Source organism: Mchenga conophoros, linkage group LG7, assembly GCF_057382185.1.
Source record: "Mchenga conophoros isolate Kocher_MC1m ecotype Shallow Benthic linkage group LG7, M_conophoros_male_GT1.1, whole genome shotgun sequence".
Classification (NCBI taxonomy): domain Eukaryota; kingdom Metazoa; phylum Chordata; class Actinopteri; order Cichliformes; family Cichlidae; genus Mchenga; species Mchenga conophoros.
The window spans coordinates 16832122-16886891 of NC_140532.1; the positions used below are offsets into that span (position 1 = coordinate 16832122).

The window sequence follows — 54770 nt, forward strand, 5'->3', positions numbered from 1 at the left end:
TTGGTTCAGGTGAACTGTGTCACCGTGTGGAGGCTGCTTGGCTGACTCACTGTCATACCGAGGCCCACAGACCACACACAATTCATGGAGAGGCACACACACACACATACACACAAGCAAAAGGGTAGACCTCCCTCCTTGCTGGTTGGTTTGCGCCCCACCATGAGGACGCCACAACAGAATCCACTTGTGTTCCATCTCTGATCCAACAGGATTAATTACACAAACAACAGAAGCCGTTTCCCCCTGCTTTCTACGCTCCGCGGGCTTCCTCGTGTTGAGCATGGTGTAGTCAATCTTTACTGGGAACAATGGAGATTGCATTATGGTGTATTTTCTGGAGATATGAATACAGATGTGAGCTTGCCTATGCTGCCATCTTGTGATTGCATCTGGACAAGTACAGGATGCAAACAAGGTGAACTCGAAGAGAAACCCTTTATTATTTATTTGACGCAACACTGTATCGTGATATCGAGTTAAAGGTAAATGAAGACCTTTAGGAGAGTCGATTTTAAATGTTGGTTGCACAGTCTGAAGTTTGCCGGGAAGAAAGTTTTCAGCTCTCAAATATCTAAAGGGCAGCTACTCAGCTGAGAGCTGCGGTGATCGAAAAGAAAAATCCTGACAGCTGCTCAGACAGAGGAACCAGCAGTGGTCAGAAAATAGCTGCATGATGAAACTATGGAAATGTAAAACGTAAAAGATGCCTCTTGCAGAGCCCGCGAAGCATCTGCCAGCACAGCGTGAAATCAAATAAACCAAATCATTTTCATCTGGAAAGTTAGCAATTAAATCTTTATTAGGTCTGCAAAGACTTACCAAAAAAAAAAGGTTAATATAACAAAAAAAAGTCAATTTTGTCATTCTTAAATCATACAAAACCATACTGTATCACACTCTAAACACTGTTACTCTAGCATCTGTTTAACATTCGTGTACTTGTGCCATTTGGGGGTCGCTCAAGGACTTCTGAACCACAGTGCTGCCCCCACACCCGTCTGAATGTGGATGCATACCTGTGAGTGTACACGCACACATCATCTGAAGTTTAAACAATAATTTGGCACAATAGCTTCTCTGCCATCAGTAATTCTGTAAGCAAATGTCCTTGCAGGTTTTCTTGCATGTTTAGTAGATTGTGATCCCTGCTGAAGAGCAAACAGCGGTGCCGGAAATGAAGCACTGAATGATGCATGCACATGAGGAGGAAAGCGTGGAGGGTCAAAAGGGATGGAGTCTTTTTGTCACTGTTGCTGTTGTTTTTATGGTACAGCCACTTTGTACGGGCTTCCTGGCACGTTATCGTCGCCCCATTTAACAATGACGGTGTAACTGCCCTTGTCCTTCACGGTATAGGTGACGTTATAGAGCTTGTTGCCCATGTGCTTGACGTAGACCTCCTCACAGGGAGCATGGGGTCCGTGCACGCCCACCATCAGCATGTTGGTACCTGGATGGAGCGGCAAGAGGGAGATTTAATGATAGTGGTCTACAAAAGCTGGTGGTTGTGCAAGTTTAAATATTCTTTTATTCAGCCAATGAAAAGAAAATGTATGATGTCAGAGAGGTTTCCTAAAATGACAAAGTAACAGAGAAATATTCCTCGTTTCTGCAGTTCATCATGACCTCTGTGATCACATTGTCTTGTGTTTTTTATACATTTTTATACTCTTTTCAGGAAATTAGACTTTATGTTTCTTGCGTAGCATTAAATATTCGAATATTACACTAAGTTTGCAGCTGTCTGCCGAAAGAAAATGAGCAATTTAACATTTACCAGCCATCTATGATGATGATGTTAACAAATTATTTGGTTGAGCCCGAAATAAGTGAGGGAGGTAGTGTAAAAAAATATAGAGAGCTTTGATTGTATCAGAATTTTAGGTTTTTATGATGATTTATTAATGTATTAATCCCTGACTCTCTTCCACAGTTTGTCTTTTGTCTTTTCTTCCTCCCTTCACTAGCAGCCGGTCACAGCATATGGATGCCCCTCTCTGAGCCTGGTTCTGCCGAAGGTTTCTTCCTGTTAAAAGGCAGTTTTTCCTTCCCACTGTCACCAAGTGCTTGCTCATAGGCAGGTGACCTGATTGTTGGGTTTTCACCTTAAAATATAAAACACCTTGAGGCAACTGTTTTGGGGAATTGAAACTAAATTTGGACTTTTATATTGTGAAATATGTAAATCCAGATCCCACTCATTCACTGCATAAAAAACCTGAGATTACTGAGGTCATAGCAGCTTAAAACTACGTGTTAACATACGGTTACAGTGTGAATCATTTAATAAACCTCACTTTGGTGTCTGTATATACCAGTGCTCAAATCCTGCTTTTTTTCTGTATTCACGCAAAATATGTTCGATCTCTATCGCCTCACCTGCTGTGCTGCAGTCGACAGTAAAATTGTTTTTCTGCCCAACCAAAGCCTTGGACAGCCCTGTTCCACGACAAACCACCTTGCTAGCATCTGACGTCATTTTGGATGAGGTGGTAGAAGAGGAGGAGCTGTAAGCACCACCCACTTTGGATGTTTTGGTAACCGTTTCGACCAAGACGGAGGAGGTCTCGTGGAGGCTGTGTCCCCCAGAAAGCCTCGGGCCTGCGGGAGAGAGAAAAAGAGAAAGAGAAAGAGAAAAAAAAAGTTATCTCCAGCCATCATGGCTTAATCCAGACATTACATAACACACTGGGTATTGACAAAGATATGAGGGAGGAAAAGCTGCTGTTTATAGGGAGAGTTTTTCCTCAACGGAAACATTCAAGGAAGCCCAAATTGGAAAAGATTTTATACCACTTTCAAATAAAGTGAACTTTCAGGGACTCTTGGGAGTTGTTTTCAAACTTGAAAGCATTTTTATGTAACACTAATAAAAAAAAATGGGAATGTTTTTTTTCCGTCAGCCAGTGACAGGAATATATTGCTGCAGTGCAAGAGAAAAACAGCTTTTATCTAAGATGAACACGGAGAAGCACACACGTGGAAGACGTGACATTTTCATTACTTCTGCACTTTTCAGAGATGCACTTATCTCTCAATCGAAGACCTATCATGCAGATATATACTGTCAAGCAAACCTGTTATTTTGGCTTTGAAAGGGCTGCCCACTATGTGCTGTGGCCCGCCGTATTTGATGGTGATGAGATAGTTGCCGGGTGCCATGGGTGTATAGGTGATCTTATAGCCTTCAGGACACTCCCGACAGTCCATCTTGACCTTGGACGGCCCGTCGATGTTGACCGACAGAGTGCCGGAGCCTGCGTTACAGGTTTTGACCACAAACTCTGAGGGTACACCTGTGAGAAGAAAGATGCAGATGTTTGAAGGGCTTCCCCCTTGTTGCAATTGTGCAAGAATATTAACAATAGCAGGAGCACATGGTGGTGAATGGCAGTGAAATGCACCTGTGGTTCCCCCTTGCAGTCCAGGGCCATGTGCAGTCACCATGCCAGGGTCTCCAATAAGCCCTGGATCTCCCACTCGCACTTTGAATGGGCTCCCAGGAATGTGGCATCCATTGAACTTGACATCTATGGAGTGAACTCCGTTCTCTCGTGGAATGAAGCGGATTGCACTCTTGTCTAAAAACACAAGAGGAGACATTTCTGCTCTTATGCTCACAGATGACGCGTTGAAATGAAAAAACCTGAGTTATCTCTGTTGTGCAGCCTACTTAATGCTAAAAGCTGAGGGTGGTGCATACCGCTGTCAAGCTCGGTGACATAGCATTCCTCAGAAGAGCCAGAGGGGGTGTGGACTTTGGCATCAACCACACCTCGGGCGCTGTTGCGCTGCACCATGAAAGATGCCTCTTGGTTCACCTTCAAGTCTTTCTCCTGCAAAAGACAGGTAATAATAGGATCACAAAATGTGTGTGTGTGTGTGTGTGTGTGTGTGTGTGTGTGTGTGTGTGTGTGTGCGTGCGGCCCACACATTTAGGGACACAATGTGTGTGACTCATCATGCCTGAACGAGAATAGATAGAGCATTTGCGTGTGAGAGGCAGAAAAGGTCAAAGATTACAGCGAGGCGTTTAGCGTTTTTTGCCCCACAGATGGACAAGAGGTCCTAGCAGACAGAGATAGCGTGACATTTTAAATGCTGCTGTTGCACTTTACCTGCCTTTTTCATTTTCTAGTGCGAGAAAAAGTGCTCTGAAGTGGCATTTCAGTTAACTAAAAATACATGGTTTTAGCATCGTTGGCAGCTGTTACGGAGACTATGAAAGCAAATAAAACAACATCTGTCTGCCACTGACACCGATATCGTGAGCTGTCAGAGGTATCTTTATCTTCAGCTCACAATTTGCTTTCTTGCTTTCGCTCAGACGGAAACACAATCACAGCAGAGCAACTGAGTGCTCACATAGCACAGCTTGTGATGCCCCACATTACAGAGGGACAGTTAATCCAGCCCTTCATCACTGGCCAGCATCGCAGTATTATATTCATGGGTACTGCTCCAGCGCTGGCATTCAATTACACTTCAAGGGCAAAGTGCTTTTAGAAAGATCTGCAACCAATCGCACATTATGTCACATGCCATCTGCTATTCTACCTTGATATTCTGTGATTGCGTATCTATTTTGTCTGTGATAGCTGCTGAGACAAATAATTAATGTGACTATTGACAGCTGCGTATGTGTGTGTGGAAGTGTGCATATGTGTGCGAGAGCTAACCTGAAGGCTTGTGACAGTGAGCCTGCGGGCCTCGTCTGACAGTGTAGCAATCGGAACGATGAAGGGGCTGTCAGGGATGTGCTCGTTGTTGAACTTGATTGACACCTCGTAGTCACCTGGGGAGGCAGACAGGTTATTTACTTCCACCATCAAATGAAGTGGAGGAGGCTCACAGGAATTACTGAAAAGCTTAGCAGCTCAGAAACAAACACACACACACACACGAGTCGCACTGCTAAAACATGCATGAGGAAAATACCACGGCTGTGTGTGATAGAAGTTCTACCTGGTTCTTTCACTATATAGGAGACACCGCAGGAACCATCTTTTCTGTCCTCAAATGAGATTTCAGCCTTGCTGGGCCCCTCCACGGCAATGGACAGGCCACCAGCACCTGCCTCTCTGGTCCAGATACTAAATTCAGCTAAAGATGATAAAGTAAAGGAGAATGTTAATCTTAAGGAAGAAGAATGTCAAAACACAGTCATTCCCGTTAACAGCATGGCTGTTTACAAACAGGAAACTCACAAGGCGCTCCAGCAACGCCTCTCTCCAGCCCGGGACCGCCTGCGCGGACCTTGTGTGCTCCACCCTCCCCCATGGGACCCACGGTGAACTGGAAGGGGCTACCGGGGACGTGCTGGCCTCTGTACTTGACGTTGACTGTGTGGGGTCCGATTTCCTGAGGGATGAAGCGCACACTGTAGGTGCTGCTGCCTCCATCCACGATGTCGGCGTCCACTGTTTTCCCACTGGGGCTGGTCACCTGAGCTGTCATGGCCTGGGAACCACTCTCAACTGGTAAAATGTCAGATCAGAAACAATCCAGGATATATATAATAGGCATAGAGTACATCGGTGATTTAGCAGGCAGCTAAAGCTGGATTCAGAGCTAGACTCACCCTCAGGTCTGGCAGTGATGCCGGCGAAGCTGCTGAGACTCTCTCTGCCTAGAAAGTCTCCAAAAACATCTCTGAATGGGCTTCCTCTTCCTCCCACCTGAGTGCTCTCCTCCACTCGTACTTCCCTCTTGGTCTCTCCACCGCGGATTTTGCTGATCTCTGTGCGTTCGGTGCGGGTGTAAGTGTGGCTGCTGCGAGTGAATGTCCTCGTTAGCCTCTCCTGAGCTGAAACCATCTGGAACCAGTTTCCTAGAGCAAGGAAGAAGCAGTGAGAGTATAAATGTAAAAATACCGTAGCTTCATTTATTTAAAATCGCTCCCCGTTGTTCCTCTGCTCTCTAACCATTTCTAACTGGCTTCTGTGCTCACCTGGGATCTTAAGGTTAAGCCCGCATGTGCTTCCCACTGACGCAATGGATGAGGCCTGTCTCTTCCTAGTAATACTCTCCTTGATCCTTCCCTCTCCGGTCACCTTCACTGTGAAAGGACTTCCTGGAAAGAACACGCACACACACATATGCAGATTTAATTCATTTTAAGATAAAAAAATATCCTCTTTTTTTCCCAAAGTAAAAGATTCTAACCTGGGATGTGCTTTTCTGCAAACTTGATGTTAACAGTGTAACTTCCAGGCTCTGTTGGGCAGTAGGTCACCCTGCAAGTCCCATCCTCCACATCTTCACAGTTGATGTCCACTTTGCTCGGACCCTCAATTGACAGTGCCAGACCTCCGTAACCTAGGCAACAGATTTGACTGTTTATTTGCTTCTTTTTTGTAAAACTATGTCTGTGTGTCATGTACCATTTAAAAAGCATACCTGCATTCCTAGTATCCACAAAGAATTCAGCCATTTCAAAAGTGTGTGCCTCCACCAGGCCTTTACCGAAAGCCTTCACCCTGCTGGCCTCACCAATCTCTGACTGGCCAACCATGATTTTGAAAGGACTGTTGGCCACATGCATGCCATTCTTCCTAACGCTCACTTCATGCTCACCAACCTCCTTAGGAGTGAAAGAGATGCCTGTGGGCATAAAAAGAAGGGTCAGAGGAAAGAAATTCAATGCGACCAACCTGGGAAAAAAAGCCTAAATCCGTCAGGTGAATCTTATCAATCTTCTACTCTTCTTAGTCTTTGTGTAACAGGAAAATTAATATCCCACCGAGGTGTCTGTTGGGCAGTCTCTTAAGTAGGCACGGCTCTTCGTTGCCAGATGGGGCTCTGATACTGGCAGTCAGAGAGCTCAGATCAGTTTCTGCGATCTTTAGGGACACATCGGCCGCTGTGCCGACATTCAGCTGGGATGTTCTGGTTATGGAGTCATCCCCTTAATTAAAAAAAGAGATGATTTAGATCTTTGTCGAGCCATAAATGCAAGTGATAGTTTAAAGATTCAATATATACATCTATGTGTATAGTGTATACATATTATAATGTACTTCCTTACCAGTGATCTTGGCAGTAAAGGGACTGCCAGGAATGTGCTTGTTGTCAAATTTGACAATGATATTGTAGTCTCCAGGTGCTGTGGGCAGGTAGGACACAGTGCAGGTGCCGTCTTTGTTGTCCTTGCAGGTGATCTCAGCCTTGGAGGGGCCCTCCACTGCTAGCGACAGACCACCTGAAAGGGACACAAAAAAAAAACTTCCGCTATGTATTTTTTCTTTTCAGTTGTCTCATAAATATCACTAAAAAAAAAGCGTATGTTCTGCTACCTTCTCCTGCATTCTTCGTGACCACTGTGAAAGTGGCAGCCTTGTTGACCATGCCATAACTCAGACCTGGGCCATAAGCAGTCACCACTCCACTGTTCACTGCATCCACAAAGAACTGCAGAGGGCTTCCTAAAGAGTGCATAACCATCAGCAACCAGTGATTAATACTGCATTTTATATTTTTAAATCTGGAGCAAAATTAATCAATAGCACTAAATTCCGATCCATCCATCCAACATGGTGTGCTGCTGACCTGGTATGTGGTTTCCATCATATTTGATGTCCATTTCGTGCAGGCCTTTCTCCGTGGGCTGGTACTTAATAGTGATTGTGCCATCCTTATTGTCAGTGATGTGTGGGCGAGCAGTCTTGCCAGAAGGCATCCGCACTTCACCTGCAGAGGCAAGACGGTTAAATGTCAGTGACCTAAAAAATAAGATATTTTGTGGGCATGTGTGTGCAGACTTTTTGTGTGTGTTTGTCACACCTGTGATTTCGCCTTGCTGTGGTGTGAAGGGGACGAGAAAGTTAACGGGACGGAAGAGAGGATCCACAGTATCCCGGGGAACGACTGGCTCATTTGTGGCCTGTCAAGGAGCAAGAAAAAATGAACTGTTGGTTTCATTCGACTGAATGTCAGTTTAAAAGCACACAGAACTGTGGCAGCTAGCGAATAATCCTTTACTCACCATCACATGGAAGGGGCTTTTAGGGATGTTTTGTCCCCCAAAGCGGATGGTAATTACATATTTCCCAGGTTCAGGTGCTGTATAGTAAATGTCAAAGGTGCCATCGTGGTTTTCCACCACATCCATGTCCACCTCCATCCCCTGTGGGGTCAGAACCTTGCAGGTCACCTTGCCTTTCCCAGCAGCCTTGGCATCCACTGTTATAACTGTATCCTCAGAGGTCTGCAGCTTTTGCAGACTTGCTGTTAAGGACAGAGAGGAAAGAAGGATAAGTGGTAAAATGTGCTGCATTGATTCCTGTAAAGTCTTCCAGCAGTGCAGTGCAGATATAAAAGCAAAGCTTTGGATACTCACACACGCCATGTCCTCCAATAGAAACTGCGGAAATAAAAAAAGAGCATGATGGTTAAAAAAACATGAACATTAAATTAAAATTGCTGATAATATTGTTATTTATCATAAGTATTTTCCTACCTGTGACGCGACATTTGCTGGCATCTCCTGTGGGCAGAGACTGGATACGGTATGGGGAGTAAGGGATCTCATCTCCTCCATATTTAATGGTGATAGTGTAGGGGCCAGTAGAGTCAGGCACATAGGAGACCGTGTATGTGCCATCCCTGTTGTCCTGGATGGTTGCATTCTTTGGCTTTCCCTCTGGGTCCTGTGACCAGACATTTCATGTTATTTTACATAGTGTCTTATTGTTTAGAAAATACTGTGTAATAGGAAGGAAAACCTACCAGAATCTGCACAGTGAGCAGTCCCTCTCCAGCGTCACGAGCATCAATGGTGAACTCAACAGGCAAGCTAGCGGGCACACCTTTGGTATCGAGACCAGGGCCACTGGCACGTACTTTACTGGCGTCGTGCCCAGGCTGAGACATTACCTTGAATGGACTGTTGGCGAGGCCAGTAGCAAATATAATTACATTTTCAGTGTGACAAAAAGGTAGAAATGGGACACAAAAATGTGTTTAGCGCTTCTAAATCCAGACACAAAGAGCAGAGATTTAAACAAGACATCAAAACAAATTGCCTGGATTACTCTTATACTCAGACTCTACCTGTGTGGGACTTCCTGGTCAGCATATTTGACTGCTACAGTGTACGGGCCATCCTGGGCTGGAGTGTAGTGAACTGTGTGGGTTCCATCACCGTTATTCTTCACACCAACAGGCTCCACGGTCCCTAGAAATAAAGACATGCCACATAATTACTGCTATTTGTCACTCACTTGGTGCATTAATGACAGTTTTTCTTATTAATAGAGCCCATTCACACCTGTTGGGCCATAGAGTTTGACATCCAGTGGGGCCTGTCCAGCCTTGGTGCAATCCACAGTGAAAGTCTGAGGAACATGGGCTCTCACTCCAGCGCCCAGACCTGGACCTGAGCACTTTACTTTGCTGGGATCCACGGGATCCTTAACTGGCACACGGAACGGACTGCCGGGGATCGGGTGACCTCCGTAGTTAATATTCACATCGTAGTCTCCAGGAGTGAAGGGCACATACTCCACACTGCAGCTGCCATCTTTGTTGTCCTTGCAGGATATTTTTGCCTCTGAGGCTCCTTCGATGGTCAGACCCAAGCCTCCTGTACCAGCACCCCTGTGACAGAAGCAGACAATTTAAAAAATGTTCACACTGGGGTTCTAATATACTCTCTCTCTGTGTTTTATCCACAAAATACAGAAAAAGAAAAACATTTTAAAGAACATGCAAATATTCTTTATATTCTTTTGTCTTATATGTGGTTCAGCAGTACCTGGTCTCCACGGTGAAACAGTTTGGTTTGTTGGTTATTCCTCCCTCCAGACCCGGTCCAAAGGCACGGACCCGGGTTGGATCACATCCCTCCACCACAGACACTCTGAAGGGACTCTTAGGCACCGGCGCGTCATTATACAGCACTTCAATCAGATGCATCCCTACACACAAACGAATACATCACTTACAGGTCTGACGCCGAACCTCTGTGTCTGCTTGTTTTTAACACAAGAATATATATATATTCTGTTACTGCTTCTTAAATTATGGGCCAGACAAATTCCCTTTTAGGTAGGTAAACATCTGTTTATTTATAAAAGACACTATCAAAAGCGCAGACGCTCGGGTGAATGTACAAGGCGTTACATCTGTTCCCTATTCATTATTCTGTTACAACATTTTTCTGACAGAGCCCTCTCAGTAGGCCTACACACCAGATTCCCAGCCACACTGCTGTGATATTAGAGCATGTCTGGTGGTAGAGAAGTGCTCTGTGATATCTTTGCTTTGTGCTATAGGTCTCTATTAATATCCCCTGTCATTCCCCTGCTGTACTGCTGTGTGCAGGCAGCCTTCAGCACACATACATACCTGGTTAAGAGCTTCTGTGCGCACTATTTATAAAACAGAGCCTGTCTGACTCTCTGCTTCCCTGCTCTCTGCCCCTCACATCATTGCACCACTGCATCATTCTGTATTTATACCCCCCTCTCTCTCTCACTCGCTCTTTCTTTTCCATCTCTTTAGCTTTATTCCCAAATGGCGCCCAATGCAAGCAACTGTTAGCGATTTTTTTCTGTCTGTATGAACTCTTTCACATGCCCTGTCCATGTAAAATCCTCCATTTATCTGCATCGGGTCAAATCTGGACATTTTTCACCACAGTTTATGTATGATCTAACATAATGACTGCTCCTACCATCCTCGAACGCCGTATATTCCACTCTGTAGGTGCCGTCTCCCTTGTCAGTAATGTAGGTGTCTGTATTGGTGCCAGAGGGGTTGATAATGTCAACCTTCACGTGATTTCCTCCAACCTTGTTGAGGGCGCGCGCATCCACAATGAAGTGGGTTGTGACTTCTCTGAGAACACCTAGAGAAGAAAATAGGCCTTCAGGTGCTGAGATATTAGATATCTTTACTAATACTTATTTCTGGGCAGTTGGCATATATGTTAAGGCGGTAACGACCAATAAAACAAACCTTTATGTCTATAATGTAATGCAGTGATTTATTTTGAGGTGATTTTGTCATGTGTACCTCTGGGCTCCACTCCAGGCCCGTAGACGTGAACACCCGTGGTGTCAACAGAGGGCTCGACCTGCAGGACCTTTGGAAAGTGGGGAATCACGTTTCCGCCGTACTTGATCGTGATGGTGTGTGTGCCGTGGAAGGGTGGGATGTATGTGACAGAAAAGGTGCCTTCAGCCGTTTTCTGGATGTGCACTTCCGCCTTAACCCCAGTCTCTGACACAATCTCGATAGTGAGCTCGCCGTCGCCTGCTCTGGTACAGTCCACAGTAAAGGTCGCTGGTTCACCCGCCTTGGCCCTCTCTAGACCGGGCCCACTAGCCGTCACCTTGCTGGGGTCAAAGGCTGGGCGGACTGCAGCTTTGAAGGGAGAGCCTGGAATGTGCTGCTCTGCAAACAGGATGTTGATGGCGTACTCGCCGGGCTCAGTGGGCAGGTATGCGACTGAGCATGTGCCGTCACCGTTGTCTTGGCACTCAATTTTTGCCTCGCAGGGACCTTCCACCGTGAGGCCGAGCCCACCTGCACCAGCTCCTTTTGTGTCAATAGTGAATGGAGCTGGTTTACCCACAACCCCTCCCTTCAGACCTGGGCCGAAGGCTCGCACCTGTGATGCAACAGTCAAGTTAGTTTGCGGGAGATGGTAGAGAAACATGTCTTCATACATAGTGCAGAAATCTATACAATTTTCATGATCTTTTACCTTTGATGGATCAGCAGGCATTACTGCTTCAACCCCAAAAGGGCTTCCCATCACAGGGTTCCCATCATAGCTGACATCAACCTTGTACTGCCCCTCTTCTGGGGGAATATACTTCACACTGTGAACGCCTTTGGCTTTGTCTGATTCCAGCTTGCACGGGATTGGTCGGCCAGAGGGCGAGGTCATCTTCACACCTACGTTGCCCTGCCCACCAGCGTCCTTTGTGTTAACTGTGAACTCCTGATCCTTTCCAACCTCCACTTCTGCATGAAAGAGCACAATAAATTTACATAAAACATGTAATTATACAGTTAACTGGACTATAGATGTGTGATGGGTTATAACTTACTGGTATCTAATCCCTCCACTTTCACTTTTCCAATATCCATAGCTGGCGACACTGTGATGTGGAAAGGGCTCTTGGGAATGGGATCTCCTCCGTGAGTCACGGATATTGTCATGTTGCCCTAAAAAATAAATAAAAAAATTTAAAAAACACCAGAAGAAGAATGAGTATTTAATAATGCATGGCACTACTGTGAATAATTCCTTTTCTAATCTAACTGGACATCGAGCAGAGGTCCGCTGTACCTGTTGAAGAGCCGTGTACTTGACAGTGTAGGAGTAATCGTGGTTATCGATGATCTCAAAGTCACGAACTGCCTCTCCTGGGCCTGACGCAGCAAAATGCACCTCAGGCTTGGCCTTGCCAGCTCCCTTTGTGTAGATATTGAAGTGGGTTGGAGTGCCCACCTCCACACCTGAAACGCACATGCGTCTTGTCAAATTGTTCTATTACTTTGTATCAAAGCTAGAGCATTAAAGCAATGTAACGGAAGTGGTTGCGAATGTAAATACCTATACAGTGTAGATGTCACGAAAGCTCACCTGTCTTGTTGAGGCCAGGCCCTTCTGCTCTCACCTTTCCAGCATCGTGGGAAGGATCCACTTTCACTTTGAACGGACTTACTGGAATTTCCTGGGGAATACAATTACCAAGTAATGAAAATGAAAACTACTGATAATTTTACGGCCCGGCCCCCTCAGCTCAGGCAAAAACTGTTTTCTTACCTGATCTGCAAACAGCACCATGATGGTATATCGGCCTGGACCGGGTGGAGTGTACTTGACAGTGAAGGTGTCATTGTCATTCTTGATGATGTCAAAGTCGATGTCAGCCTCGGCAGGCCCAACCACCCCCGGGGCGCATTTTATTCCAATGCTGATGTCCCCTAACGGTGCATAACAATGAGCACAGTTCACAAAGGTTATTTAAAAGTTGAGCGTGTGAATATATTGAAGCAGTCACTCAACTCCTCTGGCTTTATTTATAAAATACTGTCATCCATTTCAAATAAATTCAGCTTCACAGATTCACTTATTCTTCTCTTTCTGTGCTCTACATTTTTTTTACATTTGCATGGTGCAGCACTAGTTTCTTTAGGGTCGACTAAACTTAGGAGTGTTTTTGTAACCACCCACATCATCTCCTTGTTCAGGCTCACCTTGCCCAGCCTCACTGCAGTCCACAGTGAAATATGTTGGCTCGTTAGCCTTGAGCCCCGTCTTCTCTACTCCGGGCCCATAGACCTTGACTCTGTCTGGATGAGAACCCTCTCCAACCAGCACCTAATGAATTCACAGTGTACTTGAAGCAGATGCAATTGATTGAAGTACAACCACTGCAGTCCTCTTATTTTGTCTATATCTGGTGAAGTATCATCCTATTAAATAGACTTAATTTCGAGAGCGGTATAAAGTCATGTGTGCGCGCGTGTGTGTGTGTGTACATCTACAAGTCTCTTACCCTGAAGGGGCTGCTGGGCACATTGACCTCGCCCCAGGTGATGATGATGGTGTGTTTAATGGGCTTGACAGGAGTGTATACACAGTGAAATGTGCCATCTCCCCTGTCAGTGATCTTGATGTCTATGGTGGAGCCTTCAGCATCCTTAGTGGATACAAAATCTTGTCAGGTCTGGCTTGTACACCCCACATGAATATAAGTGACCCACTCCTATGAATGCAAAACAAGGATTCCAGGCCATACCTGTGCGTAGATCTTGAGTTGACCCTTCCCAGCCATGCGGGCGTCAACAGTGAATTCGGCCGGTTTGTTCACAATGACACCAGTCGGCTTCAGGCCTGGACCATAAGCTTTCACCTTGAAATACATTATTTGGGATGCAGTTGAAGATCTCGGCGATGTGATTTGTACTTTCTCAGTTTATAAGTGATATCAGCTAGAATTACCTTTTCAGGGAAAACATCATTGGCTGCGGGCAGAATGTGAGCCATGAAGGGGCTGTCCTTGATGTCTTCATCGTCACAAATGACATGGACAGCATAGTCACCGGGCTCGGTGGGCCAGTAGCGTACGTCACAGGAGCCATCGCCCTTATCATCACACTCAATTTTAGCTTGTGATGGGCCTTCAATCGAGAAGCCTGAGAAAAATGAAGCATTCACACGTATAAAGCTCAGATTTAAAGCACTGAAGAATGGTATTACTTTTCTTTCATAAGAGCTTGCATAACCTGCACACATCTTACCCAGCGTTCCAACTTCAGTGCCAATGGCCTCTACCACAAAGTCAGCAGATTTTCCCACCATGCCAGTCTTCAGACCAGGACCCCAGGCCCTCACCTTCTGAAAACCTGCCTCCGCACCCACCTGAACTTCGAAAGGGCTGCGGCACACAAGAAGAAAAAGAAGTATACACAATATTACCTGGCACAAATGTGATCGCGCATTATTAATGAATCGCTGAAGGCAACAATAGGACCCTACCTGCGTGGGATGGGCTGGCCTCCCCAGGTGATGGTGATTGTGTATTTACCAGGTTTAAGGGGGTAATATTCACACTCATACACGCCGTTCCCCACATCTCGCACTTTCACTTGCTCCTCTGCTCCAGCTGAAAAGGAATAATATCAGCTCAGACGCATTTTATGCATTTCGTTTTGTTGTTTAGTGCCGTATCATACGCGTATGTGAATGCAGACAAAGGGCCCAAACAAAGGAAATCATTCTAAAAATGCACGAGGAGGAGTGATGCAGAGAACAGAGCTGTCTGACTCACTTGGTCCTTTGACTGAGACGCTCAGTGCACCGCTGCCGGCTCCCTTGGTGAAAACTTTGAAGTCTGCAACCTCCTTTACTCTCACACCTGTAGGCTGAAGCCCTCTGCCAGTAGCTCTGCAAGCGTTTGGGTTTATGGCTGAAAGGAATAACAACAAGTGTGAGAAAAATATTCAGCAGCCAAAAAAAAGCAGAGTAGCCAAGAGCTGATTGCAGCAATGTTAGTAGCAAATTCCAATTGAAGTGTTGAAGTGGGATTCCACAAATGTTGACAGACTGAACCTGTAAATGAGAATGATGCTTTCTGCAGCACAAATTTCAGTGCAGTGCTGCACAAAATATTGACACATTACGGGGCATCAAGGAAGCATCCGGCAACATTTCAGTCAGTCACTCTGAAATGTTGAGGGCAGGCTTTGAATGGAATATTGGCTGAGGCAAATGCAGCCATGATGAAAACAAACATGTCGACAGCACAAGCACAGATATTTTAAGAGAGAGGAGCAAAGACAGGCAGGAAGTGGCTGAAATTCTAACTGGGAAAAACTGCAAACTATGTGTACAACACTGCATTTCCTCTCTCTCTCTCTCTCTCTCTCTCTCTCTTTCTCTCTGAACATGACTAAACCACCAAGCTTCAGGACACGGGACAATAGAGCAGGCGACCAAGCATGGCATAAAGCCACGGCACCAAAAACTCAGAGGAAAGCACAGAGGGGCATCTGCAGGGCCTGGCGCACAGGATTGCACTGTGTCAATCTGGCTAGGCAAGAGGCACAAGCTCCTCCAATGAGACAATACTAACTTGGACGGTCAGGTTTTGGGGGAGGAGCCCCCGTCGCACCCTTCGCTCCAGGAGGGGTGCGCACTGACTGAGGAGTTATCGGCAGTGGCGCTCCCTTGGGAGGAGCAACAGTTGGAGCTAGAAATGACAAATAGGAAGGATTATGGACTTTACAGGGTGGCTGTTTCCAGGATAAATAAAGTTGACTGCAGACTGTGATGGATTGATCACCGCGACACTTACAGCACGGTAAGAAATCAGATTTGTGTGACACTAATTTACAACACAGACAGATGGCTCACCCTCTGCGATGTTGACAGTAAAAGGGCTCTTGGGGATCTCCTGGCCTGCGAAGAGCACATGAATCTTGTGAGGGCCCTCCAGAACAGGACGATAGGTGCAACGGAAAACACTGTCCCCTTTGTTTTCCAGGATGAGCTCCACCGTGTCCTTTTTGCCTTGAGGATCGACGATGACCACACTGACATCGCCATTACCAGCACCTACGTTTGCCAGAAAACCATTGATTATTGGAGGACTGTTGTTTTCTATATGATTTCAGTAAGCAGTGGGTGTTTTTTTCATGCTTACCAGCTGTGTAGATGTCAAAGTATGTGGGTTTGTTTGCCACATTGCCTGTGGGCTCCAGACCTGGTCCCCTGGCCTGGACTTTGCTCGGGTCCCCTAAAGCTTTTGCCACATTCACTGTGTACGGGCTCTTGTCAATGTCCTGGCCTGCAAACAACACTTTCACCTAATGTTGAAGGAAAAAACAAGACAAATTGAATACAGAGTCCGTTTTATCCTGTCGTGACCGTGTTTATAGTTAAAACACATAATAAATATTGCCAGTGGGCTCTCACCTTGTGAACTCCCTCAACTTTAGGAACATAGGTGACAGTGTAGGTTCTGTTTTTGTCATTGTTGGGTTTTACTTTTGCCTGAAGAACAAAAAAGTCAAAGTGAGAGACATTTAGTCAAAGATGAGCCAATTTTTTTGTGTTGTTGCAATGGTCACAATGTAATATTCATAAACTGTATATAAAAGCTGGCCATATCTTCAATTTCTGAAAAGTGACACCAATGTGTCTGCCTTCAACCAGCGCTCTTTCTGATTACTAGAGGTGGGAATACCCATACAACCCACGGTACTCAGCATATTGCAGTTATTAGTATTTTGCAATGGATGATTAGGATAACGGTTAAAGCTAAGTGTATCCAGTGTTTGTTGTGTGCATTCGAGCTGATTCAATGTAAGTTTACTCAGCTCGCATCATCTCAGGATGGTGGTGTATGAGATGAGCCCTCTTGCTCACTGTATTTCCAGGGAACTTAAATGTATTTGATAAAATATCGAGTTTTTTATCGACACAAAGTTGCCAGACAAAATATTTTCCCTGCCCCTACGACCTACTGTTCTGTCTGCTATGAGTCCATATTCAATTCAGTTCAATTTTATATACACCACAACAGTTTCCTTAAAGTGCTTTATATTGTAAGGTGGAAACCTCAACATTCAGACAACCCTCTATGAGCAAGCCCTTAGCGACACTGGCTGGAGTGAGGGAAGGGAGACGGGACAAGGACAGGACAGGATATGGGTGAAGTCACTGTAGCTACACCCATCTTTTATATACAGTCTATAGTCAGATTAGGCATCTACAGAGTTAGAAAATCTTGCCTTTCCAGAACTGAGAGGCATGACAGGCTTTACACTTCTCCTTGATTAATCACGCTTACTGCCTGCTGCTAATGCTTGTTAGTGATTTCCACATACGTGTGTATAATACTGGCTGTCGTGTGTTATTCCATTTGACAGTTTCACCTAACTACACCAGGAACATCGTTCCTAATTTGCTTTGGCATGTTGACAGTTGTATACAGACAAGCAGTAGAAAAAATCTCACAGAAGTGACAGAACTTCCACGGAAAACTAAAAATATTTCCCATCTATGTTTTTCTGCTGGGATGCAGCTTTTGTTTTGGTCCATTATGATGAGACGCAGCAGTAGTCATACACAACACCCATTTTTTTGGTTTCAAACCAATGCCCCAGTGTCACCTGGATTAGGTCATTTCTGGGCTGACAAAGTGAGGTCTAAATTTAGCATTAGGGTTAATAATTCAATAATTTGACTGATAATGGCACTAAAGAAAATGTAAACCTACAGTTTGGTACCCTGTACCTTTTTCCTGAGGGCATCATCTCATACTCGTTATGAAGGATGTGATTTTTGTCCTTAGTAATTTTCAGAGCCTGCTTTATCACTGACTCTTCAAATACCTCCTGGAGGGATGATGAAGGGGGCATGCCAACTATCTTTCCAGCCCTTTAATCAAATTTTGAATTTGGGGCTCTGAGCTTGACGAGCTTGCCAAACAACCCTTGGGTATCATGTATGACTCGCCTCCTCTTTGTGTCCCTCTGGATCCTCCACGTAGACCAGGACTTCACCACTGCCAGCTTCCAGAGTTTCCACAGTGAACACAGCTGGTTGCAGTACCTTGTTTCCATGAGGCTCAATGCCTGTGATATAAATATAGAAACACGAGGCATGTTTTTTCTTTCTCATCAGAGCAAACAAATAGGCCCCTCTAGATTACAATTATCCAATTAATATAAAGCATTGAGCTTACATTGCTGTGCAAGGCAGGCAAATGCAGTGAGAGTACAGAAAATAAATTTTTTAATGCAATCGGATAAAATATGAGTTTCTTTCACAAAAGCTTGGGGCAATGCAACACTTACAGACAACCAAATGCAACAAAGTGATGCACCACCAAAAAAGAAGTATTAAAAGGTTTCCCTGAGGGAACACACTTGTGTTACTGCTAAATTATCTATACAGTAACAGTACCTAGCATCACTGTTTTCAAGACTGAGAAGGTGAACATTCATTATTCATGTCATAGTACTTGTACGAACTGTTGTGAGCTGTTCATTCATTCATGTTGGGATGCCCACCTGGTCCATAGGCTTTGGCCTTGTTTGGAAAAAGCTGTCTGGGCTTGAGAGGAGCTCCAGGCTTCAGTTTTGCCTTAGGGAACTGAGACAGGTAGGTCATCACCGAGTGCTCGTCCACATCTGGGTCGACAATTTCCTCGGGGGCAATCACCTGAAGCGTAGAAATCGGCCAGCGTTAAAGCGGTTAGTCACACAAACTGGCTGACCTTTTCTGTGGGAAAAATTTGGTGTTCATTAAAAAACTGTTTTCAATTACAGACGACACGGTTTCGCTTTTAAGCAAAGACCACGATGACAGCTGTGACCATAAAAAGACAGCACGGCTTTATTTATGTCTTAATTAAACATACTGTCTTTTTTGCAACAAGGGTTTTGGGTTACTCTTTATACACATTTGCCTTATTAAGTATAGTGCAGTGGGATTTAATGAGGATTAAAACTTATTTATTCCCTTCACCCCTGCTCCTCTCCACCCCTTTAGCACTTGTTTGCCTGTCTATCACACACTGGCACAAAGCCCTGCGCCACACTGGTTATATTTAACCTCAGGACAGCAGGGTTAAGGATTGTTGCCCTCAATAAGCCAGCAAGGGGGGGATTTATTCTGAGCCAGACCTCTCCCACATCTCCTTAACAACACCACAATGGAATCCAGCCCCCAGCCCTGCAACGCCATGACATACAGCCCCTGGCTATCTCACCAATGCTAAGCCTCATGGAGAGTAACTAACCCTGTGCCTTAGACAAACAAGTAAACAACGCGCACGGTGCACATTTCAATACGGAGACTGGGTCTTACAGACGGGACTGAAAATATCGCACACTTCACATTGTTATTCTGATGAACGCAGGCATATTTACACCTCAGTTTCAGAGGCTGGCTCGGAAGGTGTTAAGAAATCTCACACCTCCACAAATTCACAAAATGAAACTCCTACACACTCACTTACTAAGAGCTACAATAAACTAAATGGAAATATTAGACCTGAGCTGGGTAATAAATATTTCATGGCATCCTCCAGCATAATCTCCCTGGAAAAAACTTTGGTCTCTTTATAGTTCTGTTGTTTTTCCCCCCACTTCAGTGTTGCCTTCCATGTGTATGAGATCTGTTTGCATTTGCAAATTAGGCTTCGGTTTAATCTGCCAGTAGTTGGTTTGTTCTCTCTGAACCTATGTCCCATGAGTATAGCTAAGTTGCCAATCAGAAAACTGAAGAAACACTCTTGCTTTTCATGTTGCATTGTTTCATGAGATCAGCCCCACCCAGCTGAGCTGCAGTACACTCAAAGGCAGTTTGTTACTGGCGTCTATCATGCATCTTACCTGTGGCACACCCAGCCAGTCATCAGCCTGTTGCATGGCTTCTCTGGCATTCTGCACAGGCTTGTTTGGGTCCCAGTCTGCCCAATCCGGACACAAACCTGACAGGACGCAAAAAGGCAATTTAGCTCTGGAATGACTGACGTAGGCGGTGTTAAACTGCACATGGTATAATAGGGCCATTTGGGTTGTCACTACTATCTCTCCAACACCTCTAACTACAACAGCGACTGACCTTACCCGCACTTCTGCTCTACAATCTCTCAGGACTGTTCAAAAGAAACAGCTTCGACAGACGCAGTGGCTAGCCTGCTCTGTGCCGCTAATGCCTAAATTGGATTAGTGTTGGCAATGGAGTGGCCACTCACTCAAAAGGCCCACGCAGGCACACCACAGAATACCATTATCCAATTAGTATGGACAAAGAACTATTGTATTAACAGGGTTGAGTTTACATGTGTCTAAAAGCAAGTTTTTTTCAGCACAACGCAAAATAAACCTTTATAAAAATGTCACGTGAGAGATGTCAGGGAGTTCCTGCCACCATGCTACGCTTGATGCTTTTAAGCCATGCCGTAAAGGCCATTTTAACACCAAAGGAGAAAAGAGCATCTATGCTTTAGTTGTATGAAAACTGGACAGTAACAGAAACTGTAGCTAACTGCATGTCAAACAGGATATCCTGTTGTTCAAGGTCAAGGTAACTAATGAACCAGCTCCTTGTACTTTGGGACGTGAAGTGGAAGCAGAGCCTCTGTGTTTTGGTTTTTCAGAACAGAGCTAGTTTCATCAGCTACCCTGCTGTATTTCGCTGACAGGACCTTGTATGGTCAGGGTTGCAGCACAGTGTTTGAAAGATGCGTCTCCCCAGATCAATGGCTCATGTAAACACAGTTAAACATGGTGTTGTACACTTCTCTTGCTACTCCTCCACCTTTCGCTCTGTAAAGCACAGCTAGAAGTGGGTTCTCTAGTGTTCATTGCTGGACACAGAAGCCTTAACTGGCAGAGATTCACATTGCGGCCTTGTGGTCTTTGGATCTGTGGCTTAGGCACCTCCCTGTGACAGATTATTCTGCATTTTGATGCAGGGCCAAGCATCCCCCTTGACAGAAGAGGAGGAATGATGCCCAAATTTGGGGGTGTTGTGTAGCAGCAAAGCTATAAACACTAAAGCTGGGCCTGGGCCTCAGGGCCTGATACAGTGAGGTTGAAGGCTTCAGTGACTGTGGGACAGCTGGCGGGGACATCCTCCGGTCATCAGCAACCTCTCTGCAACCCCATGACACTACCTGTTCTCCAGAGACAGATTACACTGGCTGACGTCTGAATCTGAAACGAGATGCGTGTTTGTGTGTGTGTGTGTGAGTGTTAGACAGAGAAAGAGTAAGAGAAACCAGGCCCCGATTTCTAAATGAGGAGACGAATTCTCCTGAGGAAGTGATAGCGTTTCAAATGGGCACATGCCCGACCTCAAATTCCACTAAGAAAAACTGCCACGCAACAAGCCTGTCAACAGACGCTGTGCATATTCTGACTCAGCGCTTGCACGACCTGACCTGTAGAGTCAGTCGATGCCACTACAAGCTTCTTACCAGGGGCACAGTTGTCAACCAGAGCTCCCAGGGCTTTGCCATCCCGCCAGTCACGGTTGAAATTGTTGATTGGCAGCTGAGGCACCTTGTTCTGTATCCAGCCCAACAAGCGCTGCTTCGGGGTCAGCTTTTTGGCCTCCTCGTCGTCCTCGTCATCCCACATGGGCATGGAGATGGAGTAGTGGAGGATGAGAGTCCAGATAAGACCCAGGATCAGCTTTAGATTCCCATCCACAATGGCTTTGCTATCTGTAGTTGGACAACAGTGACAGCGGAGTTCATGAGGATTTAGAACTTGCTAAAAAAAATCAACACGATAAACTTTCAATCTCTGTTTTCATGCTTATGGGCCATCCTGATAAGATACTAGATAGATTTTAGGATAGTAAGATGTAAGCATAAGTGTAATCTATCAAATAGTGCTCCCCTGGCATTCTGCAGAGTTGACCAGGCTATTTTGGGTAAAAATATAAACAATGATGATTGACTGCTGAGAAGACAAGAATCTAATGCTCTTCCCTGTCCCCCACCACTCACCCCACCCCCCAAGTCCCTTTCTCTCAGACAGCTGTCTGGCTGAGGACCCCTGACAATCTGTCATCCAGTCACAATGGTAGTCTGAAGATAGTGACAGCTGAGGATATGTGGAAACGGATCCCTCTCTGCATAAATACCACTTGGATTTCAATTACCTCCTGAACTTGTTGCGCGAGAGTGCGATAAATCAAATAGATGGAGATTAGATTCATTGACAGTTAGCGTGCGGCTCATTTCCTGAAGTTCATGACGGGAAAGTTTGTCAAATAGCTCCCGATAACATCCACTCTAATTTTCGAACTTCAGCCATTTAAGCCAAATAACCTCCGACGAGAGGCAGGACTTTAATGTGTAATCGACTAATCTCATTTGATACACCCCACTTAATTCACCGAGGCTTTAATAACGAGGCGCCTCTGATGCCAGTTGTTTATCACAAGAGCGTTTTATTGAGACTCTTCTAACTTTTCATAGATCTGCACCCCCCGACCCCCCTCTCCCCCCCCCCCCCTGTCAGAAGGCAGTGTTTGATGTGTCGCTGTCTGACTGACAGAAGCAGGTGGCACAATGTGGCACAGTGTGGTTTTGATCCCGCTGTGTCCGGCACCAGCGTGGTCAAAGAGACAGCCATCAAATGGCATCTAGTTACACATGGTGACACATGAGCATCTAAGCCCGAGGTGATTTGTTTTTTTATGTTATTATATATTTTTCTTTGTGTCTCTGGGTCACTGTAATGAGGCTGAGACATTATATCGAGACGGCTGCAGTAACCCCATAGCGCTGCATGAAGGGAGATGGTGCTAGGAAGCAAAATGCCAGGGCTGTTATTATCACGCCCTGTTTCTGTCAAAGCAGTCTGACCTAAAGTGTGTCTGTACAGCTGCGACAACTGTGCCAGACACACACAACCATATTAACTCCTAGACACAATATTCAGGACATGTACTCTGCTAGACTTTGAGGTAATGCCTGTGATTGCGGCCTGTTCTTCCCTGTGATGAACAGAACTCCTGTGATTTGAGAGATGAGTGTTTTCCCCCGGTGTCATCGCGCACACCCGTAGTGCTCTTTCATTTGGACACGCTGTGGCCTTCACAGTCCAACGGCCAAAGCTTCAGATATGCCAGGAATTTCACTCAAGTGTGTGGCAAGGATCATTAGACACCAGAGCACAGAAATGTAATAAATACTCTCATTTATAAAACACAGGGTTGTCTACTGTCAGTATGGTGAAGCCATATGTCATCTTAGTTTTCATTTAGACCTAAAATTCTCCTCCCTGCTTGTTAAATATCTTTAAGAGGTGGCTTTCTGTTCACTCTGCTGGAGAAAAGTCTTTCTATTATGACCCTGTCGACGTGACAAAAACATCCACAAATCCACAACAATTTATTGTACCTTCAGCTCTCTGCAGCACTGTCTGATCCTCAAATCCCACCACAGTTAATCCTCACCTCACATACGTTGCTGATGGCTCTGGATAGAAATTGGCTATCAGTAGAGAGCCTCTGTGAGTTCTTTCTGAACCTTGACCTGACGGAGACAGCTGCCTGTGTGTCCGTGTGTGTAGCTGCTGTCCGCATGTATGAAGTGTGTCATTCTCATTAGCGCAGTCCTACTGAATTTCCAGCCCGTAATTTACCACACTGCTGCAGTGCGAGTAAGCAAAAGTAACAGTGTTGAGGCGCCGGGTTTTGGCCCAGGCACAAGTTAATGACCTCAGTGGCACCTCCACAATAATTTTCCAGTGAGCTGGTGACCTCTCTCAGCACTGCCTTCAAGGGGCCTGCAAAAGCCATGTTATTGCTGACTGACACCTGGCCTGATAACATACCAAAATAGAGTGTGTTTGCCATGGTCCTCTGTATGTTTTAGGATCTAGGCGACATAAATTTCTTCTTCATAACTTGTTCCTAAGTAATAGTGGCCTGTTAGGGTTTTAGGACAACAGTGAACTTTCCAAACAGCTAATAGAGCCCAAGGCTGGCTTACCTATTGAGACCAGTTTGATATGCTCTCTGTCCAGGAACTCTAGTGCCACAGAAACATTTTCCAGTTTCATCTGACGGAAGTTGGGTCTGTTGTGGTGCTTTCTGTACATTTTCTTCTGGCTCAAAACTTCCAAGAGCGAAATGAGCTTCAGCCCATCACTAAAATCCTTCTGCAAGTCGGTGACGGTCTTGTTAACGCACTTGAGGTGCTCGTTGCACCACCTGGTGAAGGTGTTCTGCTGGATCTTCTTCCACGGCGCGTCCTCGGCCAAGTCCTTCTCCGTGGCGGGCATCTCGTCCTCCTCCTCTTCCCCGAAATCAGTGGCCTGGTAGTACTGCGGGGGCAGCTGGTCGTCGCCGTAGTTGGTGCTCATCATGATGGCTTTTTCCGCGTCCACTTTTATACCTCGGTGACACTTGTGTGTTGAATTGTGCGCAAAAAAAGAAAAAAACTTTAGCGGCTCGGTGGCAAGCGCGCTCTCGCGGAGGAAAGTTCAAACTCGGATGAGTTACACACAAAAAAAAGCAGCTTAGAGATTTTTCGGATGTACGTGCGAAGAAGCCTCTGGTGTCAGTGATGGATTAAATGATCCGAATCACAACGTGCAAGACAGCTGGTCGTCTGTTTTGTTTTTTAATTGGCACCCTCCTGATAAGTCGTCCCTTTTAATATGGCCCACGGGGGGAAAGAATGTCGCTTTTTCAAGTTTCGTGGCAGGTGAGCTGGAACAGCACCGTTAAGAGTTCCCTCTGTTTTAACTTGAAAGTCGGGTGAGGAGAGAGATGGGTTTATAAAGGACCCCCCGGGCCACGTCACCCAGCGTCTGTGATCATAGTCTATTTGCTAATCCACGCGGATAACGGGAGTCGGTTTACGGGGAAGATGGGCCAGTGATTGGTCAGACATTAGGCAGCGCAACAGTTGTGGCATGCTGCTTATTTTTAGGCGCTCCTATTTGGGCTGTTGAGGGGGGGACGGCTGGGGCTTGCCGATTGTTGTGAATGTGTTATGCAGCTCGGGGTCCAAGTGGCTGAACCACTGAACTAAGAAAAGAAAATGAAACGTGCCCTGAGTGTCTCAATGGCTCTTTTTTTTTCTAAGAAATACAGAAAAGTAGGGCTTTACATCCTGAAAGTCCCTCATTGTGGCCTGGGACAAAACATCTTAAAGGATGAGGTCACAGAGGTGAAGATGAAGTCGCTGCATTACGTGGGGTTGACTGCTATCTGCCACCACTGAGTGAAATACATCTGTGTGCAGGCAAGCAAAGCTCAGAAAAGCTCGTGAGATGATGGTTTTGAGTTATTGTCTCTCTCAGCTTTCAAATTTCAAATTTTAAAAGCCAACCCCTTTGTGGGTCAAGGTTATCCAGGCTACATGAGTAGAGTTTCATCTCCAGCTCTGATCAGTGACAGCACGATATCAGCACCTGATGAACAGTGTGTTTGTGAGAGAGAGAGTGGGAGTGTGTGTGTGGACAGCATCAGCTCACTGAAAAATTGATTATCTGTATTATAAATGAGTAGGTCAGAATAAACACCAGGCTTGCAGCGGCTTCAAGGATTGTGGTGGTGCTGTGACTCAGCACTGACATGGCAGTGACACCAGATGCCAGCACCAGCCTTGATGAAGTAGTGGGAGGTAAGTATAACTGTGACACATGCAGATGGCATTTACAAGATACTCAGTATGGACACAGCACGGGGTGCCCATGGTGATCTCCCACCTGCTAGTAAGATACCTTTTAACACTGTTGTTCCACTCAACAACGACGTGTTCCAGCGCTTCATATAAATGACATATGTTGTGAAGTTACTGTAAATTTGACATTTTCCTGCAGCTGAAAGAGTCAGAGCCTGTCAGGACCTCTCAGGGCTGACCACGAAGCACACCAAAGTGAGTTTGTTTCTTTCTGAACAGAGGATTTCTCTCCTTTATGATGGAAGCAAGGTGTCCCTGAGATACTGGAGTGTTACTTTACTCTGCTAAATCTATGGTGGACCATAGCACTGCAGGAGAAATGCACATTCTTTTAAGCTTCATCCAGAATATTGTCCAGAAAAGTTGTGTCAGTGGGTTTTACACAGGCACAGTGAACTGATACTTCAACTACAATCTTTAAAAAAAAAAAAAAATTATATATATTCGCACAAATTACAACATCACTGAATATTTACACAGAATCAAATCATAATATAATAATTTTTTAAAATACAATTAAATAATGAATCAGAATTTACAGAAAAAACAGAGCACTATTCTACATTTTAATCACTAAAAACATTGCAAATATTCAAATTCTACAATGGTATTTCTTTAATTTGTTGGTATAAAGTGTCTTATTTTTGTTCAACTCCAGCTCCCATCTTTATAAGGAACTATAAAGAATGGTGAATAACTAAACTCAAGCAAGAACCGTAACACGGAGCAAGATCTGTTGACCTGGACTCTGTTGAGTTGGCATTATATCTCCACCAGATTGCCCATGGCTGCTATCACAGTCAGCGGTCTACCTTTTTTAATTAGCTTTTCCCTGTTAGTCTGTCAGGTGAATATATTAAATATTTAATAAGGGATTTGGGGTGAATTTGCAGGACAGATAGGCCTGAGGCCAAAGGCCAGCTGATTAAATTTTGCTGGATCTGACACTTCTTTAGCCCTAACTCTGAGCCAGAGCAAAATAGAAACCTGGTTCACAATCCGAAGTGAAATATTTTGAAACTTGGAAAAGTAATTTCATGTGAACCAAAAGTGAAAGACAGCCGTGCAGTGAAGGGTTTTACCGGCACTAGTTTTCTATAGAGCTGCACATGTAGGCTACTTTTAGATAATTGGATGCACTCAAACTCAGTAAACCATGAGCTGTGGCAGTGGAGTCATGAGTGTAACCTCTGTGCCATCTGTAAGGAAGCCATGTCTGTCAGCTTATGTCACGCCGTTGGAAGGAAGTTTATTAATATCCATACAACCCATGTAATGTGACGCCACCAGGGAGACTGCTCTTACTCAGGCTGGACTTATGTTTTCATGAATGGGATTCCGTAAGACCTTTATACCTTGTGACTGATGCCGAGTGAGGGCACCACCCAGGAAAAAATAAAGCTCTCAGACATCATGTGGGTCAGGTATATTTATTTTCTCAAGTCGTGTACAGTGCAAAATAGACCTCCGTGTAACAAAATAGCCACAACTATATTGAAAACAACAATGCTATCCAAATGTAAAGCAGTAAGCCGAGAAACACTGCAGTTACAGAAGCTCGTGAAACTATGATAAAAGTCAGTATTCATGAAGGAAACTCAGAGTGAGTGACACATGAATCAAATCAGACAGTATTCTATACTAATGCAAGTAATGGGAATTCCATTTCTATTGTACGATTGATCCAACAGACACTGACAACATTTGCAGTCCAGCGGCACATTTTCTGTTTTCTTGTGCATATGCAGAAATAAAACTTGTCAGGCATTGCTAATGAAGGTTGAGGCTTCAGAAAAAACTTCCAATACGTTTCAGAAACTCAACAGGTTTTAAGAAACAGGAGTTGCACTTTCTGGCACCTACGGTCAACTGCAATCTAAACGCATGCAACGGCTACACTACCTCTAGACACGGAGGTACTGAAAATGGTAAGCGATGCTATCAATCCTCCTGAATGACATCACCATAAATAATGAACATTAAAATGACATATATTTCGGCTATCAAATATACGATGCTCTTTCAAAATAGAGTAGACTTTCTACAAAGCTAGTACAAATGGATTTAAGAAATATCTCTCCCATAGTACTATATGTCACATCTATATACATGAAATACAAAGAATCCACATAAACAACATAAATTATATATTTGTGCTTCTATGTTTTTCTAGCATGCCGTTTTCAGTTCTAAAAGATTTTTCACCAAGAAAATAACATATATCACAAATGTAAACAGAGTCCTGCCATAGATACATAAGTTTTTCCTAACTGATGCTTAGCCTAACTCGTTCTGACACTTTCTTATTTACATATTTTGGACCCATAACTGCGTCTGTAATGCCTTCGGAAATAGCTGTGCTCGCTCATTTCACTGCATCAGTGTTATAATCTGTCAATATCTGGATATCAACTGGTAGTAATCAGACCTGCAGGGGTTTTTCCCCCCATAAAGCATGTAGTAGGTAAAGCTGAAGGTCGACATTCTCACACTGTGTACCTTGAACAATCTGCAGTCGCCTAAAAAAATCACTAACAAAACACTCAAAAGCCAGTTTAAAGCCTTACAGAGGAAAACGAACATGAATTCCTTCACAATGACATTAGCATTAGCTTAAAGTATACGAAACAATGACTACATAGACCCTCCCCACCAGGATTTGCTCCTAACGCTGCTTTATTATGTTGGTACATAACAAGAAATCATATTGTTGGGGTATTTCAAAGTGAAGTGGCTCTGCATTAACCTCCTGGTGTGTTGGTTCATTGATAAATTAAGGGGAATGTGAAGAGGGGCTGACCACAATCAGCCTTCTCATGCTTGCAGACTTTGTAATGAAGGCTGTCTAATATCTAACTTAAGGGCAAAATAACACAATAATAGATATGATAGACTGCTAATTCATGAAGACTTGTTAACTTTTGTTCATGCATATATTGCATTGTTTTTTTGGCGGGTGGGTGGGGGGTCAGTAACTGATTGTTAACAATTCTTTCTGCTATGTACACTTTTGGGGGTTTCAGCGCATTACTCCAAATCAAATGCTTGTCCTTATGATCAGAGACACCTATTAACAACAGTTTAAATAGTAAATAAATAAATAATGGTTAAATAAACTAAAACCAATTTAGTACATCCTACTGAAAAACATAATTTGTCACATTGTTAAAAGAGAAAAAAAAATCATATTCACTGGCACAGAAGAGGAATGACACAGCACTAGCATACATTTAAAGGACAGTCCTTGTGTGCACTGTCTGCAGGTCAGCTCATTGTCGTCTTCAGCCTTGAGTGATGCCGGGCGCATCTTTCTCAGCCTGTGCGTGCATGTAGTACCGTCTCGTTAGAGATAAAGGTTTCCCCGTAGGTGTTTCTACTACAAAGTTGTCACTTCTATCACATTTAGATCATTCCGGGTGACTCGATATAGACATGGCAGGAGACGTGAGGGCTGGTCTGAAGCAGACGTCCGTCCCGTGCGGTTGTTACCCATCCAGTCAGAATCGGACGAGAGCTCTCAATAAGCTAGTCATCACTAGAAGCACAGCTGTGGCTGCAGTGATAGTCACAATGGAGCTCCAACCTACCTCACTCCCCTGAGGGAAGACACGAAAAGAAGAGTGTCAGGAGTCAGCAGAGGTTAACTGTCACCAATAGATACAAACTAGATGTCTTATAGAAAGAATAGTTCCACGTTTAGGGAAATGGGCACAATTGCTTCTCTCAGAGATTGAGATGAAAAAAAAAGGAGATTGAGATGAGAAGATTGTTACTGATTTAATGTCAGTGTAAACAAATCAGGGGGTAATTGGTTAGGGAAACACCAACTCACACCTCCAAAGCTCACTATTTACAAACCACATTTTAAAATAAATACTAATTTAAGCTAAATATCATTTGGCTGTAGTTTCACATTTGACACAAATAAATGGTAACAATCTTCTCATTTAAATCTTGGCAAGAAAGCGGTAAATCATATTTCCCAATAAAATGGTTGAGCTTTTTCTTTACATTATTCATTCAGTGAAGCTCAAAGATTTCTTGTTTTTCAGTTTTGCCAAACTGCCCACCCGTCCCATGTTGACCTTTCATAAATGGTCCACAGTGGTTCATATTATCTGTTTTTCAGTGTGTTTCAGATTTTAAAGGCCGTATTTGGAATTTCTTCAGTTTATATTCTCCCATAACAACTAAACACAAAGATTCCTGACAAATAAAGGATTAGTTCACCAAAATAACAGAAAAACATATTTACTTCTGACTGTATGGACTAAAAGCACTAGGCTATCAACACTTTACATCTACAGGAGCTGCTCGGCCATGGAAACCCATCCCACGAAGCTCCTGGTGCAGTTTATGTGCTGACATTAATGCCAGAGGAGGTTTGGAGCTCTGCAGTTATTGAGTCAGCAGAGTGTTGTTGACCCTGCTCTGTAACTTTACATATCTAACAGTAGACGCTCTTTAGATTGGCCCATTTTTTCACAAATGTTTGTAAAGCCAGACTGCATTGCTCGATTAGCTTTGCAAAGCAACTGAAAACACCTGATTCCCAACATAACGAGGTGTGGACATGCTTGTATTCTTTAAATTTCATCTTTGATACCTCCAAAGATCATTCGTCAGCTGTGTGGTTTATTAGCCATGCACTATCATTCCGTGGACTGTTGTTATATTACACAATTTATGAATAAAGGAGAGTAGTTTTAAGTAGTTTTTCGAGCCCTGCCATCTTTAGTACAGTGGCTAAGACAGACAGCGCCATTTCACCTAATCACTTTTTATGTAGTACTCCTTGCAAGTTCGTTTTACTTCAAGATCCCAAATATCCAAATATATATATTTACACATGACCATTTAACATTTGTACATGTTTATTTTTATCACCTCATTTTCATTATGTCTTTTTCCTCCTCCACCATTGCACTTTCTCCTCCCTTATTTCCACATCTTGCTCTTCCTCTTCCTTCTCTCAGCTGAAGTCAGGACTCTAACACATAAAAACCTGCTTATTTATTATTGACCCAATTACGTATTGTCAGCAAATTAGACGTGCAACCCTCCCATCTCCAGACAGCTCACAGCGAGCCAGCTAAACACTTTGAAACTCCAGGATTTCAAAGCTGACCTTGAAAGAAATTTCATGAAACTATAATGAGTAAGATATCATATGAAAGGGCATGGAGAGAGCTGTACAACCTGTTTCATTTTTTCAATGACGGCTTAATGTTTTGCAAATGACACGCCGCAAGAATATATCTTAAAAAAAGTTTTTACAGCTTAAAAGCCAAAGATTTCAGCCAGTTCTGCTCCAATCATCTGGGTAAAGATAATAAAATGCACAATTTTAATATGTAATGCTTCCTTGTCTGAGGTCAAACATCAGCATGTTGTAATAAGACATCATAAAACCTTAAAGTTTTAGTATAGCCCTTGCATTCTGGGGGAGGGGGGATTACGCTCTCTGAGTGCTCTTGTTTTTCTTTCGTTTAGCATATTATTGAAAAATTTTTTGTGTAATTTAGGTGAACTAATCCATAGCATATTTTGCGAGAACCATAAGTAGCATTACGCTTCAGACAGATATAAGCTCCTCCCATACCTTGCTCTCTGGGACGCCAGCTCCGACAACCAGCACCAGACCACAGCCACAATTACAATCATTCCTATGAAGGGGATGGAGAGAACAGCGTGCTCAGACGGATGGATGAATCTCTGAGGAGGGAACAGAAACAAACACAAGGACCATGGCAATGAAGGGGATGAATGAATGATGGAGCGACGTAGCCAAATAATAAAACAAACAGATAAGGATGTGTGACAACGGCACAAATGGACCACCACTACACTACACAAATCACTCAATTCTAAGTGTGAAATGGCCTGTGGCTGTGATATACGGGGGGAAGGACTGTGGTGGAGTGATTTAATATTTCCTATTAAACAAACAATGCATAACTTTACGGTGACATAAACATCAACTCAGTGTGAGTATGCGTGAGCAGTCCTGTGTGGCATTTCCTGGCTGCGTGTGATATCATGCTAGCAAAAGAAAAGAAAAAGAAGGAAAGGCACGCAGGATGGACTTAGCATATGAAGGTTTATTAGTCTCTCTATCCTCATTTTGAAGTTAAATTGTTCGTAAGTCGTAAGAAATTTGTCGTCAAACAGGCTGAGAGGTCATGGACATTCAGAGAACAAGGACAGCATCAGAGACAGGCACGGGTAGACAGTTTGACACGATGTGGAGACATCTCATCATGGCTGTTGCAGACAAAACACAGTTCTGTTTTCACTGGATGATTTCAACCATCGCAAGCATATGATCCAAATTCTGAGGTTTTGTTTAGATTTTTCACTGAGTTTTTATGCGCTCTTTTTAAAACTTGATAATACTCGACTTTCAGAGTAGCGACTGTCTTTGCATGGCAATGCAGGTGAAAGCACAGACTGTTCTACCGTCAGTGCATTCTAATTCCTCGGGAGCTTTGCAATGGAAATCACAACCTATGCTTTCATTCAGTGGCACCTGGAAGGCTGAGAGGTCATGAAAAATACATTGAACTGAGAAGTTATAACTCATAGTTCAATGTACAAACCATGCTGGATGCTTTCAAGTACTTATTATGTAAGAATAGTCGCGCTTTAAATGAATATGGCATGAATTGTGTTCACTTTCATTTCATTTCATTTAGATTTTTCATATGTAACTTTATTAGAAGGAAGAGAAACCAGTCCGGTATTAAATAAAAAGTCTAAACAAGAAAAAAAAAGCAGCTTAATTACATTTACTGTTTTAAAAAGATCTCAAGTCTGCTTATATGCTTCAGTGGTATAAAGTGCATTAGCTCCAAGGCGCCTGAATGCGTTTTATTAGAGATTTTGTGTTTTTGTCAAACAACAGTATTTAAGCATTGCTCTAACTGAGCAGTCAGGACACAGACACAGTGGGGGGAACGTTCCCCAGCCCAAAGCACACAGTAAATACTGATATGGGCTGACAGGCCAGGTCAGCTCATATCAACACATGTATCGCTGCAGTATGGGACACATAAAAAAGTGGGCTCAACAGACACAGGATACAGTGAGGAGCAATGTGAGGTTCGTTATGTGTTAGTAGATAGTGTGACTGCAAACAACAACAACAAAAACAACTTTACATTTTCTTCATTGTGTAACTGGAATATTGCTTTTAGAATAAATTCATATCATTTAAAAACAAGTTCAGAAAGCGATGATAAATATCTACTAAATATATTATTAGTAATCGCAGAAAGCTGTGCAGCTTTTCAATCAGTTGCTCTGCTGATGCCGGCGCTATACTTTTATTATAGTTTGTCCCGTGATGGGCTTGAGCTCTGCGGTTCCTCACCTGCGTCCCCCCCGACAGCTTCTCCAGCTCTGCCTTGCAGCGCTGCAGCTCCTCCTCCAGCTCTGCCCTCTCCCTCTGACTGCTGTCATACAGTACCTGCAACTCCTGCAGCTCCATCTTCAGACCCTCACACTGGAGGACACAGAGGCCAAAAGAATCAGAAGAATAACGTGTACCAAATCTGTGCCACTTTCTAGCAAAGCAGGGCACTGTACCTCTCTCTGAACTTGTGAGGCCTTCTCCTCAGCCTGTTTCAGCTGGTCTCTCAGCGAGAAGATCTCCCCGATCCCTCCGGTCCAGCTCGTCGGCGTCATCGGCTTCCCATCGAATGAGATGTTCTTCTGGATGGAGGCGTCCACCAGACGACAGTTCTCAGACTGGGCCATGGTCATGTAGCTCTCTGTCATGACCTCATCTGAGCCGGTCTCCATCTCCTTTCCCTCTGTGCCCTCCCCCGCGTCTTCCTCTTTCAGCGACAGGTAGACGCTAGAGCTGCGAGATCAAAAAGCGGCTTCAAATTAACCGGCTTTTTTTTTTATTTCTTATTGTAAAAACGGGAGGATGGGAGGATGTGTTAACCCTTAGAAGAAATGTTGATATCAAATGGTGACACTGTTTTGTCAACCTCCTTGTCAGCTACACATACATTTAAACCTGAAGTTAAAATATTTACACCCTATAGCACAGTAACAACTATTCTTTTCAATTTCCCAGTAAATGGCCAGACAATATTGGCAAATGCTCATCATATAGAACAACCTTACAATTCAAAGGCATTCTTAATTCTTAATTGCTTATGTGTAATCCCTCATATCATGCTACAACTTTACTGAAGTGCTTAAACAGGTGGTCGGTGCTGTGATGGGAGCTAGTGATACCAGAGGGTATCCCCTCCAGCTGATCCAGTGAGCACAGCTGACGAGCGAGCAGTCGTTGACCTCTCACCATGTCCTCTGTCTTTGCAGCAGCTGCAGCCTCTCGGAGAGCCGTCTGTTGTCCTCCTTCAGGGTCTGACACTCCTCCCTCAGCATACGGCACTCCTCCTTTAGCAGGTCAACGTCACCTGTCGGAGCAAGAAGGGCACATATGAGGATGTTTAAAACGACATTGTATACTCCTACACATCTTTATAGTACAGACAGTGTAAAACGTAAATTTTAGTCATCCGCTCTCTTGTCAGAGCACGAGAAGCTTTGGAACAATCTCATATCTGTCTGCTGAAGATGAAGCGACAGCCAGCAGCTGGTTAGCTTAGCCTGGATTGGCAGCAGGATGACACATCCATGCCAGCTCTGTCTCACTGGTATCAAAATCCGACTGGCAGTTCCTTTAAGGCTTACAAATGTTTTAGTAAGTGCAAGAACTGAAGCAGAAAAGCCATTTTCACCAATAATGTTTGTGCATTTTGGGTGATGTTCCCCCCACCCTCGGTCCCACCCAGCTCCAGACCCCAGCGGTGACATCATGCGCTGGAAGTGTGGGTCCCTCCCTGTCGTGACCTCATGTCCCTGGTATTCTGAATATACACACACATGTCACTCCCTTTTCAACTCCCAGCAATCCTATTTTGTAGCATTTACTGAACCCGCCAGTGACAGATGTTCTTGACTGCAGTTTACTAACATGCTGTGAGGGAACGAGACCATCCTCGTGCAAAGACTGATCACAGGCTTTTTGTGCTAAACTTAAAAGCTTGAAGAAAGAAGAAAACTTTATTTTTAAGCTTGTGAAGATGTTTTCACCTCTAATCCAAGAGGCTTCAGTAAGAGTCCCAGGTATTTAACCCCTACTGGGGGTTGTTCCTGTGAGAGGTGGTCATTGACCTACTACTTCTCATGTCCTACGTCACATGAGTTAAGATGGAGAAAAAAGGTGGATTTAATGCCTAGTAGGGTTAAATTCACAAACTTAAAGATGACCAGTCGCCTTTTTTTCTCAAGTTTGTAAGACTACAATGACTTGGGTAACTAAGAACCTAATAAGACACACGTGATGCAACGTCACTTCTTCTCTGACATCTGTCCCCCCCCCCCCTTTTCCTCATCCCTCACCCTCTCTCCTCTCAGCCTCCCTGCGCTGGCTCTTCATGCTGATTTCGGCCCTGAGCGTGGTTATCTCCAGCTCGTACTCCTGGGTTTCTTCACTTAGGCGCTGGAGCTCGGCCCGCCGGCGACACAGCTCTTCCTGCAGTGAGGCGATGTCGTTCTCCCTCTCCGCCGCTGCCTCCTCAGCGGCCTGCTGGAGCAGGAGCACCTCCTCCTGAGCCGTGCGCAGCTCCTCCTGGGCCTCGGCCAGCTCGCTCTCCTTCTCCTCCTCCAGGCTGTACATCTCCTCCTGCACAGAGCGCAGCTGGGCTGTGGCAAGCGGGGGAAGAGGAAGAAGAGGAGGAGGAGAACGTTAGGTTTTCTTTATGGCAGATGTGTGGGTGAGACTGCAGTGTCAGTATGGGTGTATATGTATGATCTCACCTGAGGCTTTGCAGTAGTGGGCCTGTGTGTGTTTGTGTGTGTAGGTGGTTAGTGTGCACTTGCATACGCCTGTGTGTGTGTGTCTGTGCGGGTGCTGTTTGAAAGAGGAGCTGATGTAACTGATGGTAACTGGCATGCTTTTTATTCAGGGTCAGGTTGGGATTATTAGTTTAGTCATTTCAGGAATGGAGAGTTCTCTCCACCTCGCAACTTAAAAAAAAAAAATTTCCCTTCTGATTCTCTGTCTTTGAGAACAAAAAATCTGCATAAGTGGTAGCATGAAACAGAAGTCAAGCTAATAAATTAGCAGCTTAAAGATCAAAATCTGCAGAGACCTTAAGCACTGAGGGATGTAAAACTTTTGATTTTTTTAATCCAAGGGGAAAAAATGACACAAAATGTTATTTTAGAGATCTTTAGGCATATTGTGTTGATACCTTGCAGATTCTGGATCTGCCGTGTGAATGCCTCAGCCTGATGGGCACTTGCCAGACGCTCATCCTCCAACAGACCTGAAGAGGAGAGACGGGGAGTCAGGAGTGTGTAGTGAGATAAGAGGGAAAAAGTGCAGCAGGCCAAAAGAAGAAAGATGACAACTTGATAAGCTGTTCAACCTTGAGGCATGACTGGATGACACAAGCAGCTTTGTATGTCTGCTTCTGTTAAAAGCAATGAACAGTACGTGAGCAGACCGTCAATATTACTTAGCAGGATTTTTCTTTCTGGTATGCGAGTTCCTAATGATCCTTTTCATTGGAAAATTCTCTTCTAAACTTAACAGATAGCAGTAGAAAAATAACACAGAGTGTTTTGGCTGCCAGTTTCACAGCTTTTGGTTTGCTGCTATTTTTGAATTTCTGTTTATTTTTGGTCCCTATCAGTATGTCTCATGCCAAATGTTTTCTGCCACATACTTCAGGCAGATTCACTGATGGCTTTTATATAGCAGCAAGAGGAGCTAGAAGGATAGCGAGAGCGTATTCTTAAATCAAATCATATGTCCATTCAATTCAGTTTTATTTACATGGCACCAAACCACAACAACTGGCTCAAGGTGCTTTAAATTCTAAGGTCAAGGCCCTAAAATAATAGAGATAAAACTCCAAAAATCAGACGACCCCCTATGAGCAAGCACATGGTGACAGTGGGGATGAAAAACTCCCTTTTAACAGGAAGAAACCTCCTTTATGTTAATTGGGTTAATTACCCATGGGGTAATGTAAGCTGAATGGTGAGATGTCTCTATGTGTTAGTCCTGCGACAAACTGGCGATCTGTCCAGGGTGTACCCGGCCTCTCGCCCTATGGTAGCTGGGATAGGCTCCATCCAATCCACAATAAAGATAATGGAAGATAATGGATCGATGGCTAAATTATAAACACTTAGAGTGAATTAAGATACTTGTAAAAAAACATGCACACACACAAAGTACTTTCACAAGTACAATTTAATTGTAAAAAAAGGGTTTTTTTTAATCAGTATTTGGTGCACCTTTCATTAGTACAACTTCTTCTATACATTTTTGGAAACAAGTGGGTTGCTCCAAGTGTTTTGGAAAAGTTGCCACATTCCTTAATTGCTTGTGTCTCTTTGTGTAATCCCAGGGTGACTCCATGTTGCTAAGATCAGGGTCTCTGTGGGGGATGTACCATCTGCTGGAGGACGCCTTAGCCTTCTTGTGGCTTGTGTACTTAATGGCAGTGAGTTATCTACAGATCAAATTTCAGATCAAATGCCTTCTTCGTTGTGTTGTGTCCTGCATAAGAACCTAAACATGTAAAGTGCCTGTTATGCCCACTGACTTCAGGCTGCTGCTTGGAAGAGTGTATCAGGTCTATCTGCGGCACCCCTCCAGGCGCCTGATCACCAACACCTGCGGTCTGTAATATGAAGCAAGACCAACAGACCCGGGGTATATTTTCATACCCCAACGTTTGGGTTCCTGCTATGCAGTCACGCAAAAGGTGGCTATCAACCCTGAGTTTTCCAATCTATTCACATAAAAAGGCATTGGCAGAAGGTGACCAGTCTGCTGGCAGCACGCAGGAATATTTTACAAAATAAGAGCAAACTATAAAATTAGAAAACTCATCATACACGCCAAATGCACAGTTGCTGCAGCCAAAGGAGAGGTGTGTGAGTGTGTGTGATAGGAAAAGTGCTGTACTAGCATGTGTATGCGCTTTAAGTGATTTGGTGGTCAGCAAGACTGGAAAAGCGTGAGACGGCCTGAATAAAATCTATTTAAAGCCGGGAGGAAAGTTGGAAAAAATGTGCACGGGAAGATCTGACTAAAAATACGTCTGAATTCACTCGCTGCCTAAATGTGAGTAGCTGCTTCTTTTCTGTATAAGCCAGTTTTAGCCTTACTATTTAAGCAGCAACCCGGTTGCATTAAATGGTGTGAGAGTAAATATAAACACATAATTCAACCTGGTAAGGCTTGCTTGCAAATTTTATATAAGGTCAACGAGTACAAGTTTGAAAATAGGGTAGGTAGGTATAGCGTAAGTTGCCTGGCAATATACTTCATTATGAATGATCCTTGTAATACAGAAAACTCAGTTAAACCCTGAAATTCTTTACTGACTCTTATTCCTGCTTGATAGTGCTGGTCTCTGAAGTCCATGTGATTATCACTGGGGCTGGATAACTCTCATGTCTCAAATGTCTCAAAATCTCATTTGGAGATTTTGAGACATTGTCTGTCTGTTTTTTGATCACCTGCTGCTTCACTGTTTCGCTTTCCTTATGTCCTGTTCAGTGACTGAAAGAAGTCTTTGATTCAATTTAGCTTTAACAATATAACATGTTTTGTGTTTAAACAGGGAGCTTAGCATTGTGACAATTTGTTCGGTTAAACTATCATACCAAATGGAAAAGACTGTGATAAGCCAACTTTAAGCTTGAAATGAGGAGCAAGCCAGTCACTGGCTAAAGCTAAGATAAGGGCTGGCCTCTTCTTAGAGGGTTGGGGTCACTTAGGTCTCATCTATCTGCACTGGGCCTCTCTCAGCAGAGGGTGACTTCTTAAAAAAGACAGATAACCGCTGACTACACAGGAAGCCCTCCATAACAGGCCATTGTGCCATTTCACCAAACTCACCAGTCGCTTCCCAGAATGTTCTCACCAAGCTCATGAAATTCATAAACAATCTACTTGCTGAACATCAGCTGTTCAGTATCACCTCACAGTGCCACTTGCATGGATGTAGAATCTCACTTTTTTATTTTCATAATGTTTAAGCTACAGTTAGTAGATTGTTATCAATATTATTTATAACTTTTTCCATTTTAAATTTGGTTTTTAACGCCCTCAGATTAATCCATTCATCAAGCTACATCATTACTGGTGTGGGCGTAGAAACCCGAAACCGAGACAACCGCATCTGCATGCATCAGCTGCCAACGCACCGAACAGCTGACTGTTCCCAGAGGGTCTCGACCAATACTGAATTCTGGTTGAGGTCTAGGACACTCCGTCTAGAAACTTCCCGCAGTGTGAGCGCAGTTGTCTGAGGAATGGTTCCTCCCGCTGCCAGACAAACTGCTGAGCTCACCATGCTATGTCTCTAAGAATAACACACTGTTAAATGCACACACTCATAAACGCACACACACTGAGCTCAGTGTAACCTCATACCCAAGGCCTTAGTCACTGCTAGTGTCTCTGAGCATTATGCTCATCATTTCTAAGGTATGAGCTTATGCTCTTCTTAATGACTATGAGCAACAGACTGTCTGTAACCACATATAAACAGTTCGCCTTCTATATATGTATCTAACAAAATTTCACAAGGATGCCTCAGGTACAAAGTTAAGAGAGGGTTTTTTCTACTGATCAGTGTAGAAATAGGGGAAAAAATAGTGCAAACATTTATGTAAAAGTACTCTGAAGAAAATTCAGGCTGAGATTGTAACAGGAATTTTATAATCATGTGTCTTACAGCACAAATGGAGTTTTTTTCACAGCGAGGGAAAGGCCAAAAACAAGGTTAGTTAAAAATGTTAGGTAGCGTTTTTAGCTCACAGAAAATTTAGCCGCAATTAAATGAAAGGTTTTTTTTTCTTTTTCAACTTTGCTTGTTGGTCTTAGCTATTTCCATTATTTTTCTTTTCCACTCACTGAATATGCATGTGTTGGAAATGTAACGAATGAAAGCCCAGGGTTATTGCTTTTGTAAATGCGATTTAGGAGCAGCGCTGGCAAACAATTTGCAGATTTGAAAAATGATGGTTAATTGCAAAATGTAGATTCATTTCTAAGCAAAGCGCTTGGTGTAGCATTGCTTTTTGCAAAGCTGTCCCAGAATTAAAAGAAGGAAAAATTATTTTATGAAGAGAAATCGGCGAAAGAGGCCCAGCTATTTGTGTTTTATTACCTACGTGTGTTCAAATGTGACGTGCTTTTTATTCAGCTTTTGTTACCGATTCCAGTTGTGACTGAACATGACAGATAGAAATGTTAGAACGGGGACTATCATGGCAGTCAGCATATTCTATAAATGCCAGAAAAAATGTTACAGAATTAATGCATGTTGATGGATGATTAGTGCATTTGCATTGATTTTTATGGGAGATGCTTTAATGTTAATGTTAATAAATTAATAGTTAAAGGTATTAAATAATGAACATACATATTACAGTTAAGGGATACAGTCCTAGAGGTATTCAAGGCTAGAGTTCTCACCTTGCAGCTCGTGGAAGCTCTCCTGATGTTTGTTGGAGGTCTCTCTGGCCTCCTCCAGCTCCAGCAGCAGCTGCAGCACCTGCGCCCTGAGCTCCTCCAGCTCCTGCTCCTCAGTCAGCGACTCTTGCTCCTTCTTCCTCTTCTCCTCCCCTTCACCTTCCTCCTCTTTCAGTTTCTTTTCTTCCCCCTCTTCCTCCTGAGATCTCTCCTGGTCCATCTCCTCTTTCTCGTTGTTCTCCTCCAGGACTCCTCGCTCCTTGGCGGTTATCTCGTTGTCCATATTGGGGCTGCTCTCGGCTTTCAGATCACAGGGGTCATCTGGTAGAGAGATGGCAGACATTACGAGAAGGAAAAGGGATGGAGAGCCTTACAGGTGACAAACCCATCTGTCATCGCCTAAAAACTCAGTCACGCTTGGCTGCAGAGCAAATAGTCTCTTCTCCCCCGAATCAACAGCACCATCTTGTGATTAAAGTGGCACCGACTTCTTTGTACATCACATCCTGTTCACTCTGATTTAAGCGTAGCTGTTCAATCCCACAATATAACTGAAAATCCTCTTTTGTGATTAACTCTAAGACGCAATCCTTTTTCTTGAGCGATTCCACTGATTAAAGGAAGAAAATCACACGTGCCTTAAAATGTCAGAATTTTGTAATAAGCAGATGTTAATGTAGCAGCATTCACACGCAACATATTTCTCTTTATTCACCGCATTTCAAGCTTCGTTGTGTTTATGGCACACGCATCCTTGTATCCGCACTGTGGATTTAAATGTTTGGCCAGCAGGTGGAGCAGGTTAGCTGACACAATGCGGAAACAGAAGTGGGGAGGTGAAGCAATCGCTATGACTCACCACTCAGCAATGCACCTCAAAGTCCACAACAACAGAGCTACCACTCATAGTAAGAGAGATGTGACACACAGCTCTTTCACGTGCTCTTGTGTCACATTTTTGCCTTCTTCTTAAAAGATTTCGCTCAGTAATAAGCTCAGGCCCAATCAGAAGCTCTAAAACCAAAAATGAGACATTATATATGAGGCAGACCAATAAGAGTGAACTTGATTTTGCATTACAGCTCTTTGTCTCGCTGCAGCTACTGAGACAAAGTCAGAGCAGTTCAGAAGAGAAGGCATCGCCGGCAGTTCTTCTAGCATTACACACACGCAAACACACACTGACCTAATATCCTTTCACTCTCACTTCTCAACAGCATGCCCTCCTGGGTCAAGTCCTTCTCAGAAATAAATCAATATGTAGTACTGCGCATTCATGTCTGAGTGGTCTCCAAGTGGCCAAAAATTGCTGTTTGTACTCAGAAAGCAATGTGAGGATGGGAGAGGGGGAATAGTGTTCACTGAGGGACAGAAGATGGAGAGACGTGATGAGAAAAAAGAAGAAGGCTGCAGCAGGGGACGGAATAAAGCATTAACTAAAGATCTACCCTAATTAAGAGCGATGCTCACCGGTGTAATCTCGGCTCTGGGGATGCTTCCGGTTCTTGTGCTAATTATTTTTTCTTTCTTTTTCTCTGCTCGCTAGATGTAACCGTGTACATCACAGCATATTTTATCATGCATCTGTGACAGCCTTATTCCTTCCTGTCTCATAATGATGTTAATTTAAACAATGCGGCCCCTGAGAGGCATGCGAGAGGTTTCATGAGCGCAGGGCTATTTTGTCATTAAACTTTGATGCTGGTGTAACGAGTTAGTCATAAAGAAAGAGAGAGACGGAGCTCTGTGGCGGGGAGTTTTAGCCGGAGCTGCTTGTATAGCCAGGGGCGGCTAAAGGCCATCAAGAGACAAAAGGCTTCCCACTGAATATCACTCACATCCAAATCTCTTACAGGATATGTTGAGCTCATGGTAGGCAACTCCAAAAGGCTTTGGATCAAGTGTTTTCTTTTGTAAATGTCTATTCTGTATAGACGGTCATTATTGTCCTCACTTTAAAAAAAACACTTTTTAGGTATATTTAGGAGAAAGAGTCTGGCTTTGCATGATGCATCGTGTGCAAACCCTTACCACCACCTTTCACCTTTCTACTCATCGTATCGCTCTTAAAAGAAGCTTAATCTTCTCACCTTGTGGGTGAATATTGAGCACATTGTGCAGCCAAATCAGCTGCAGTGACACCTGTGCTCACTCCACTGTGCTTGATTTTTTCTTTTAGTCACGCTGGGATTGCATTAGACATGGACGCCGCGCGCATACAAGAGCAGGCGACGGACAGCGGTGTCATCTCAGGAGCAGTGCAACAGCTCCGGGGAGAGGACGCCTTTTATCTATGCACAACACATTCTTTCATAATCACACTGCAGCACAGCACTCTGAGTATGTTGGTATACACACTGTGCCACTTTAGAAGAGAGGCAACAGGCAGAGCCAAGTAGTCTTTGTCAGCATCTCAAAAAGGCAGCCTGAGATTTAATTCAAACATTTAATGTGTCAACACCAGCCTTTTTGTTTTGCTTCTGATTTGGCATTCTGCGATGGAGCGTGGAGCATAATGAAAATTGCACTTTGCAAAATTGAAGAGCAGAGCGGGGATTTTTAGCCAGCAGAGGGGTGGGTGAGGGACGGGCAGCGAAATCTGAAGCTCAGCCTCGCAGTCTAATTAAGTAGACAGGAATTTACTGGGAAAAACAGCATTTATGCGCTCACCTTTTTTTTTTACAGTCTTTATCTTTAATGATACCGCTTCATGCAATCAGGTGTAATATAATAGGAAATGTGGAGCAAAGTGCTTTCGAGAGAATAGTCTCTCCCTATTGCTGCTAGTTAAATGAATTGACTGCTAGTTAGGTAGTTAGGAACATCTGGAGTCAAATCAGCCAATAAAAGAAACGACTGCTCGCTGAAAGGCGGCGCTGGAGGAGGCTGTCTACGGGTGTCGTGTCCTGGGTGTGTTGAGACTGAGCAAACAGGTGTGTGCTGCGGTGTCAGTGGTTCATTTGTGCATATGCCTCAAGAGTTTGCATTTGCATATGAATACACGCCAAGAGTGACCACTTCTCTTTGGTTTTGCATGTGTGTAAATACATAGAATATGAGCACGCATACATGTGTAGTGAGATCCCCACTTCTGATGAGTCTATATACACAACATACTGTATTTATGATCATATATGTCTGTGATCTGCTGTGTGTGTGTGTGTGTGTGTGTGTGTGTGTGTGTGTGTGTGTGTGTGTGTGTGTGTGTGTGTGTGTGTGTGTGTGTGACGGATGTACGTGTAGGAGGCCATGCATAATGCACAACACCCCCTCCTACCCCAGCTTTGAAATCAGCCCTGCTCTGATGTTGTAGCTTTTTCCCTGCACTGGCACACTTCCTCAGCAACACATAATACAGAGGAGGGAGGGGGAGCTGAAATAACAAGGAGCCACCGTAGGAGCATATGTGAAAGGGAGACGGGGAAAAAACAATTAGAGACACACAAGGAAGGAGAAAGATTTACGACGTTAACCCCACGCATCTCCACATCCACCATGCACCCTTGGTCAGCACACCAACAACCCAGAGCTTCAACATATAGAGAATCACCATGGTGATAAAGCTGTATTTTGGTCCACTGCTTTGCTTTCCATAGAAACCTTTCCTTTACCCCCCCAGAGAAGAGTCTGTGCAACTGTATCAGGTGCACTGTCACGAAGCCCACACGGTGAGGTCACCATCATATGAGATGCACTGCTTTCAAGCTGCGTGGAGACTCCAGATGAGCAGCAAGCGTCAGAGGTGGAGGTCTTGTGAGGTTAAAGTGAGTTTATCTCTTTCCCTTGCTCTCTCTCTGTACTGCACTTCAGAGGCTGAAAAGTCCAGGGAGAGTGAGGAACAACAGCAGCAGGAGAAGAAAAGAAAGTTGAAGCGACTTAATCAGCCGTTCTGTTATTTAAATGGAAAATTCGTATTTGCGCTTTCAAAGGGGAATAAGGGAAAGTGGGTCAATGGAATAGAAAAGCATCGCAGGATGTGCTATAATTTGGCCTCATTAGATGAGTACGCACAAAATCTGTGTCAGTGTGTGCATGCTGTAGGTGATTTATTCAGGGAATGTGTGTTTTTGGGGGGGGGGGTTTTCAATACGAATCTGTGGTGGTGCAGTGTGTGCATAAGCTTGTTGCATAGCTATTCCATTAGGGGTTTGAATAGCATCAGAAGAAGAACGGAAAACAAGTCATGCAGTTATAACCCATTTCATCACAAATGAACCCTCCCCCCAAACCACCACCCCCAGCAAAGCAATCACTATGGAAAGCTTTTTTTTTTATCACTTAGGTCTTATTTTGAAAAATAGGGGATACCACAGCTCACTGTGTATCTGCCAAAATTCAAAAAAGATAAATCCAGAGCACGAGGGTGCGCTAATGATAGGTTGACAATGCCAAGCATTTCTGCGAGGGAAACAAAAAGTTAAAGCCATGGGGGCGGGAGGGGGGCTGAAAGAAGGAGCTGCGGGAGTTCATGAACCTTCTCCATTCACTTGAAAGTTTTAAGAATTTTTCCATTATACAGCCGAGTAAGAGTAAAGCACACATGGCACACTTGGTTTAGCCAGGGACCTGCAGAGTGCCTTAAGAGCCCTTTTTCCCCCCTATTTTTTTAAATGAAGCACTTAAGTCTGGTGAGAGAGACCAGAGAAGTGGGTGGGGGGAACATGTGACAGTGAGAAACAGGGATCAGGGATGCTTGAGGACAGAAAAGCATGCGAGATTTGTTTTCGTTTGTTGTTCTTGGCTTTTTGGTTTTTTGGTTTTCTCAAAGGTCTAAGCAGCTCCCACATCTACAAAGTTTGTCCAAGGCAGCAACTTTGCTGTTTATTAGTTCCGGAGAGCTGAGAGAAATTCTGTTTGTGTATCTTTGGGGAGTATCACTGCTGATGTGAATTTTTGCAGCATGAGGGCACAACACTGGAGAGAAGATGAGGGAATGGAGGGAAAGAACAGGAGAGAAATGCTGCGTGGGCTGACGCGCTGGCAGGTGCAAAAGGTTTGTGTGTGTGTGTGTGTGTGTGTGTGTGTGTGTGTGTGTGTGTGTGTGTGTGTGTGTGTGTGTGTTTGTGTGTGTGTGTGTGTGTGTGTTGGAGGGTGCGTGGGTGCTGAAGAGAGCAAAGGATTCCATCTGAAAGAGGGGGACGAGATACTGAGTGGGAAAAGCTGAGAGAAGGATGGAGAGAGAAGTGTTCGGCAGCTCGTGCAAGTAGGAGGGAGGAACAATATGGTGGCCAGTGGCGGCATCGTATGCAGACACCTTGTAAATGTCAGATGTGCCTGTGATCTTGCTCGGCGGCAGCATGTGTTTGCACAGGAGCATCTGCAATCTCTGTTGGTAGATGTGGCAAGGCAGCGTAGAATTAATCCTCAGCAAAAGTGCAAAAACCAGAGAAATGCTGTTGATTTTTAATAAAATTGCTTTTTTGAAGAACCCAGACTTATGCTGAGAGTTAGGGCTGACCTCAGCCAGGGCACAATAAATGCACTTAAATCCCTTTAGATCCCCCAAAGGTACATAATTCAAAACTATATCACTTATCAACTCAGCTCAATCCACTTTCTAGGTCTTTTTATTCTCCAGAAGTCAGCCCTGACACCACCATAAGCTCAGTGTTGGCCGTCACGAGCACTTAATTCCCAGCTTTAAAAACATGCCTCAGGTTGTGATGAAAGGAAAAAAAATAAAAGAGTCCCTGGAGTTAAGAGGCTAGATAACAGGAACAAGCTTGTTAGGTAAGGAAGGATTTCTCCTGAGACAGCATCCGCGTTACGGCGATCAGGCTTCAGCACAACAAATGTAATAAACAAAACTGCTCACAAATGCAAGTGGTTCGATAAGTCTACGGGCATCTATGGTGAGCATATTAAAAGAAATGAGCCACCCAGTCCTTGCTCCTGAAAGTTCACTTTTAGGACATTAACAGAGGAAAAGGAAACCTGACTCTGAGCAAACTGCTGACCTGTGTATGTGTCTGTTTCTCCGAGCCCCTCCACACCAATAAACATCCTCCTTCCAGCGTCCACACACACACACACACACACAGGGCCACTCTATCTGCAAAACACATACTCCTTCCTCATTGAGAATCATGGAAAGAGAGAGAGAAATACCACACATTTTCTCTGCATAGTTGAACAGTACTAATTCTATCTGAGGCGAAAACATAAAATAAAGATGCATTGTGTTCGCTGTCATGCAGCAACTTTCAGTGGAATGAAGTTACCAAGCAAGCCTAAGTGCAGCTGCTCATCTGCTCCAAGCCACTATGTGCACTAAAACAACGTCTCATTCCTCCGCAGATGATAATCTGTGTAAAACATGAGAGAGATTCAATCGTTAACAAAAATAACACCCAGCTCTGCATGACTCCAGATTCCATCAGTTCTCCATCGGGATAACATATGCAACAAATTCAACAGTGCTAAACGCTAGGCCTAAATTATTTCCTGCCTTTGGCTGCCAGCAAATCGTTACCTGGCAGCGTGTCGCCTCCATCAAACGTCCACAGATGCCGTATCTTACCGTGCTGTCCACTCACTCACTCACTCACTCACTCAGTCTGTCAGCTCGACTGCAGCTCTTTAGAAACACGCTCCCACAGTAAACACCTCGACACCAGACCACCCTTCTCCCGTTCCACATCCTGCCCACTTTACATCACTCACTTTTAGAGAGCATGCTCTTTCTTTGAAAAAAAGAAAAAGAAAAGAGAGAGAGAGATAAACATTAACCATCTACCTTTTCCCCGGCTGATCGCTGTCTATATAATCTGTAGTGAAAAAAAAACACCGCCACACGGCTGTATCCAGCTACGCGGAGTCGCAGATGAACACACACTGACAACACAGCAGCACACAGACCTGTGGAGTCCAAAGCCTCCTCTATGAGTGGAGGTAAACGCAGTCCATCCATAGCCCCCCTGTCGCTGCTGCGAAGAGGGAGAGACGGAGGAAGAGTGGGCGAGAGAGGGTCAGAGGGTCCGCACGCCCACCTCAGCGGCCGCTGCTGCTGCGCGGAGAGGAGAGGAGGGAGACAAACACACGGAAAGTACTGATCGCGTGTCAAGTACTCGTACAGCACGCGCGCGCGCGCAGGCTTCGAATCTCACAAACTTGGCACACGCAAACACACGCGCGCATGCACACACAAACCGCCCGTACCTCGGGAGAGTTTGGGAAAGATCCCGGGAGCTGAAGGCTGGGCTCTGGAGCGTGGGAGAGATGCCGAGAGGGAAGAAGAGGGGAGGAGCGGAGCGCAGGGAAAGATGCTGTTTTCCAGATGGCAAGCTCCGTCTCCCTGCCCTCTCTCTCTCTCTGTCTTTCACATGCTATCTCTCCCTTCAGGCTCTGTTTACTATGTTTGCACTCCTTTTTTTCTGCACCATCCTTCTCACCAATGCCTCCACTTGTGCCCCTTTTGCATTTGCTGACTTTTTACATTTGTTTACGGATTCACGATCATCGAGGCTGGGACGCAGATCTACGCACAGACGCGGACAACAATGATCACCAAGGCCCCCTTTTTTCAAAAGTCTTTTCACAGGTCCAAATGTGTGTGGTGATGCTTTAGACTAGCTTGCTAAATGTTAGCTTTAGTTGGAATCTTGGTGATTCATTTTTAGAAGCCCTAATAACAGGTAGTGTGAAAGGCATCACTGGCAATGCATTAAAAGTAGTTCAGACAATCACAGAACCAAGATATATGCAAATCCTACTTATAATAAAACACCGACCCGTGCTTCCCTTTTTTGTGCACACATTTACACTCACATACACTCTCTCTGTCTCTCTCAATTACTTGAGCATATTTTGGCCGTGGCCCCAAAGCCAAATGAATTTACCTATAATGAGATCCAGAATCCAGACAGGCTGTTGCAGTGGAGGCTGACAGCTAGCGTCGCAGATTACTGATCATTTCCCCTCCATTGTTCATTTCCTCCCCTCCCCTTGCTGACTCTCTCTCTCTCGCTCGCTGCTAATGAACAGTGCCACTTATGCTATAAATATATACATCATGTCAACCATAACACCACTCGCTCAATTTTCATCACAACTTTCACACACAAAGCTTTTTTTGTCTCTCCGTCTGTCTTTCAGCCCCCCACCACCACCCATACACACAGTTTCTCTCTCTCACACACACACACACACACACACACACTTTCTCACACTCAGTTTCAGCTGCCATCACATCTGGCAACTTCTGTGCAGTAAGGAGCCAGAGATTTGAGGTGTGGCGTGAAAGCCTGAAAATATGTCAGCAGACAGAGAGAGAGAGAAAAAGAAGAGGAAAGGAATGGGGGGCCAGGCTTAACCGTTCCCTGGCCCAGGAGGGGGATATTTCTAACACTGCACTGTCAGGAACCAGGAAGTGCTTTGCAGACAGAAGATGCACACACAACGTTTGACACATGCACTCTCATGTGCAATCTGGCAGCATCTGAAAGAGGAAATGTGTTTAAAAAAGGCACAAAAAACTGTAGCGGAACGGAAATAGAAGGAAGCAGAAAACCCGTGTCTGAGTAGCAGCATGTTCCTGTTGTTTGTATCTGTAATGAACAGCAAGTGATTTCTGAGAGGTCGACAACACAAAACAAGGGATAGGAAGAAAAAAAACAAAAACTGGAAAAGACCGATGTCTCCTTGTAAGCACTTCCTTTACTTCCTTGTGCAGCTTTTCTCGGGCAGCCTTAATCCTCAGACAAGGAGCCTGAGCAGGGAGACATCTTTCAGCTCTTAAGTCATCCCACAGTCTCCTCACCACACACAATAACACCCCCCACACAGACACACACACATACACAGGAAGGGAGAGCTGTGGAAAGCGCAGGCTGACAACACATGACAGGGTGTTGATAATGAGCTGACAATGTCTGGCTTCAATCCACGAATGTCACTCTAGTGTGGCAGAAGCAGCCGGGCTGCAAAGTAGAAGTGCCAAAGAGGAAATGCAGATACTGTCAAACCTTGGTCAAAATATTTTTAGTAGAAAGTTGAACCAGATCGATGTCATGTACCTGCCTCACCACAGGCCCCACAGACTCAGCCATGAAGCTGCAGTGAGGATAGCGCTGACTGCTGCACTGTTAGAGGCTTAAAAATCACTCAGAAATGTTGTTTGGTGGGAAATCGCGAGCATTTTATTGCAGCAAATGTCTCTACGAGTGCCTGTTGATCAAGATCTGGTCGTCCTGCAGTGAAACTGTTAGAGATGAGTTGTTTGTTCTGCTGCAGAGAGCAGTCCCACAGAGTGTGAGGTCACATGAAGGGAATCTGTCCAATCTGCTCAGACTGTGGTCTTTGTCTTGTCCAGATTCAACAAGTTACTGTGCCCACAGCCACAGTGCAGACGTCAGGAATGCGAGCCTATATTTGGCATGAAGCAAAAGAACAGATACGCACAAACATGCACACACACACGTCCAGAAGCCCCTTATTTCTTACTATTCCTCATATGCGGCATCACATTAAGCATCTTGCATTAGTGTAGCGACTGAATACGAGCGTTGACAAAGGATTTACATAAAAACGTGCATAACAACATGAAGAATTCATGCAATGACTGAGAGTATGTCTCACTACCAACTCATTTGATTTGCAGCAAAATTTCCATAAACATACGTACACAGCTGTGGTCCCCAGAGAAAAAAATCCTACTGTTTTCAGCTATTAACATTTGTGATTTGTAATGACGTGCGTCTGTAACCTTTGTACCCCCCCTCCACACAACCGTGAGGCTGTAGCATAAAAGAGGTCCTTAACTGGTGGGCATTCCTTAATAGATTACGCACTAAGTACTGCCCTGTTTAACAGTCACTAATTTTATTTGTCAGCTGGGTGCTGCAAAATACAGAGAGGTGATTAGTGGTGAAGCTAGAAAATAAAGACAAACCACACGTTATTGAAAATCTTCTAATGCTTCCATTGGATGCTTCTGTACCTTTAAAACCAGCTTTAGAGGTGGCCTGGTAAATAACATTAAACTCTGGGCAGATCTGGGGCATGTAGATGTTTTTCACCAGCGCTGTAAGCTGAAACACTGTGTACCGCAATGAACCGAGCACTAGAGGACTACACTGTAAAATTTAATGAGCTGGCTTTACTTTAAAAAAAGGAAAATGCAAAATTGATGACTCAAAGAAAAAGTAACCTCAACTTAAGAGGAGTAAGTTATACTTACTTAACAGGGTACCAAGGATAGTATAGAGCCACAATTTGAAGTTAAAACTGTATTTTAAAAAGTCTATAGAGTTGTATTTTTTATAACTTTAGTGAATATTTTGGCAATAAATTCAGAAAATGTCACTATAAATGGTTATTATATTTATTAGTCAAGTCAAGAGTACTCGTGCACAATATTTACATTAAGTGTTATAAGATGTGGATCCAATTCCGTGTTACACGCATAAGCCTCATACGCTACACAGTCATAGGATTGCTGATTTTATTAGTATGCATAAGAGCCTTTCACTCCATCCAGTGCATCACTCCAGAAATCTCAGACATGGTGGTCCGTTGCCAGCGAAGCCTTTACACTGTTCTTGCCCACACAAACGCTTGGCACCACATCACACATCTGGTGAAATAATCATCACAATGTCAACAATAACAGTCTGATGAGTCTAGACTTGCAGAAGTATTAAAAACAAATCAAGCACACATTATAAAATTAATTACGTATGCACAAATACTCCTCAGCATTTGGGCAAGAAGTGCAAATAAGAAATTTCAGTTAAAATGCACTCATTTATTTAAAGTAAAGACATTGTTTAGAGTTACAGGGTGGGAGTCAAAATGGGTCCAAAGCACATTTTTAACAGCAGTTAAATCACAAACCAAAATAAACCTAACACAGACGCAGCTGCGCCGAGAAGAGCTATCACAAGTGTCATGCCGACCTTAAAAGGAACTTTGCAAGCATTGATGGCAAATTAAAAACACACTATCAAAAAAACACTTTTTTGTTGTTTTCACAGATCTAGCAACTGCCCAACAGCTTGTTAAATTTCTCAAAAATGATCATAATGACCAACTGCTGGTCCTGTGGCACTGGTCAACCAGCAGAAACCTCACTACAGCCATTGAGCTGGCATAAATTGCTTGCGGATACACCAGAGGGATCAACAGGACGTATAATTACTCTGCAGTGACAGTGTATCATTGTCATTGTCTGCAGGCCGTGTAATGGAACCTCAGAGCCATAAAAGACAGTGATTCACCCCCACAATCGACTTTACACCACTGGGCTGCCAGCCTTTAACTCCAAGCATCACTGTGGCGCTCTATGGTTGCTTAGCAACTAAAGGAAATTGGAGGTGCCTTTGAATTAGGGCATTTTAAGAGGAGATTTATATGAAGACCTTGATGATAAATGCCTCCATAAATCTGGAACTTTCTATTTCTATGAATTAATCGCTGGAGGTTCTAATTCTGGTTTTAGACACTGCAGCGTCACGGGGGCTGCAGATCTCACGCTGGCTCTATTATGAGACTGTGGCTCGTTTCCAGATGCAGGCTACATTTTCATGTTATAGTGCAAAAGCAGAGGAAGGGAACATGGCCTGTTTCCATGACACCATAAACAGGAAATAGGAAGGGCCCAGTGCTGCCAGAGCAGTCTACGTAAATCACCGAAGAAGTTAGCAGAGAGGTCAGAACTTTCCCATAATTTCAGTCAATGCACGAACGACACCAGAGGATTTCTGAAGAGTAGCGCCTCCACCCTTGGCTTCAAATGGAGGTCCGATGGGCCTGTAGCCCAAAAAGTGTTGCATTTGGGGATTTTTGTTTTCAGCATTTATTTTCAATGAAATGAGCTGGAGCATGGGGTTTCTAGCTCTAGCCACCTGATAGTGGTTTACATATGCTCCCAACTTTAGGTGTAGTTTGGAAATGAGTGCAATCAAGAAAGTATGTTCCATCCTAAATCCCTGACAGACCAATCACCACAGACATACATTTGATGGGTGCTCTTTTTATGTGTAAAACAGGCTATACTAAGGACCCTTAAAATAATGTTTTTCTTTTGATTTGAACCAGATTTACACAATCACTTAAGCCTTCAGCTCTCTTCACTCAAATTAATTGAGGCCTACGTCGGCAATGCCCTCTATAAACTCCAGCCTATGTTTTTATTTATGGGATTATTTGGAAGTGAACGGACTCTACGCACTCAACCCACATTTTTATAAAACGCACGTAAACAAAAAGACAGCGGTACTTATAGCTAATTCTATCTACACACTTCCCACTCTGTTTTCCCGCAAGTGAAAAAAAGTGTCCCTCTCACTCCTCCTCCTCACTAGAGGAGAAAGCAGGAGTGAAGCTGCGGCAGTCCTTTTTGGCGGCCTCCTCCAGGTCCTGTCCCCTGCAGTCACCATGCCAACCTATGTGAGGAGGAGTCTTAGCTGCGGGCCCAAAGAGACTTGATGAGGTCCTGTGATAATTAGCACCTCATTATGGAGCCCAGTGAATAGGCCAGCGGGCTCCAGGAGCCACAAGGGACAGAACAATGGAAAAAAACACACACACACAAGACAGAGGCTCACATCAAAGGGAAGCGCCCACTTTTTAGACCACGTAATAAAGAGGAGAAGGAAGATTGGGGAGGAAAATATTGCTCTCGATTCATACCTAAAAATATAGCTCATAATCCCAGTTTTTAAGCTTCCGCGTGTGGGTGGTTGGGTGTATGTGTGTGTGTGCTTGTGTGTTAGGATCTCTGCGTCACTCCAATCTGAATTTTCCCCCCTCCGGAGGCCTTAGTTGCTCCTCAAATGCATGAAACATAGTCAGTCCTCCCACTCTCTCTCACACACACACACACACACACTCAGAGACAGAGAGAGACTTATGCATAAGCAAGTCACCATTTCAGTGTTGAACTTCAGTGAGAACCAGAGCCAGAGGGACCCCGGTTAAGCAACATGTCCATCATCAGCATTCCTGTTCCTGTGTCTCACCATGTGTCTGTATCTCTGCTTGGCAGGCAGGCGCTAATCACACAGACATTACCATGCACATGCTGAGCCAGGTGAACCGTATTGCACTGCATCTGAGTTTAACCACGCACTGGGCTTCATTTCGGGTGTATTGTGTCAAACACTGAACATCCTTTAAATACTAATACATTGCTACTGTTTCACAAACTTAAACTTAAAAAACAAACAAACAGTAGTCTTGGCATATTGCAAAAGCAAAGCCCATAAAGTAAGCACTAAATCTGTTCTTCCCTCTTAACTGTGCAGTGTTTCCTGTACCTCTGACTGCCACACAAACCCCCAAAAGCAGAATATTTTCACACCTATGATTAACAGTTGTCAAGCGGTTCTTTTCATCAGGCGCTTTTCCTGTTTCACTCAAACACACCTTTCGTGATTGTGCCCAGCGAGCTTAATGTTAACTTCATCAGTCCACTCCACTTCTTTTTCTAAATGAGTCTGGCTTAATCAGCTGTTGCTTTGCAGACGTCAGATTGTTGACGAGGTCGCAGGGATTGTTGATGATTCATCCATATATAGAATGTGTTTGTCCTATAAAGTTGCAATGTTTAACAGAGCACCACTCAACACTTCCTGGAGACTTTTTTCAGTGATATGTGGGGGCACGGGGGGGGTCCTTTCAAATGCCTTTTTCCTCCTTCCTTGTCCATGACATCTCAGGAAGAGGACATTGCAAGCTACATTTTATTTGCTTAGCCTAATTTTCAGCTGCTCGGTGAGTTGTCATGGTAAGTAAGTGTTATCACAAGGTTTTAATTTACACTTTACCATTAGGTCCGGAAATGTTTGGACAGTGAGAAAATTGCGATTTTGTCTCTCTGTTCCAGCACAGTAGAATTTAAACGAATCAGTCAAGTGCACTTTCATCTTTAATTTGAGGTGCTGAAAAAAAGAATGTGTCATTGACTACTGAAGCATTTTTATTAAACAGGTTGAATTAAAAAAAACAAAAAGGTCCCAAGGAGAGCAGGAACATTAGAAGTAGCCTAATTAACAGTTTTTGGTTCTGGGAAAAAAAAACAGAAAATGCTTTGGTTGGTTTGACAGGATTAAAAGCCCCAGTCTGCTGAACAATGGTGGATAATCACAGATTTCTTTCTGTAGCAAAGAAAATCTCTCTCAGACCATCTAGCCAAGCAAAGAGCACTTACACTTTCACAAAAAAATAAGAGTCACTTTAGACTTCATCAAAAAAAATAATACTTTGATGATCATTCACTGTGATGATGTGGCAGGAGACAAAATCATCTGGATGACTTCCACAGAGCTTCATGTTCATTCAAAGTTAAGTGAATAAACAAAATCTGGTTGGAAAGAATATTTCAGAGGTATTGTAGCTTTACAGTGATGTGATTTTCTATCGGGCCTGATTGATATCGCTGTAATGTGCTCATTCATTAAACTGAAGGCATCTATGATCATCAGCCCCATGGGTGCTAAAATCCACACGGATGGGAGTCACACCGCTCATTTATGGAGAAGCATCTCAAATGGCCTCCACAGTCAGCAGATCCCAATCCAATAGACCATCATTGGGATGTGGTGGAACAG

The 54770-nt window shown here is 44.1% G+C and overlaps 2 protein-coding genes across 7 annotated transcripts; both read right to left on the bottom strand.

The window, feature by feature from the left end:
* Positions 1-779: 779 nt before the first annotated feature.
* On the bottom strand, positions 780-24761 carry LOC146569913 (filamin-C-like). Its single transcript, XM_085282587.1, has 46 exons — positions 23994-24761; positions 21462-21710; positions 19870-19967; positions 18544-18694; positions 17987-18105; positions 16442-16519; positions 16170-16332; positions 15881-16081; positions 14796-14933; positions 14504-14630; positions 14266-14402; positions 13967-14160; positions 13764-13877; positions 13521-13664; positions 13219-13342; positions 12785-12945; positions 12602-12692; positions 12305-12474; positions 12063-12180; positions 11714-11976; positions 11020-11617; positions 10679-10852; positions 9758-9920; positions 9272-9600; positions 9055-9178; positions 8731-8887; positions 8462-8651; positions 8342-8365; positions 7988-8229; positions 7786-7885; positions 7552-7692; positions 7299-7427; positions 7031-7204; positions 6746-6910; positions 6403-6606; positions 6169-6321; positions 5954-6076; positions 5585-5833; positions 5211-5480; positions 4969-5106; positions 4683-4798; positions 3707-3839; positions 3408-3584; positions 3081-3299; positions 2383-2604; positions 780-1453 (listed from the first exon to the last, which is right to left on the bottom strand). The coding sequence occupies exons 1-46, from the start codon at positions 24367-24369 to the stop codon at positions 1266-1268; spliced, it is 8118 nt and encodes a 2705-aa protein (XP_085138713.1). The 5' UTR covers positions 24370-24761; the 3' UTR covers positions 780-1265.
* Positions 24762-27108: 2347 nt separating this feature from the next.
* LOC146569914 (uncharacterized) lies at positions 27109-47491 on the bottom strand. Of its 6 annotated transcripts, none has more exons than XM_085282589.1 (10): positions 47380-47491; positions 47080-47224; positions 40225-40542; positions 35972-36046; positions 35118-35420; positions 34012-34129; positions 33282-33558; positions 33067-33198; positions 31297-31409; positions 27109-29290 (listed from the first exon to the last, which is right to left on the bottom strand). In XM_085282589.1, exons 2-10 carry the CDS (start codon positions 47129-47131, stop codon positions 29278-29280), a joined length of 1401 nt encoding a protein of 466 aa, XP_085138715.1. In that variant the 5' UTR covers positions 47132-47224; positions 47380-47491; the 3' UTR covers positions 27109-29277. The 6 variants fall into 6 exon arrangements, 5 of the variants coding, with proteins under 5 accessions (XP_085138715.1, XP_085138714.1, XP_085138718.1 ...); XM_085282588.1 differs by having other exon boundaries at positions 47080-47227; positions 47380-47398; XR_014893409.1 differs by lacking the exon at positions 47380-47491 and having other exon boundaries at positions 31297-31360; positions 47080-47360.
* Between the last annotated feature and the right edge of the window lie 7279 nt (positions 47492-54770).

What these genes read in the sequence shown, in the direction of transcription:
- LOC146569913 (XM_085282587.1), bottom strand. Translation starts at nt 24,369, where the DNA reads ATGATGAGCACCAACTACGGCGACGACCAGCTGCCCCCGCAGTACTAC. An exon ending in CTTTGACATCTACACAGCTG is followed by an intron (nt 16,082 to 16,169) that starts GTAAGCATGAAA and finishes TGGCAAACGTAG; the next exon opens with GTGCTGGTAATGGCGATGTC. An exon ending in TACTGTCAACATCGCAGAGG is followed by an intron (nt 14,934 to 15,880) that starts GTGAGCCATCTG and finishes TATTCCTTTCAG; the next exon opens with CCATAAACCCAAACGCTTGC.
- LOC146569914 (XM_085282589.1), bottom strand. Translation starts at nt 47,131, where the DNA reads ATGGATGGACTGCGTTTACCTCCACTCATAGAGGAGGCTTTGGACTCC. An exon ending in GGAGGCTTTGGACTCCACAG is followed by an intron (nt 40,543 to 47,079) that starts GTCTGTGTGCTG and finishes TCTCTCTACCAG; the next exon opens with ATGACCCCTGTGATCTGAAA. An exon ending in CCTCACAAGTTCAGAGAGAG is followed by an intron (nt 33,199 to 33,281) that starts GTACAGTGCCCT and finishes TGTGTCCTCCAG; the next exon opens with TGTGAGGGTCTGAAGATGGA.